This window comes from Xenopus laevis, chromosome 9_10L (assembly GCF_017654675.1).
Source record: "Xenopus laevis strain J_2021 chromosome 9_10L, Xenopus_laevis_v10.1, whole genome shotgun sequence".
Lineage (NCBI taxonomy): Eukaryota > Metazoa > Chordata > Amphibia > Anura > Pipidae > Xenopus > Xenopus laevis.
In genome coordinates this window covers 136,472,006-136,544,094 of record NC_054387.1, presented here as the reverse complement: position 1 = coordinate 136,544,094, position 72,089 = coordinate 136,472,006, and the positions used below count along the sequence as shown (strand labels likewise).

The 72,089-nt window shown below is 39.8% G+C and overlaps 3 protein-coding genes across 4 annotated transcripts in view; all 3 read right to left on the bottom strand.

Annotated features, from left to right (window-relative positions):
- The window catches only part of LOC121397885, a 22,939-nt gene extending 16,341 nt beyond the window's left edge, over window positions 1-6,598 (bottom strand). Inside the window, exons 1-3 of the mRNA XM_041575922.1 lie at window positions 6,408-6,598; window positions 2,923-3,243; window positions 1,189-1,488 (exon numbers count right to left, since the gene is read on the bottom strand). Coding sequence (XP_041431856.1) covers window positions 1,189-1,488; window positions 2,923-3,243; window positions 6,408-6,498 — 712 coding nt within the window. The 5' untranslated portion in view covers window positions 6,499-6,598. The remainder of the gene's footprint in view (window positions 1-1,188; window positions 1,489-2,922; window positions 3,244-6,407) is intronic.
- Window positions 6,599-17,669: 11,071 nt separating this feature from the next.
- LOC108704755 lies at window positions 17,670-52,679 on the bottom strand. Of its 2 annotated transcripts, XM_041575906.1 has the most exons (10): window positions 52,534-52,679; window positions 47,852-48,181; window positions 47,235-47,534; window positions 41,678-41,779; window positions 38,474-38,833; window positions 37,050-37,358; window positions 34,989-35,324; window positions 31,743-32,048; window positions 30,800-31,232; window positions 17,670-17,946 (listed from the first exon to the last, which is right to left on the bottom strand). In XM_041575906.1, exons 1-10 carry the CDS (start codon window positions 52,580-52,582, stop codon window positions 17,808-17,810), a joined length of 2,664 nt encoding a protein of 887 aa, XP_041431840.1. In that variant the 5' UTR covers window positions 52,583-52,679; the 3' UTR covers window positions 17,670-17,807. The 2 variants fall into 2 exon arrangements, with proteins under 2 accessions (XP_041431840.1, XP_041431839.1); XM_041575905.1 differs by lacking the exon at window positions 17,670-17,946 and having other exon boundaries at window positions 30,445-31,232; window positions 52,534-52,678.
- Window positions 52,680-55,017: 2,338 nt separating this feature from the next.
- On the bottom strand, window positions 55,018-70,442 carry LOC108704756. The gene is made up of 9 exons (XM_041575916.1): window positions 70,250-70,442; window positions 65,631-65,960; window positions 64,212-64,511; window positions 63,914-64,009; window positions 62,757-63,125; window positions 58,858-59,166; window positions 57,202-57,537; window positions 56,491-56,772; window positions 55,018-55,919 (listed from the first exon to the last, which is right to left on the bottom strand). The coding sequence occupies exons 1-9, from the start codon at window positions 70,296-70,298 to the stop codon at window positions 55,576-55,578; spliced, it is 2,415 nt and encodes an 804-aa protein (XP_041431850.1). The 5' UTR covers window positions 70,299-70,442; the 3' UTR covers window positions 55,018-55,575.
- Between the last annotated feature and the right edge of the window lie 1,647 nt (window positions 70,443-72,089).

Sequence of the window (72,089 nt, the reverse complement as noted above, 5' to 3'; positions counted from 1 at the left end):
CATTCTTTTTACCATTTAATTGTGTAGCCAGTACATGGGGATGGACATAAGGTCCCCCATTCTGGTGCACAAACAAGATTCTGAGATGATACAAGGCTTGTCTTAATAACAGTGTCCACAAAATGGCTCCTGCCTGCTTAATTTTGAAATCCCAGACTGAAGGAAGCAAGATTCAAATAATTGATATAGTGTAATTAAAGTTCATTTTGCTTGACTAATGTGATAAAATAGGATTATGAATAATTTTTTTTGGGTGACGGGTCCCCTTTAACCAGCATTTACAGAATATGTACTGTAGATAGGGCTTTTAGAAATGAACCAGGTTTCTTGAACAAAAATGTAGACTCGCCACTTCACAAGAGGGGTCCAGGTGCTTCAGTTCAAGTAGAAGAAACACCAAAACATTGTTGCATACATGAGCCGGTACAACAGCACCATAGCCAAAAATTGATGTCCATTCTTTTAAGGTCCAACACCCTTTAACATAGTGTAAATTAAGCCTGATGCTTTATACAATATTTGATAATGTTTCAGGCAAATTTATGGAAAAGATAAGACAATCCAGCTCTCAGCAGTAATGTTGGAGGGAATGTTTCTTTAGAAGATCTTGCCTTGTGACTGTATTAGGTAGACGGAGTAGGAGTGGATAAAGTTTATGAGAGATGGATACACCAGTTAGTGTTAGTAAAAATGAAAACTCTGTCATCATTGTGGTTATGAGGCCCATGATTCATGTTTCCTTGTATTATACAATATAGACCTTTGTAAATTGGTCTCACATGGGAAAATCTGCATGGCAAGGCCACTTTATAGAGAAAGGATGCTGCCCCCCCCCCATGACCCAACACTAAACTGTTACCTACAGCTTTCTTTGGTATTCATAAGTTTATTGGATGTTCTGATGATTTCTGAAGGCTCAGACAAATGATACATTTTAATGATTATTAAACACTATATCTTTGTAAATGACTCCTTATGACTCAATAATGACTCAATATGACTCTGTAATGAAAAAACACCCACCCACCAGGGACATTCTCCAATCTCCATTAAGTTTATGAGGGTAACAGAGGGGCAGTGCAAAATGAAGCAAGCAATGTTCATTGGTTAACTTTACTCTACTCTATCACTATTATGGAGTATTCATTCAGTAATGCTCAAATGAGCAAAGGATTCAATTACTGGTACCTTTATACTTTAGCTGAAAATCTTCCTGGAGAGGCTGCTGGAGAGAGGCATGTTGGACTCTACAGGAGAAGTTATGGTCCATCTTCCCATCCATTGGGGGTAAAGTCACGGTGCCCATCACTCTGTATGTGCCATCTGGGTTCCTCTCTTGTTTGCCCAACTCAGAGTTAGTGAGGGGCTTATTGTCTTTATACCAACTTATGTCAATATCTTCTGGGTAGAATCCATTGGCCATGCACATCACAGTGTTCTCCTTATTCTTACTAATAACTTTATTGGGGATGAAGATCACTGGGGGAACTAAGAGAAAGCAATTAAATATATTGTACAGAAATCTTATAGACTAAGAAGCTTGATAAAGACTGAGGCATCAGAGGTCTTATACTGTAACTTGTTATTATACTCTGCTTGTAGATATTCCTGAAAATGTTATTTGATGCCTTCTTACACAAAACTCTTCCAGAATAATACAGATACATCTATCAAACAATCAGTCTAGAAAAGAAGGTTTTGACAATCAAGTTATGATGATTCCAGTGCGTATATACTTCTTATCTGCAAAATCCAGTATTAAATGTAAAGGATTAGCACTATTTACAGAGGATACATAAACTGCCATTCAGGCTGTGTCCCCTTAGCTCATAACAAGGTTATAGATATATAGAAACATTGGGGTAACAGTCACCCTGCTATAGTTCCAGGGGTACCCAGGGTACAAATAAACACGCACCCCAAATCTCCCCCTAATTGACCTTCAGACTGGGCCCCCTAGCTCATAACAAGGTTACAGATATATAGAAACATTGGGGTGTCACCCTGCTATAGTTCCAGGGGTACCCAGGGTACAAATAAGTACTCACCCCAAATTTTCCCCTAACTGACCTTCAGACTGGGCCCCCTTAGTTCATAACAAGGTTACAGATATATAGAAAATTGGGGTATCACCCTGCTACAGTTCCAGGGGTACCCAGGGTACAAATAAGCACTCACCCCAAATCTCCCCCTAACTGACCTTCAGACTGGGCCCCCTTAGCTCATAACAAGGTTACAGATATATAGAAACATTGGGGTGTCACCCTGCTATAGTTCCAGGGGTACCCAGGGTACAAATAAACACTCACCCCAAATCTCCCCCTAACTGGCCTTCAGGCTGGGCCCCCTTAGCTCATAACAAGGTTACAGAAATATAGAAACATTGGGGTAACAGTCACTCTGCTATATTGTAGTTTTAGGTCTACCCAGGGTATCAAACATTCACCCCAAATCTTTGAAGAAAGGTAAAAATAATTTAAATGTTGGCCTTTGAGATAAGGAGCAGAGTTCCTGCACAAGCTGTTTAACCCACATCACTCCATCTCATCTCTTGCACCACCATATTTCCCTGTCTGCCTCCTCCATTCATCTGAGAGCCACCGCCTGGTTACACCATCCATTTCCACTGCTGTTTTCCACCTTTATCCCTTGCTGCTCTTTAGATTTGGAATGTTTATCCCTCACAAAGATTTCACCTTAGTTTTCACAATGCCTAATATGGTCTTTGCAGTTATGAGAAACTTCTTATCCTTCTATTTGTGTCTGTAAGTTTCCCTCCCACTTAGACCTGCTTCCTCAAAGTAGCCCCATATAAATAAAACAAATATATAGATGTTGTTGCTTCTATTTGCAGGAATGCTCTGTGTTACCCATCTAAGTAAATGGACTAGTTTATTTCATGAAGATAGATATAGACCTTACCAAGAACATCTAATATGACCCGTGTGTCTTTCTGTTGTTGCTGATATATCACCCGACACCTGTAGATCCCTTCATCTGAGATGGACACGTTGGCCAGAGACAAGGAGGCATCTCCCATATTTGCTGCCCATCCATTGAATGAAGCCCTTGGGCGGAGGGACAAGCCTTTGTTATCATATCTTGCAATTTCCTTATCCTGAAAGAACCAAATTACAGTTGGGGGTTCAGGGTTTGGGGAAGTTTTATCCACTTTGCACGGGAGAAGAACATCAGAGCCAGTGAGTGCACGATGGGAAGACGGGAAGATATTCAGAACTGCACCTACAGGGAGATATTCACATACAAAGATTAATATACAAATCTATAAGAAATAGTTCACAACAATAAGAACTTCATGTAAAGGAATATGTGACAAGGGAATCTGAAGGGTCGCTCATTGCACTATTCATTCAACTGGAATTTTGTTGCAACTGTTCCTTGAATATAAATGTACAGGAATGCAGTTTGAATAACACACAGGAATGCAGTTTGACTACAAATTTTATCTTGACTACAATCAAGAAAGCAAATATTTCTGGGGCTCATGTTGTGCACAATAAAATACAGAACTTTCTTATCTGGGGCAGAGGCTAAGAACAATCCGAAAAAGTATTTTAAGTATATTAATAGTAAAAAGATGCAGGTTGAGAGTTGCTCCATTAAATAATGTTACCAGTATGGTTGTAACAGATACAGAAAAGGCAAATGTGTTAAATCAGTTCTTTTCTTCAGTGTATACAATAGAGGAGTGTGAGTTCCCAGGCTCACTTTATAACTGCACTAATGGTTCAGCTCAATCTAGTCAGTGGCTGACTCAGGATATGATTCAAAAAGCTTTAATACAAATTAATGTAAATCCAGGGCCTGATGGCATACACCCCCGGGTTCTAAGAGAGCTTTTTTCTGGTATGGTACCTATGAATTGGAGGAAAGTTGATGTCATTCCTATATTTAAAAATGGATTACAATCTCAGCCTGGCAACAATACACCAGTAAGTCTGACATCTGGGGTGGGCAAATTATTTGAAGGCTTGTTAAGAGATAAGTGTTAGATGAGATTCAATGTTGATAAATGTAAAGTCCTGGGATGTAAAAATAGACAAGCCACTTATACCCTTAATGGGACTGCACTAGGCAAATCCTTAATGGAGACGGAGCTTGGAGTCCTTGTAGATAATAAACTTGTCTGTAGCAAGTAATGCCAGTCAGCAGCATCAAGGGCAAATAAGGTCTTGACTTGTATTAAATGGGGCAGAGAGTCACGGGAGGAGGGGGTCCCACTGTATAGAGCACTGGTAAGGCCCCATCTAGAATATGCCCTACAGTTTTGGTCTCCATCACTCAAACAGGACATTATTGTATTAGAGAGGGGACAGAGAAGGGCAACTAAGCTGGTAAAGGGAAAATCTTAGCTATGAGGAAAGACTGGCCAAATTGGGGATGTTCACAGTGGAGAAGAGGTGCTTAAGGGGGATCATATAATAATCTCTCTAATGCTTTATTTACCAGTAGCTCCTTCCAGCTGACACGAGGTCATCCATTCCGATTAGAAGAAAAGAGGTTCCTCTTGAATATCGGGAAGGGGTTTGTTACAGTGAGAGCTGTGAAGATGTGGAATTGTCTCCCTGAATCAGTGGTACAGGCTGATACATTAGATAGGTACAAGGAAGGGTCGGATGCTTTATTCACCAGTAGCTCCTCCCAGCAGACAGGAGGGAGCAAATGAGATTAGAGGAGGGAAAGGGGTGTTACAGGGAGAGCTGGGAAGTGAATCAGTGGTACAGGCTGATACATTAGAAAGGTACAAGGAAGGGTCGGATGCTTTATTCACCAGTAGCTCCTCCCAGCAGACAGGAGGGAGCCAATGAGATTAGAGGAGGGAAAGGGGTGTTACAGGGAGAGCTGGGAAGTGAATCAGGGGTACAGGCTGATACATTAGATAGGTACAAGGAAGTGTCGGATGCTTTATTCACCAGTAGCTCCTCCCAGCAGACAGGAGGGAGCCAATGAGATTAGAGGAGGGAAAGGGGTGTTACAGGGAGAGCTGGGAAGGGAATCAGTGGTACAGGCTGATACATTAGATAGGTACAAGGAAGGGTCGGATGCTTTATTCACCAGTAGCTCCTCCCAGCAGACAGGAGGGAGCCAATGAGATTAGAGGAGGGAAAGGGGTGTTACAGGGAGAGCTGGGAAATGAATCAGGGGTACAGGCTGATACATTAGACAGGCATAAGAAGGGGTTGGATGGTGTTTAGCAAGTGAGGAATACAGGGATATGGGAGATAGCTCATAGTACAAGTTGATCCAGGGACTGGTCCAATTGCCATTTTGGAATTTTTCCCCCTCTGAGGCAAATTGGAGAGACTTCAAATGTTTTTTTTTTTTTGCCTTCCTCTGGATCAGTTAGGCATGTTATATACAGACTTAAAAGGTTGAACTTGATGAACGTGTGTCTTTTTTCAACCTAAATAACTGTTACTATGTTATTATGATTTATTTACATTTTTAGGGTAGCTGCTGACCAAGAGTTGACTAACACTTATGTGATTATATGATTGAGACAAACCAGGGACAGAGCTAGAGAAGAGAACTTGGCTCCCCTAAAACTCACTGTTTCCCTAGGGCGGCATTTGGTGCAAGAACAAACAAAAGGCAAAGGGCGGAAACTTTTATATGAGAGTGAGGGAACCAGTTCTCCAACAAAATCTTTGATTTAGTTTCCTTGACAAGATCTGTTTTTTTATCAAGTATATGGAAACTGTGTTTCAGTCAGGGCCCCAATGTGCTGCTATCGTCTTGGTTCCCCCGCACCTACTGGATCACAATTCTTTTGCCCCAATAATAAACATTTAACCAGCATTTACAGAATATGAACTGTAGATAGGGCTTTTAGAAATGAACCAGGTTTCTTGAACAAAAATGTAGACTCGCCACTTCACAAGAGGGGTCCAGGTGCTTCAGTTCAAGGAGAAGAAACACCAAAACATTGTTGCATACATGAGCCGGCACAACAGCACCATAGCCAAAAATTGATGTCCATTCTTTTAAGGTCCAACACCCTTTAACATAGTGTAAATTAAGCCTGATGCTTTATACAATATTTGATAATGTTTCAGGCAAATTTATGAAAAAGATAAGACAATCCAGGGGAAGTTCTCAGCAGTAATGTTGGAGGGAATGTTGATAAAGTTTATGAGAGATGGATACACCAGTTAGTGTTAGTAAAAATGAAAACTCTGTCATCATTGTGGTTATGAGGCCCATGATTCATGTTTCCTTGTATTATACAATATAGACCTGTGTAAACTGGTCTCACATGGGAAAATCTGCATGGCAAGGCCACTTTATAGCGAAAGGATGCTGCCCCCCCCATGACCCAACACTAACCCACACAAACAATCTACCCGAAGCAGATTGGCTATTGCTATAGATAAAAGGGCACTTACCGGCAGTGGACAGTACCAGGAGCAGGGGGATACAGGAGGGCCATTTGAGGAGAGATCTGCTGGTTCCCATGTGCCTCCCAATTCTTATCATATTCCTTGTGCCATTTGGAAATGTCGGAGTGACTTGCCCTGGGCTGGAGGCAATAACTACTCTTGGTAGTAAAGCGAGAGCTTCTTTATATTTGCATTTATTCTCTCAACCCTCTATGACGGTCTCTCCTCACTCCCACGCACTTGCATGTGGCTTTAAAAAAAGAAAGTGAAACTTTTCCTTCAATGTTTAAACAAAACTTTAAAGGGACAAGGACTCTGTAAATGAATTTCTGTAACAGAATATTAAAACGATAAGTTTGGAAGAAGGCAGAAGATCATACAAACTGTTCCTTTGTTGCCTTATCTCTCAGCACATATCAGCATCCCTCACAAATACAAAAGTAAGGCGGCATAGGAGAGTTTGTATGTTACTGAATTCTATTAGCAATAGCTCACAATAATCCATGGTGCAATGTGATAAGGGGGACAGGTTAGAAGGAGAAGCTGAGGAGGTGAGAAGAAACCAAACACTACAAGAGTGGGTACCACAATATAGAGGTGTCTCTACTGCCTCTATTGGGTCTAACCCTAACAACACCCCTTCTGTAACTTGTATTAGTATTGGACTCCACATGATGGGGCGCTGACCTTTTTGCACAGGGGGGTTGGCGGTGGTGGTGTGGGGAGAGACTGGTTACCTGGAACTTGTTAGAGCAGTGCCTCCAGCAAGTGGGATCTGGGAATGCACCTTTGGGTGGCTCCACTAAAAACAATAATAACACACACACAGTCCCTGATAATCTTAGTGACACTTTATTTAAAATGAAATAGGAAACTGATACAGGAAACACTTCAAGCAAAATGGCAAAACTTTGTCAGCACAAGCCGTCTCACTAACTAAAAGGAAAAAGTCTTTTAACTCCAAAAATACTGTCTCTGTAAATCTTAAAGCACTCCACTGCTTTAACACACTATCACTTTAAGAGTTAAAGGGGAACTAAAGTCTAACAAAGAATATTTCAAGTAACACACTAACCAATCACAGCCCTGTCTGGTTGCTTTACTAAGAACAATATCCCCACTCTTGGTCTCTGACTTTGGCTCACTGCTGGAATCTCATGTGTGTAGGGAGGCACCAAATTCCAAGTTTATAGATATGGTCTAATATCAAATCATCCAGAAAAGATTTAGCTGAATTGTGAACAAATCCAAACCCTAATTTACATATTCATAATTGCAAAAAAAATAAATAAATAAAGTTAGTGCACCAAAATGTTAGGAACAATGCTAGAACAGAGAGTAAAATAATATCTAAATAATATCTAATATGATATAAAAGTATCATCATGAAGATTTAATATATTAGATATTAATATAGATTTTCTGTGGGATACACCACTTTGACAAGAAATTGTAGTACAGACAAAGTAGTTCCCACATGCAACAATGGAACTGACACTGATGCTACTACAAGTAATCGGCTACTAGTTGTTCATGTGGCCCCTCTCATGGGGCTTCATACTCTCTGCAGATCCTTGTACAACATTAAGGCATCATGGGAGAGGATTCACGGGCACTTGTATTCCAGCTCAAACATCACAGTGGAAAATAAAGATTCCGGTAACATTTTTGTCAATCTCTGCCACAATAAACTTGTACCAGGAAAAACAAATCTACTGGATAATAAAGTAACAGCACCAATAAACCAGTAGTCTTGTTTATCTTGATTTTGTTATTCAGATGGTAGAGTCACCTAAACTAACTGGCTTCCACCATACAAGCCCTTTCATTGTATTTAAACCAGTCCCAGTTACCAGAATCATGTATAATCTCAGTGTCACGGCTCAGAAGCAGCGGTTAACAATATTCTGTCACGGGCAATGCATAAAGTAAAACTGTACCTTTAAATACATTTGAAATTCGCGCCTTTGCGCGCTGACATCATACGTCAGCACGCCTGTGCTTTTAAGACGCAACCAGACGCGGTGCGCGCCCTAGGCGCAGAAGAACCCTGCGGGCGTCCCCGCTTGGAGTGCGGCGGGCGCCGCCCCCTACCGGGGTAAGTTATTACACTCAGTCCATAAATACACCTACATGTAATCAATGATAACATGGAAAATGTGAGTAGTTAAAACACATGGCTGAGAGCCCCACAGGACATCTGGGAAAAGAGGAGGACCCAGAGAGAACCTGGTATTGGAGACAAATCTATGGGGTGGGCCAGCAGAGGCTATAAATGAACACCTCCAGCAGCATTTAGCCAGAAAGAGAGGTTCTGTCCAGAATTCTGCTTTGGCTTGTTGAGCTCACCTTGGAGGAAAGGTCTAGATCTCCAGCTGTACAGAGAGAATTTATTCTGTTCCCTTCCAAGCTACCTGTGAACCCCAGTGTGTCAGCCTTGTGAGCCCCAATGAGTGATCTATTAAAGGAAGGATATTAGAAGTGTGTGGCCCCAGTGTGAGGAAAGGTCTTGTTCGTGTAGCTGCTACATGGGAGTGGCTACTATATCTCAGGAGAGGTATTTTGGGCACGTAGGGGTATAAATTCTCTTGGGGAAGAAAATGTAGCATTGCACTGAACTGTGGATCTATTAATCCCATCTGGAGGTGATTGTGGGAATGTGTTAGTTCAACATTCAGTGTGTGATATCTGATAGTGACTCAGATAGGTCCCCATGTGTCCCCAGCGCAGGAATGTTATCCCATTGCATCTAATTTTCTATTGTTATATAATGTTTATATTTGTTTGCTACAAACCCTGTGGGGCAAATTCACTAAGATTCGAAGTTGCGCCAGGCGCAACTTCGCCGCACTTCGCCAGGCGTATTTTCACCAGTGCTCCGCAAATTCACTAAAATCACTAAAATCCAAAGTTGCGCACAGGGGTAGCGTACGTTTGCGAAGTTGCACCAGCGTTAATTTGCATACGGCGCCAAATTCAAATTTCAATGGAGGAATACGTATCAGCACTACAAATGCCTAGAAAACCTTCAAAACATCAAATAAAATTTTTATTTTGCCCTATACATGTGCCCACTGTATAGTTAAGTTGCCATGAGTCAGGAAATGTAGGGGGGAAGGAGGGGAGCCCCAAAAAAATTTTCAATCTTTTTCAGCCTATCACCCATAATTGCGAATTGACGCTAGCGTTCGGTGCTTTGGCGCTTAGTGAATTTGCCCCTGTGTGTTTTATTTTCCTACTGGCCACTAGGTGGATTCACTGTGCTGTAAATCCCAGTTCCCAGTGTATCTTCCAAAATGAAGATTCCAGGTCTGATGGAATTCCTCTTCTACAGGAGTGTGTCAAGAAAGTGCTACACACACACTTTGCTGGAGTGAAATTAGGTAATTTCTTGTTTTTTATCTTCAAATATAATCAATGTAATCTAGGCCTTTATATAGTCAGTATACTGTATGTATTTATTAACAGATAGGAGATACTCATAATGTTCAATCAGGGTATCAAAACTGGGTACTCCTGTATTGGAAGCATGTGTGTGTATCTCAGCTGGATCAGGAATGAATTCAAAGTGCTGAGACTTCTCGATACTGAAAGGTGTGAAAACATGTTTATACTGATAAAACTTTGCTTTTATACAACAAGGTGCCAGGGCCAGATGGCATACACCCTCTGATGCAAGAGAGCTTAGTTCAGTTTTACACCGACCTCTATTTCTGATTTTCTCAGATTCACTTTCATCTGGTATGGTGCCTATGGATTGGAGGAAAGCTGATGTCATTCTTAAATTTAAAAAGGAATCACTATCTCAGCCTGGCAATTATAGGCCAGTACATCTGACATCTGTGGTGGGCAAATTGTTAAGGGATCACATTTATAATTTTGTCCTAGTGAATGGCATTATGAGCAGCAATCAGCATGGCTTTATGAAGGATAGGTCATGTCAGACGAATTTGATTGCATTTTATGATGTGGTAAGTAAGATTCTGGACAGTGGGGGGACAGTAGATCTATTTGGATTTTACCAAAGCATTTGATACTGTGCCCCACAAACGACTGCTTTCTAAACTAAGGTCTGTTGGGCTTAATGAAGTCGTTTGCACATGGATAGGAAACTGGCTACAGGATCGGGTACAGAGGGTGGTTGTTAATGGGACATTCTCTACTTGGAGTAAGGTTCTTAGTGGGGTCCCCCAGGGCTCAGTATTGGGTCCACTTTTATTTAACTTGTTCATTAATGACTTAGGGGAGGGAGTTGTAAGTAATGTATCAGTGTTTGCAGATGAGACAAAACTATCAGCCCAATTAATTCCATCCAGGATGTGGCACTTGCAACAGGATCTTGACTAACTGGCAATCTGGGCAGCTAAGTGGCAAATGAAATTCAATGTTGATAAATGTAAAGTCCTGCACCTGGGATGTAACAATATCCACTTATACCCTTAATGGGACTGCACTAGGCAAATCCATAATGGAGACGGAGCTTGGAGTCCTTGTAGATAATAAACTTGTCTGTCCAACTTTTCCATTTGCCGTGAACCCCAAGCCAGAGGGGATATGGACACTATTCTGTATCTCAAATATATTCCTATAACTAACCTCCCTTCGATGCTTGTCTGGAACATGTGGGAAGTAAAGGCTTAAAGGAGAAGGAAAGGTAAATTTCATTCACTACCTCTATAGGACTTCATTGATGTCCTTAATCACTAGATTTTCTTCCCTCCATTGCGCATAGAAAAGCAGAAAATGCAGGTTGATCTTCTGCTCTGCTTCTGTACAAAGTGGCGGCCATCTTTCTATAGGATGTGAGACTTCCTTCACCTATACATCAGTAATGTGCATGCGCCACAAAAAACTTCCCCCGACGGCATCATATGTGACAAGTCGCTCATTAGCAAAAGCAACACGAGCAGCAAGAGTGCACAATAACTGTCCACCATATTTCACCTTAGCCTGCTTTTAAAAAATGTCCCCCCGCTGCAAACCGCCAGCACTTGAAGCTGCCTGTTAGCTATTCCCAGTATGATTAATAAATATACAATCATGTGTCTCCTTAGCTTGCAATATGATTGGCTGGGAGGCGTGGTTACAGGGGTCATTGATGACGCGTGAATAGGTAAATTTACACGTGCGTCATATTACAAGGGAGAAAGGCTGCTCTGAGACATGCGCATTAAACTGTAATTGAGTCCAATGCGCCTCGGGCAGAAAATTAGTGACGTCACCCGAGTTCAATGCGACATTCACTGTTCCTTCTTCTAGACACCAGGGAGAAAGCATTAACTACGCTTTGTTTATGTTACGAGTGAACCAGACTTATGATAGAAATCTACTTCAGTTTACCCTTTCCTTCTCCTTTCAGCTATCCTGAAGTGGGAGACCTTGATTGGCTGGAAACGTTTTATCTCATGGTGGAAATGACAAGTCACTTAACCAGACTGAATAAAAATCTCCAGAGAAAGGGAAGCGCGGGCCCTGCAGTTGCTGGCGGATGTTCTGGCGTTTGAGTGAAAGATGACAGTTTTTGCCAGAGATACAGAGAGGTTCGCTCTCTCACTTCCCCTCCCTGAAAGAGTTCATAGAAAAGAACAGTCACTTCATAAATTGTGATTAATTACGCTGTGCAATTATGGGAATGCAAGCTGCATTCGGAGAAAGATTCAGCAAGTTCAGAAAGGAAAAAAACACTCTGTCCTTCTCTGTTACACCGCTGGACATTGACCCATCCCTACTGAACATATCCTCATTCACAGGGATAACTCAGCCCGATCTTGAAATTGAACATAGCGGATAAAGACTTATGAGTGTCCAAGTTCAAAAGCTTCTCGAATAAATCGCCCGTCAGAAGGCCACTCTCGCTAAAGAGCACAAATTGAATAATATTGAAAACCTCCCCAAACCTCCCCAAACCCGACAAACTTGTTTTTGAAACATCTTTGGCTCAACTTGTACTTATGCGAACAAGTTTTCTCTAACATGAATTTCATTAAATCCAAATATCTCTCCCGCCTCACACATGAGAACCTACAGTCCTGTGTGAAGATCAAAGTCACATTGTTGAAACCTTACACTTGTGAAGGCAAAGCGAGTGTGGGAGCTGCTTAGCGAGTGTTGCATGTGATCCAAGTGTTGCATGTGAATTAAGTGTTAAGCAGCGTTAAAAACCTTAAGGCGTTTAAAACTGAAAAGGTGTTGGTGAGGAATTACATTTGGGAGACTGTAAGTACCCAGTGTAAATATGAGTGGGTTTGCTGGTATTACTCAGTGTGTGTCTTGTCACATGTATGTGGTGTTGGAGCAGCAGTTCCAGGCAGTATTTACATGTGAGAGATGTCGGTGGGTTTTCATCTTGGAATCTGAGCTGCAGACTCTAAGGGGTGAACTTGCAGCACTGAGAGCATCGGCAAACGAGGGGGAGGAAAGGAGGCTCGCAGAGCAACCACTGGCAGGGGCTAGTGGAGTGGGGGGAGGAGAAGGGGCAGTGGAGGCTAATGAGGGAGGAAGGTTTGTGACAGTCAAGAGGGGGAGTAGGGGACAGAAGAGTAGGGGGGCTGGTCCACAGTTTGTCCAAAACTGTACAGAGAAGAGCAACTAAGCTGGTAAAAGGTATTGAAAATCTTAGCTATGAGGAAAGACTGGCCAAATTGGGGATGTTCACGCTGGAGAAGAGGCGCTTAAGGGGTGATATGATAACTATGTATAAATATATAAGGGGATCATATAACAATCTCTCTAATGCTTTATTTACCAGTAGGTCTTTCCAGCTGACACGAGGTCACCCATTCCGATTAGAAGAAAAGAGGTTCCGCCTAAATATTGGGAAGGGGTTTGTTACAGTGAGAGCTGTGAAGATGTGGAATTCTCTCCCTGAATCAGTTGTACAGGCTGATACATTAGATAGCTTTAAGAAGGGGTTGGATGGCTTTTTAGCAAGTAAGGGAATACAGGGTTATGGGAAATAGCTCATAGTACAAGTTGATCCAGGGACTAATCCGATTGCCATTTTGGAGTCAGGAAGGAATTTTTCCCCCTCTAAGGCAAATTGGAGAGGCTTCAGATGGGTTTTTTGCCTTCCTCTGGATCAACTGGCAGATAGGTAGTTAATAAACAAAAAACAAAAAAAAAAAAGGTTGAACTCGATGGACATGTGTCTTTTTTCAACCTTACTTACTATGTTACTATGTTACATCTTACAGCCCCGATATAGAGAAGATCGGCATGGAGCTTTAGAAACACAAGTCACATTAAAAGAAACACTTTTATAGCATTTTATAGCATGAAGCATTTGACTATTGAATTCAGTGTTTATTTCAAAGTAGCCCTAAACATACACACTGCAATTCTGTTTGTTGTATTCTGCTGTTGTAACAGTTAAAATGAAAAAAAGGTTAAAATTTTAAAAGTATTTATGAACTGCGTTATGTTTTGTGGCTCCAGACTATTTTTCTTTAGTGGAAGAGGGGGCAAAATGTCTCTTTTGATAGTAAAGGTTGCCGACCCCTGGTACAAGTCTTGCTGTAATCTCCTCCAATAGTTTTATCTCACAAATTTGAGTGATTAACTCACCTACAGTTGGAGCCCCTGGTGCTTTCCAATTAGAGGTAAGTGAGAGCCTGGCTGTTGTCTATATATACTGTATATATATAGTTTAGATGTTTCTGTTCAGGGGTCGGGATATCTATGTGAGGAGACCCAAAAGGGCATTGGAGGCCTGAATAGAGACTTCCCAGAAGAAAATCTTGGCAATTCATCACCTTAATTTCCCTCCAGAATTCAGATCCCTTGGGGCAATAACACAGTATATGGGAGAGGGAGCCCTCGTGTCAACACATTGCTAAGGTATTTGGGAATATTTTGCTGAGTTTCTCTGGGGTGTAATACCAACAAAATATGGTCTTGCAGATGCTTTCTTCATATCTTACACAGGTAATGCTCTTTTGCACATTGTCCCATATATCTTTCCCCGGTTCTAGAGTTTGTGTGATTGAAAGCTCCCTATCCCACTGTTTTGACACCGGCAGCCTTTCCGAAACCTTGGATGTCTGGAACAAAATTGGACGGGTGGCAACCCTATGTACAATGGAAGGGTATATACATTGAACATTATATACATTCAGAATTAACTAAAACACTGATTCAGTCTCTCATCATCTCCCGCCTTGATTACTGCTACTTACTCCTCACAGGTATTCCAACAAGTCACCTTTCACAACTCCAATCTGTTCTAAACGCGGCCGCTAGACTCATTCATCTATCTCACCGCTCAACATCAGCTGCTCCCATATGTATGTCCCTTCACTGGCTCCCAATCTCTTCTAGAATCAAATTCAAATTACTTACACTCACATTAAAGGCCCTTACTAATGAATCCGCTCCCTATATTTCATCTCTAATCTCCAAATACTCTCCTTCACAAAACCTACGCTCTGCTTCTGTTCTTCCCCTCACTTCTCCTCTGGTCACTTCTGCCCATTCTCATCTACAAGACTTCTCTCTCATCACTTCTGCCCATTCTCACCTGCAAGACTTCTCTCTATACTTCTACCCATTCTGATCTACAAAACTTCTCTCTGATCACTTCTGCCCATTCTGATCTACAAGACTTCTCTCTATACTTCTACCCATTCTGATCTACAAAACTTCTCCTCTGATCACTTCTGCCCATTCTCACCTACAAGACTTCTCTCTATACTTCTACCCATTCTGATCTACAAAACTTCTCTCTCATCACTTCTGCCCATTCTCACCTACAAGACTTCTCTCTATACTTCTACCCATTCTGATCTACAAAACTTCTCCTCTGATTACTTCTGCCCATTCTCATCTACAAGACTTCTCTCTTTACTTCTACCCATTCTGATCTACAAAACTTCTCTCTCATCACTTCTGCCCATTCTCACCTACAAGACTTCTCTCTATACTTCTACCCATTCTGATCTACAAAACTTCTCTCTGATCACTTCTGCCCATTCTCATCTACAAGACTTCTCTCTATACTTCTACCCATTCTGATCTACAAGACTTCTCCTCTGATCACTTCTGCCCATTCTCACCTACAAGACTTCTCTCTATACTTCTACCCATTCTGATCTACAAAACTTCTCTCTCATCACTTCTGCCCATTCTCACCTACAAGACTTCTCTCTATACTTCTACCCATTCTGATCTACAGAACTTCTCTCTCATCACTTCTGCCCATTCTCATCTACAAGACTTCTCTCTATACTTCTACCCATTCTGATCTACAAAACTTCTCTCTCATCACTTCTGCCCATTCTCATCTACAAGACTTCTCTCTATACTTCTACCCATTCTGATCTACAAAACTTCTCTCTCATCACTTCTGCCCATTCTCATCTACAAGACTTCTCTCTATACTTCTACCCATTCTGATCTACAAAACTTCTCCTCTGATCACTTCTGCCCATTCTCATCTACAAGACTTCTCTCAGGCTTCTGCTTTTCTCTGGAACTCTCTGCCACAAGCTGTCAGACTTTCTCCTTCTTTCCAAACTTTCAAGCGCTCCTTAAAGACCCACCTGTTTAAAGAGGCTTATTCAATGTACCTTAATTAATCATTAATGTCCAAGTGTTTATATAATCCTGATGTCTCAATTGTACCCTAACCTTTAGTTTGTAAACTCTAATCTCTAGGTCCTTCTAACCCTATTGTACTCTGTAATCCTTGTTTGTTATCCACCATTTATTCCCTGTTTGCTATAACTGCAGTAAAGCACTGCGTATCTTGTCAGCGCTATATAAATAAATGATGATGATGATGATGATTGAACATCCGAATACTGTATTGACTAATACAATGTTCCTCAGTTACTCTCCAGACTTGTTTTGGCATGAGATCAACTCCTAAAATCTTTTTGTATTTCTGTACAAGGACTCTCTCTGTAATCTGGAGCACCATTCTCAGCAATAAATGCATTTTCTAATTCTATCCATTGGTTAACCATTACTAGTACTTCATCTGAACAATATGTTTATATGTTTAAGTCACTTAGGGGCCCATTCACCAAGCTCGAGTGAAGGATTCGAAGTAAAAAAACGACGAATTTCGAAGTGTTTTTTGGGCTACTTCGACCATTGAATGGGCTACTTCGACCTTCAACTTCGACTTCGAATCGAAGGATTCGAACTAAAAATCGTTCGACTATTCGACTGTTCGATAGTCGAAGTACTGTCTCTTTAAGAAAAAACTTCGACCCCCTAGTTTGCCACCTAAAAGCTACCGAACCCAATGATAGGGGAAGGTCGCCATAGGCTTGGCTAAGTATTTTTGGTTGAAGGATAATCCTTTGATCAATGGATTAAAATCTTTCAAATCGTTCGATTCAAAGGATTTAATCGTTTGATCGATGCATTATTCCTTCGATCGAACCATTTGTGCTAAAATCCTTCAACTTTGATATTCAAAGTCGAAGGATTTTAATTCCCAGTCGAATATCGAGGGTTAATTAACCCTCGATATTCGACCCTTGATGAATTTGCCCCTTAGACTGTAAGCTCTTCTAGGCTTCTTCCTACAACATGGCACTTAATCTCTTTGTATTTATACTTATTTATTGTATTTATTATGATACATGTCCTCCAGACTGTACATTGTATCCTTGTACTGCTTTATAAATAAAGGTATAAATATTTACATACCAGTGCCAGTTTGTATGTTCCATTGTATCAGTATATGTTTTGGATTAGATGCTAGGTTATGCACATTCATTTGTTTTTGTAGATATTTTGGGAACTGATTGTCACAACAAAATTTACTCATCTGTGGTTGTTATGAAATGCTTTGATTGTGTGATCAACAATGTTCTTGACAACTCTCTCTGTGCATAAAAAACCTAAATATTTTGTCAAAATGCATAAATAGGGGCAGATTTACTAAGGGTCAAAGTGAATTTGAGGGAAGTAAATTGGAGGTTAAAAATTTGAAGTAATTTTTTGGATACTTCGACCATCGAATAGGATACTACGACTTCAAATTTACTTCGAATTCGATCTGAGGTAAAAATCGTCCGAATATTTGACCATTCGATAATCAAAGTACTGTCTTTTTTAAAAAACTTCGGCTTCAATACTTCGCCAACCTGCTGAAGTGCTATGTTAGCCTATGGGGACCTTCTACAACCATTTTCTAAGTCTTTAGAGGTTGAATAAAAATCTTTCGATCGATCGCTAAAATCGTAAGAATCGTTCGATTCGAACGATCAAATTTGTTGAAAAAACGTCTAATTCGTTATTCGAATTCGAAGTTTTTTAATTTGATGGTCGAAGATTTTTGTACTTCGAAATTCGACCCTTGATAAATCTGCCCCTTACTGTAACCTTTCTTCATTAATATATAGGAAATGCGACACATGGTGAGACATTTGGTGAGTTATGGGGCAGGAATATAAATTATTGAGGGATCACTAATGGCCCCGTCCTTCTCTCTATTAACTGCCCCAGGCTGGGGTGTCTCACTCTGCAGATGAATTCAGCTCCTTGGTCAGTCTTCTGGTCTGGGGAGAAGGTTAATTGTGTTTCACATGTAAATGTTTTGGGATTTGGCCTCAGATACTTTATATTGTCTGGTGCTCAGTGAGGTCTCTGATTGGTCCTCTTTCTCCTCCTTCTTATATACTTCTGTCATTTGTGACAAATCAGAATATTGAGACATTGTAAGTTCTGACTGTTCCTCTTTTTCCTTGGTACATATTTCAGTAATCACTGATCCGTCACATTGGGCAGTCAGGTCAGGCTTTAACTGGTCTCCTTTCTCTTTTCTAAACAAGTTGAATAATGAAGTAGCCACTTTGGAAGCCAGTGGAACCTCTGATTGGTCTGATTTCTCCCTCCTGAACCAGCTGACAGTCAGGGCATCAGGGAAATACCCAGAGATCTTACAGCTCAGTGTCACTTTCTTCTTACCCAGTGTAGGAACCACAATCTCTCCTACCTGTGGGCGCCAGGGCAAATCTGCCAATAAAATAGGGAAATATTTGCTTAAATTACATTCACCCTTACAGCACATTTGTATGTACATCCAGTTACATGTATTTTCTATTTTTATTGGTTTCTGATATATTAACAGTTATAGACCATTTTATATTACTAGTCAGACTTACAGCTCATCAAGATCAAGGGTGTCAGCGACCCTGTCTAGGCAGCATTTATTTAACCCTTGGGTTGCTAATTCTCATTTAAGACAAACCTCTGATATTATCTCAGAAACTGCAAAAAATATAAGTAACTGTAAATTACAAAAGCATTGTTAATGTACATTAAATAATGTTTTGTGTTTATATTCCATTTAAATGGTAAAAGACAGGAAAGGAAGGAGGGCCCTTCCCTGCAGATCTTGTAATTATTTTATTATATATACACTATCAATACTGTTACCCACAATTCCCCACTACCCACTTTATACTGGGATCTGTGTATAACCCCCACCTACATTATGTCCCTATAATAACCTGACCCCAGTTACTACTCACCTGTTACACACAGTTCCCTGGATTCAGGGGCTTCCATAGTCACATGGTTCCAGGTCACATGGACTTTATATTCAGGATTGCTGAACGGTTGTCCTAGAAAGCTACAGACACTGGTGAGATCATATGTGAGTTGATCTGTTTGAGTTACTGTGTTTGTGGAACACTGATTAAACTTTGCCTCTATCTCCCCATGATTCCAGTTGATGTGAATATCTCGGGGGTAGAAGTTCCGTAGGGTGATGGAGAACTGAATTCTGCCGTTAGTGAGAAGATCCATTTGTACAGGATCCAGGAACATGGGTTTAGCTGGAAGGGAAATATTGTGTTATTGATACTGATAAAGGAGATAGGAGTTAGTGATACTTAAAGGAGAACTAAACCCTAAAAATTAACATGGTGAGAAAATCTGTATTTTATATACTGATCTTATTGAACCAGGTTCAGCATCTCTATAGTAGTAATGAGTTAGGCCTTCAAAGTTGTCACAGGAGTTTCCCATGTTGGATTTTGTTAGGAGTGTCAGTGGGCTCTGAGCAGCTATTACGAAGCTAAGCTTAGGGGTTGTTGCAAATCATCAATCAGAAAATGAGGTTTGTCTATAATATAAGCTGAAGCTACAGAGCAAAGAGGCATCTCATGGGATTCACCCAGTTAGTGATTATAATCATTTTCAGTTTGAAGGTAGTTTTGTTGTTATTGTTATTTTGCAATACAGGTATTGGATGTATTACCCAGAATGCTTGGGACCTGGGGTTTTCTGGATAAGGGATCTTTCTGTAATGGTACTAAAAATCATGTAAGTATGAAATAAACCCAGTAGGATTGTTTTGCCGCTAATGTGGATTCATGCAGCTAAATGGGGATCGAGTACAAGTTTTTTTTTTCTATTTCAGGTATGGGACCTGTTATCCAGAATGCTTGGGACCTGGGGGTTCCCGATAACAGATCTTTCTGTAATTTGGATTTTCATAGCTTGTCTATTAAAAAATCATATAAACATTAAATAAACCCAATAGGCTGGTTTTGCCTCCAATAAGGATTAATTATATCTTAGTTGGGATCAAGTACAAGCGACTGATTTATTATTACACAGAAAAATCATTTCTAAAAATTTGAATTATTTGGATAAAATGGAGTCTATGGGGTAAATTTATCAAAGAGTGAAGTTCCGCCACTAGAGTGAAATTCCGCAGCTCTCAATTCATTTCTATGGGATTTTGAAAGGCGTATTTATGGATGGGTGAAAGTGAAAGTTCACCCTTTGATAAATAAGCCTATAAAAATCCCATAGAAATGAATGGAGAGTGGCGGAATTTCACTCTAGTGGCGGAACGTCACTATTAACTTCACTCTTTGATAAATATACCCCTATGGGAGATGGCCACTTTATAATTCGGAGCTTTCTGGATAACAGGTTTTCAGATAAAGGATCCCATACCTTTACAGAGAAAAAGGAAATGATTTCTAGAAATTTGCTTAAAATTGACATTTCTATATAATGGGTCCCATACCTGTATAAGAAATCTTTAATTTGTATTAATTCAATAAAAAAAATCCCATATCTGTATAAGGCAGGCCAAGATGAATAAAGTGTTAATGTAAACTGAATAACAACCAGCCATAGGCTCCCCCTTTCATCCAGAATGGACAAAGAAATGCTCAGAACTAAATTACCATTAAACACAGTGTTTGGCCAATTATCCCAAAATCTCTATGTGGTTATAATTCAACCTGAACCCAATCCCTGCCTCAGACTTCTTATACTATATTACCTGTGTATAAGTGCATGCTGCTGCCCAAATCTCCTGCTACTAATCCTAAACTCAGATACACCAGACTAATATAAATCTAATAAAATACTAGGGGGCTGATTCACTAAGCTCGAGTGAAGGATTCGAATGAAAAATACTTCAAATTTCGAAGTATTTTTTGGGTACTTCGACCATCGAATTGGTTAAATTCGTTCGAAGTCGAACGAAATCGAACGAATCGAACGAAAAATAGTTCGACTATTCGACCATTCGATAGTCGAAGTACTTCCCCTTTAAAAAAAAACTTCGACCCCCTACTTCGGCAGCTAAAAGCTACCGAAGTCAATGTTAGCCTATGGGGAAGGTCCCCATAGGCTTGCCTGTGATTTTTTGATCGAAGGATTTTCCTTCGATCGTTGGATTAAAATCCTTCGAATCGTTCGATTCGAAGGATTTAATCGTTCGATCGAAGGAATAATCCTTCGATCGTTCGATCGCAGCATTTGCGCTAAATCCTTCAACTTCGATATTCGAAGTCGAAGGATTTCAATCCGAGGGTCGAATTTCGAAGTATTTTTAACTTCGAAATTCGACCCTTAGTGAATCGGCCCCTAGGTATATACTTATTTTAGGAATATTTTTATTTCCATTGCCTTTCATTCATCTTTTATTGACCAATTCATTTATATAAGTAAAGGTTTTATTAAAGTATTAGTCAGCAGAGGTAGATATTTATGTTATTAGTCTGCTCAGTATAATAATAGATGTTAGAGGCATTATATTATAGTTGTTAGATGGTTTATTGTGTATCGGACCACTAAAACATCCTACAAACTTGGAATATGCTGCCATACAGATGTTTCCCTATGGTACAGTAAGTGTGAGAGATTCTATAATACAATTAATGTGTGGGTATGTTCAGAACAGCTTCATTCATTATTGGCAGGATCAAGTGGCCCTGGCACTGTATAAAGCAGGGGGTAAAGTCAATATCAATCTATTTTGGGGAGCTACAGAGAAACCTGGTCATAATGTCAGTGACTGAGGCAAATGTGGGGTAATGTAGCAGCTGGAGATGGTGAGCAATTATTGCTCCATAAAGGAAAGTTAGGGGTTAGGGGTTAGGAACCCACCAATACAAAACCCCACTGTTGTCGTGTTGAATCTGCCTGAAGAACAGTGTAGAGTGAAGAGTAGAGTTCATGACTTCCATTGAATAATGAGATAAGAGAGTGTCTGGGGTCACCAAAAACTGAAGTACTTTGTAAATTACATGTTGAGCTATTCATTAGTAAGATATTAAGTCCATTATAACATTACTTATATTGTTATACAGGTATGGGACCTGTTATCCAGAATGCTTTGAATCAAGTCAAAGTCGAATTTAGGCCTATTCGATGGTCGAAGTAACCAAAAATTAGTTCGAAATTCAAACTTTTTACATTCAAAAATTCACTTCGACCCTTAGTAAATCTGCTCCTCTATGTCAATAGGTTTTTGCAGCAATAAAACAGAGCAAGTTTATCTGTCCAAGGCAAATGATCCACAGGGTTATACTCACAGATCCGTAGAGATAAAGTATTAGCAGAAATACTCCAGGAAATACTCCAGGACAGTTTAGCAAAGACAATACCCTTGCTGTTGTGGGGATACTCTTTTGGCAATTTCCAGCACATACAGTATACTATTGGATTGTTGCAAAGTTTACTAATAGAATTTAGTTCAAATCACCCTTCCGTCTTATCTTTTTTTCCCCCCTCCACACACTGCTCCTCCCCCATTTATACCCCATAATAAAGAGATAAATATTACTGTTACCTGATTGGGGGAGGAATGAGAAGAGGAAAATCAGGAGAATCTCTCGTTGCTCCATCTCCTGCAGCTTCTACTCAAATCTCTGTAACTTTTCTTCTGTTTTTGTTACAGACTTAGTAAAACAAGGAAACACAATATTCTATACAGTGCACACCCTGTTCTGCAACAAAACACCATTATGACCCATTAACTGTGCACTTGTGTCTGTGGGATTGGAGTAGCCTGTACCTGAATCAGATGTAAGGTGAAAATCACAACACAGTGTCACACCTCCCAACATTTTGGAAATAGAAAGAGGGACAAAAAGATTTGCCGAGCCCATTTTTGTGGCCACACCCCCTAATTACCATGTCCAAAGGTTAATGATCAGCTATACAGTAGAGCAAGGATTATACTTGACTCTAACACTTAATGTCAACAGAATACGTTTATTTGTCCAAGGCAAATGATCCACAGGGTTATACTCACAGATCCGCAGAGATAAAGTATTAGCAAATGTTAAATACTCCAGGACAGTTTAGCAAAGACAATACAATGTGACACCATGTGGAAGTAGTTAGGGAAGTTTCAGGTGCACCTCTAGGAAGGAAGACCCAAGGTCCAGATCCCATACAGTGGAATGACCATGGAGGAATATTCTAAGCATGATTCCCTATCCAGCTGTGGTCCATTCACTTTAGGCAGACTCAGAGTCTAGGGGAGAGCTACTCCCTACTACAATCATTGTTGGAGCACAGGCTGCTATTTATAATTAACCTTTACTAACTTACTCTCCTAGATAGTGCTATGAAAAAGTTAATCTGTCACTGGCTGAGCTTCATTCATGGGGTTTCATGCTCCCCGGCTTATCACTTGAGGTACTGGTCCCTCCAGGGCAGAACAGCTTTACTGGGCCTTGTTGTATCCAGGCTCCCTGGAGCACATCCAGTTGGGTCACCAACCAGAAGCCAAAGAGAAAGGACCACCCCTAACCAGACACTATGTTACAGTGACAGGAATTGGTCATAGGCCAGAATAAGTAAATTAGTATTTAAATACATGGGCATGTGCCTGGCAACTAGGGAAATAAAGAAGGGTAGAAATTTAAAGCCATAGAGACAAAAACCAATGAGTCCCTACACATAGTTATGGAAATAGGAAACTGAACTCCAATATGATATGAAAATTATAGCAAGATATGTAGAAAACAGAAAAATAAGTCTAACGGAAAGAGTTATGAGTATGAGGATAGTTGAAAATGAAATGACACATTTTGCACTATTATTTTTGGTATTTAAGTGTGGGGGAGGGGAAGATGTTTGTAATAATTTTCTTCAGTTACCGCAGCAGTATTCTAGGGGGTACATTGGTGTTCATTGAAACATTACAAAAAACAGGTGGCTGCAGTGTAATGGATACCTGATGCATTTCGTGAACACCCCTTAATCATAGGCTTAACAAGGTGCCAACAAGACGTTCATTGATACAGTTGATAACAGCGTCATCTACTCACCAAATTATAAAAAAGGTTTATAGCATGTAATAACATAGATACAATTAAATCAATTGAAAAGAGGAGTGACAAAGGGAAAAAAACTGTTAAAACACAGATGTATAAGATATAAAGATACAAATACAAAACAGATAAATGTGGTAGTTTTAGATACTGCACAATATCTGACAATATCTGTATCATTAAGACTTAATGATATGAAAACATATATTGATCTTACACACAAGCCAGAAAGAGATTTTTATGAACAACCAGAGCAGCTTCTGGCCTTTGGTCTAAGCTTGGGGTGGTGGATGAAAAAAACAGAGATTATCTTTTGCCAGAGAACCCTGTAGTTCTCATATTCCACAGACTCCCTGAAATACATTAGTCTCTCACTCACCCAGAGGGAAGACCCATCACAGCTTCAGTGGAGTCACTCAGAGCCAGGCCAGGCCGGCCAGGCGCCCTAGGCAACCTGGCCGGTCCAGGCTATATGTGCGCATGTGTGAATTGCTGAATCTACGTGTGCATGTGTATAAGAGCAAATAGGCCAGGCAGCTAGAATAGAGTAGGGGAGAGAGGGGAACAGACATGGGGGAGGCGACAGAGAGGTATGTGCCCCCCCCAGCTTTGCGCCCTAGGCACGTGCCTACTCTGCCGACCCCTAGTTCCGTCTCTAAGGTCACTTAATGGCGGCTTATCAGATTGGGTTGATGCTGTACTTCAACCGTCAACAACGGCTTACCTTAAGGACATGGGACACTTACTTTATCGAATACCCTATCTTGGGGAAGAGGCTACTATTGTGTTAAATTTGATGTTAAGTCCCTTTATTCATCCATTCCCCATAATAAAGGGTATTTAGAGTATGTGATTTTCTTCTTACGTTTTCTTACTTTTTTTTACTTTAGCACTTGAATTTCTTTGCAATCAAGAACCCTTGCCTTGACAATATCATTTGGTACGATCGCTACATAGACAACCTTATCATGATTTAGAAAGAGTCCGTTGGATCACTCCAATACTTTTTAGACTTCATTAGCACCAACGATGTTAATTTGCACTTCACAACGTCCCATGACTCTAATTGATTTTTTAAATGTTATAATCTATAGCAATGTCATTTCTGATACTATCACTTCTAAGGTTCTCACTAAACCCACTGCAGGGAGTACGATTTTGATCCAAAACACTCCATCATTAGTATTCCATATTCATCAGATGTTATAGAAATTGCTCCAGTGTGGAGTTATGTAAAGAACAGGCCATCCAGCTGAAGGGGAAACTAAATCTCTGTGACTATTCTAAAGAAACAATACAAGGAGCATACCTTCAGGCTAAAAAATGCAATTGTGAAGAGTTATTGCCAGATCCCTCTCTGGTCAGAAAAGATAAACACCAAGAAGGTTCTAGTAAAAACATTTATTTCTCAAATGAATACTCTGCCATATTATTAAACAATTCCTTCCTCTTTGTTATGTTGATCCAAATTTGAATGATACATTGAGAACTTATCCAATCAAATTTGTTTCTGGTAAAGCACCAACTTTGGCCAATAAACTCACTCCAAGTAAGGTTATTTCCCCTTCTGGGCATTCCCAGTCGACAGTTGGAACATATTCACGTGGATCAAGAAAGTGCAAAACTTGTTATATTTATAGATGCAGACTTTAAATCCAATGTCATGTAAAAACAATACAAGATGAAACACTATGGCATCACCCACAAAGCAAAGCCATAAAACCAGCTGTTCTGTCAAACACATCAGCCCCATGCCACTGACTCAACACAACAACATATAGTGGAACATTCACTAAGATTCGTTGTTGCACCAGCGTCCGCTTCGCCGCACTTCGCCAGGCGTATTTTTGCCAGTGCTACGCAAATTCGCTAAAATCCGAAGTTGCGCTCAGGGGTAGCGTAAGGTGGTGAAGGTGCGCTAGCGTTAATTCGCCAAGCAAAGCAAAGTTACGCTAGCGATGGTTAATTTGCATACGGCGCCAAATTGAATTTACAATGGAGGAATATGTATCATCACTACACAAGTCTGGGAAACCTTCAAAACAGCAAATAAAATTTTATTTTGCCCTACACATGTGCCCACTGTATAGTTAAGTTGCCATGAGTCAGGAAATGTAGGGGGGAAGGAGGGGAGCCCCAAAAAAATGTTCGATCTTTTTCAGCCTATCCCCCACAAAAAAAATGAAAAAACTTCAGCATTTTTTGGGACTCAGAAAAATTTTCAACTTTTTTGTCAGCAATCCCTATCTACTCTATTGCACTTCACCTGGTCGGAGGTGGCGAAGGAAGTCTGGCGTAAAAGGTACCGTTTAGAATAATTCCAGCGTCAGTGAATTGGCGTAGTTACGTCCGTTGCGCAAATTCGCCAGGCGTAAGGGTGCGAAGTAACACTAGCGAATTTACGCCAGCGTCCGTTAGTGAATCGGCAAATTAACGAAAATGGACTACACTGGCGAATTGACGCTAGCGTTAGGAGCTTCGTCCTTTAGTGAATTTGCCCCATAATGAGCACATATGCTGACACCTGAATGTAGAGGTAAATCAAAGCAAATGATTGTGTAAAACAAACTTCAATTACGTTAAACAAATGTTGGAATTTCCAATAACCCATGTCATTATGCTTCTCAACAGGTTGCAGACCCGTGTAAGGATGCCAAAATTCCAAGTAAGATTAAAGTAGTACCTGGAGAACACGTGTTTTTAAATCATCCTTCTATGTTTATTGCAGGAAAATCGTGCACAACATGTTTCGGCCCACTAGCCTTCATCAGGTGCATATAATAAAATGGCACAGCAAGCAAACATTTAAACCCTTCATTTCACCAACTAGTCACACCTGCTCCATGGTGTGGCGAGGTATATCCTGTAAGTAACCATGAGAACAAAAGAGAACTGCCAGAGAACTGCTCTCTAATTACACCTTCATTTAACAATTAAGTACAAAACGCCCTACATGCTAAGTCATTGCTTCATTCATCCCTGATGGTTCAACTGTATCCATTTTATCTATCCACCATTTCTCTCTTTGTAAGAGAGACGTTTCCTATCCCCACCTCCTCGTGGGATACTACATACCTCCTCTAACACCAACCATTTTAATGTGGCTGAACTGTGTTTATTTAAATAAAAATATTTTCCAACTGGTGTGTGTTTTCTTATTATCAGGATCGTAAGTGGAGCGGGTGTGACTAGTTGGTGAAATGAAGGGTTTAAATGTTTGCTTGCTGTGCCATTTTATTATATGCACCTGATGAAGGCTAGTGGGCCGAAACATGTTGTGCACGATTTTCCTGCAATAAACATAGAATGATGATTTAAAAACACAGCGTGCGCGTTTGGTGCTACTTTGATCTTACTTTCAATGACTTTAACACAAATTTTGTGGAATATGAATAGGAGAGGACTGAATAGAAAGACGAGTAATAAAAAGTAGCAATAACAATAAATGTGTAGCCTTACAGAGCTTTTGTTTTTTAGATGGGGTCAGTGACCCCATTTGAAAGCTGGAAAGAGTTAGAAGGTTGAAAATAATTCAAAAACTATAAAAAAAAAAAAAAATAATGAAGACCAATTGAAAAGTTGCTTAGAATTAGCCATTCTATAACATACCCAAAATTAACTTAAATGTGAACCAACCCTTTAAAGCAAAAAGGAAAGAAATTGCAAGGTGACTAATCTCCTTTTTGTCAGGGCCATTATATCGGGACATTGTTCCCTCAGCAAAGTTACAGCATTATGTTCTGCTCTAGAGTGTGTGCTGCCAGGGGTTAAAAGCATAGCCAAAAATAGAGCGGGGGAGTAGGACCTCAGTAAGAAATGCAGCCATGCAAAAGGCTAACAGTATGGAAGACAATGTTACAATGCCCCCCCCTTCAAAGTACAATTATTTATGTCTAGTGATGGGCGAATTTGCAAATTCACAAAACGGCGCCGGCATCTCGTTTTTGACGCCGGCACCCGTTTTTCCGGCGCCCGTTTTTCGCATAAATTTTTTTGACGCGGGCGTTTCGCAAATTTATTCGCTGCCCCTTCACCTTTCAAGTTTCTCAATCCACAATGTCAATCTATCTCCAAGCACATTCTTTTCCAAAATCTCCTTTCTCCGTGCTCGCCCCCACCCCCTGCGTTCCACAATATTTATTATAATATGTAGGGGGGTAATGGAGCTTTCAACTTTTCTCACTAATACTCCGTTAAGAAGTGACAGGGATGCGAAGGGACGGATTGCAGCTCTGAGGATTCAAACGGGTGGGAGGTGAAATCTCGCGAGATTTATAGTTTTTCCCTTGAGACTTTGTGTGACGACTTTCTGAAAGTCGGACTGGTAGAGTCTCGTGCACACATTTAAAGCACTGCATTAGTCACATTTATTCAAAAAAAGATGGTGGTATGTGAGTATTTATAACTCTTATAACTCTTGATCTGTAGCTAACAAGCCTTGATCAGTTAATCAATAGCGATATACGTATTATCTAAATCCAATACAAGTAGAAGTGCACCTGTCTAAGTCTTAATTTAATCTAATTGTTTACATACATCATGTGTATCCTGGATATCAGTTGGAAGAGAGATAAGAAGCCTCATGTACAATGGAGCCACAAATGTGGTGACACTAAAATAGATGCAAATGTTGCACATCAGTCATTTAATGTACTTGAGTCCAAACACAAAAGTGCCATTATGTTGCTCCATCCTGGGCTGATACATTCAAGTACACTGAAGTTGTACTTGTAAATGACCCATGGGTGAGTAAAAGAAAATACTGAAGTAAAGTAGGTAAGACCTGAATGATAACTGCAAAGTATTGGAGATGACCTGCCCAGTGAGTAAATGATAAATAAGGCAGAACCTCACAGGTACATGGGACACAGGGAGAAAGTAAGGAATGAAAATAAAGAAACTAAAGAAAGAAAAAGGGAAGAAGAGATGTTATTTTATTCTCATTGTTGGGAAACAAAGCAGCAGAACCTCACAGGCACATGGGACACCACAATAAAAAATCTCTACTAAAAAGTTCAGCTTTATCTCTTAGGAATACTTGTTTGGTAGGATAAACTAAGAGCATTACATACAGTAGTTCAGTTCTGTAGTTTCCTAGTGTTACCTGTTTTGCCAGAGACATAAATCCGTGAGACTATTGATGAATAGTTTGTAAGTCATATATATATATCAGCATTACAGTCAAGAGTCTTCAGTTATGAACTTTGGTCACCGACTGGATAATTACACAGTAAAATGTTAATTAGTTATTTAGCATAATTCTGCCTTATAGTTCTGGATCCTGATATTATTATATATCATCATCATTTATTTATAAGATACTCTTTACCTTAGTTATAACAAACAGGGAATAAATGGTGAATAACAAACAAGGGTTACAGATACAATAGGATTAAAGGGACCTACACGTGAGAGTTTACAAAGTAAAGGATAGGGTACAATTGAGACATTAGGATATATGTACATTATTATTTTAAGCATCTAATAAGCATATGGGGATGTATTTTGTGGCCATGAAATTAAGAGAATTCAACTTACAAAATGTCCAGGAGATAAATAACAAATGATTGTGTTTGATTTGGTTCCTATAACAGAGATCAGAGGCTCGTGTGCTCCAGACTGGGTGTGTCAGTAGAGCAGCTGGGGATACAGTATCTGCCAATACCTTTTAGCAAACGATAAATATTAATAAAAATGTTACTATTTCACATCATTAAGGATGAGTTGTTTTTTTAGGAAGATGAGAACATAAAAGGAAAATCTGAAATGGCTTTAGCCAATCTTTAAAATAATTCCTTATTGTTTCCTCACTGCAAACATGACAAACATATTTTGTGTCACACAGAACGATGAACAATTAATGATGATAATAGTGTATAAAACACTTTTCTGGTCTCTTTAAGACTCACCAGATGGAGGAGGAGGTCCTACCGCCCTGAACCTTCAGCTTAGTGGAGCAGATAATCACAAACAAAATGAGCAGGGACTTCCAAAGATCACTCCTCCAGGCAGACTTGGCAAATAATGGGCAACTTTATTCCGATAAACAAGGATTCAGCTTATATACCAGAATAAAGTTACCCATTATTTGACAAGTCTGCCTGGAGGAGTGATCTTTGGAAGTCCCTGCTCATTTTGTTTGCGAAACATATTTTGTGACTATGAAGATTTTCATTCATCCAGGTCATGGTATATCTAGTAAAAGTAAATCTAAAACAACTGGACTTGCTGAGTAATCAATGAAGACGTTTCATCATTACTCATCCGAGCAGCTTCTTCAGTTCAACTGAAGTTCTCTGTATATAAACTCTTCCATTAATCCAATCACAATGATGCTGTGTAATAGTGATGTGCGGGCTGACCCGATACCCACGGGACCCGCGGGTCGGACGGTTTTGGGTCAACCTCGCACTGCTCCTCATGGGTGGCGGGTGGGTGTGGGTTGAGCTCTTCTCCTTCTCTCCCCGCCCGCCACCTTCAAATGCCGGCATCCGACTTCTGGGTTCAGGTTTTATAGTCTCGCGTCTGCTCTCCCCACCCCTTTTGTGATGTCATTGTGACATCATTGGCGGGGGGTGTGGGTGCGGGCTGCAGCAGGGTGGGTTAGGGTCGGGTGCGGGTCAGGAAAACCCTCACATCACTACTGTGTAACTATACAAAGAGGTAACAAGTGAAACTCACATATTTGGTGAGTTATGGAGCAGGAATAGGGATTATTGAGGGATCACTAATGGCCCCGTCCTTCTCTCTATTAACTGCCCCAGGCTGGGGTGTCTCACTCTGCAGATGAATTCAGCTCCTTGGTCAGTCTTCTGGTCTGGGGAGAAGGTTAATTGTGTTTCACATGTAAATGTCTGATCCTCCTGCTTCTGGGATTTGGCCTCAGATACTTTATAATGTCTGGTGCTCAGTGAGGTCTCTGATTGGTCCTCTTTTTCCTCCTCCTTATATACTTCTGTCATTTGTGACCAATCAGAATAGTGAGACATGGTAAGTTCTGACTGTTCCTCTTTTTCCTTGGTACATATATCAGTAATCACTGATCCGTCACATTGGGCAGTCAGGTCAGGCTTTAACTGGTCTCCTTTCTCTTTTCTAAACAAGTTGGAGAGAAATGTACCCACTTTTGACAGTGGATCCTCTGATTGGTCTGATTTCCCCTTCCTGAACCAGCTGACAGTCAGGGCATCAGGGAAATACCCAGAGATCTTACAGCTCAGTGTCACTTTCTTCTTACCCAGTGTAGGAACCAGGATCTCTCCTACCTGTGGGCGCCAGGGCAAATCTGACAATAAAGTAATAATATATTTACATTAATTACATTTAACCTTACAGTACATTTGTATGTACATCCAGTTACATTTATTTTCTATTTTATTGGTTTCTGATATATTAACAGTTATAGACCATTTTATATTACTAGTCAGACTTACAGCTCATCAAGATCAAGGGTGTCAGCGACCCTGTCTAGGCAGCATTTATTTAACCCTTGGGTTGCTAATTCTTATTAAAGAAAAAACTCATCTCAGAAACTGCAAAAAATATAAGTAACTGTAAATTATAAAAGCATTGTGAGTAAATGTACATTAATGTTTTGTGTTTATATTCCATGTAAATGGTAAAAGACAGGAAAGGAAGGAGGGCCCTTCCCTGCAGATCTTGTAATTATTTTATTATATATACACTATCAATACTGTTACCCACAATTCCCCACTACCCACTTTATACTGGGATCTGTGTATAACCCCCACCTACATTATGTCCCTATAATAACCCGACCCCAGTTACTACTCACCTGTTACCCACAGTTCCCTGGATTCAGGGGCTTCCATAGTCACATGGTTCCAGGTCACATGGACTTTATATTCAGGATTGCTGAACAGATGCCCAGGGAGGCTACAGACACTGGTGATATTATATGTGAGATCCTGTTGTTGAGTTACTGTGTCAGTGTGAGCCTGATTAAACTTTGCCTCTTTCTCCCCTTGGCTCCAGTTGATGTGAATATCTCGGGGGTAGAAGTTCCGTAGGGTGATGGAGAACTGAATTCTGCCGTTAGTGAGAAGATCCATTTGTACAGGATCCAGGAACATGGGTTTAGCTGGAGGGGGAAATATTGTGTTATTGATATTGATAAAGGAGATAGTAGTTAGTGATACTTAAAGGAGAACTAAACCCTAAAAATTAACATGGTGAGAAAATCTGTATTTTATATACTGATCTTATTGAACCAGGTTCAGCATCTCTATAGTAGTAATGAGTTAGGCCTTCAAAGTTGTCACAGGAGTTTCCCATGTTGGATTTTGTTAGGAGTGTCAGTGGCACTGCACATGCTCAGTGGGCTCTGAGCAGCTGTTGAGAAGCTAAGCTTAGGGGTTGTTGCAAATCATCAAGCAGAAAATGAGCTTCCCTGGCTGTAATATAAACCGAAGCTACAGAGCAAAGAGGCATCTCATGGGATTCACCCAGTTAGCAGGTGATTAGTGATTATAATCATTTTCAGTTTGAAGGTAGTTTTGCTGTATGTGTAACACTTGTTATTGTTATTATGCAATACAGGTATGGGATGTATTGCCCAGAATACTTGGGACCTGGGGTTTTCTGGATAAGGGATCTTTCTGTAATGGTACTTAAAATCAAGTATGAAATAAACCCAGAAGGATTGTTTTGCCCATAATGTGGATTCATGCAGCTCAATTGGGATCGAGTACAAGTTTTTTTTCTATTTCAGGTATGGACCTGTTATCCAGAATACTTGGGACCTGGGATTTCCCGATAACAGATCTTTCTGTAATTTGGATCTTCATACCTTAAGTCTACTAGAAAATCATATAAACATTAAATAAACCCAATAGGCTGGTTTTGCTTCCAATAAGGATTCATTATATCTTAGTTGGGATCAAGTACAGATACTGTTTTATTATTACACAGAAAAAGGAAATTATTTTTAATAATTTGACTAATTTGATTATAATGGAGCCTATGAGAGACAGCTTTTCCATGACTCTGAGTTTTCTGGATAATGGGTTTCTGGATAACAGATCCCATACCTATAATCAATAATAGACCAGTAGTTCACACTGCTATTCTGTTCCTTTTTCTAATTACACTCAGCTGGGAGGTATAAAGAGAAAATAATACCATGAGAGTTTTAATCCTACTGTTAGTGGGGAAAGTTGTATAATAAACACATGATATTTAATTTGTTCCAAAATCATAAGCTGAGAGATGTTTCATTCAACAGTTATTCTATTTCACTTAGTAAGGTTTTAGGAACCCCCTTACTGGTCCTGCTTCTGTTATCAGGCTAAGAGACTAGGGGGCATCAAATACATAACAACTGTCCTTATATTTTGGGGTAGGGTTAAATAACATGAAAAGAGAGAGGTGTTGGGGATGACCTGGGGTCCTGCTCAATTGTATATACACAACAGGTTTGGGGATTATAAAGTTATATCACTGACTGAAGTATTTCCCAGCATTAAGGGACACATTACACAAAATAGTTTCCATGCACAGAACAGAACCTGGGGCCATGGTCTATAGAGGCTGCACTTTGCTCCTTGTACCGGATTAAGCACATGTTTAATCCCGTGTTCTCCTACACCATGTAGCCCCCCCACTGCTTAGTGGGCATGTCAGCATGGACAGCACAACTCTTGTTTTCAAAGTGCAGTAAAAGCTTTGCCTCAGGGCAGTGTCCAATGGGAAGATCTGTTATCTGCAATTTAAATGAGCAGCTGCGGGCGTTAAATCTGCTGAAAATGCCTCTCCATTGAAAATAATTGAAATCTCTGGTGGGATGACCAACATATCACTAAGTCACCCAAAGTTTCCTCCAGACGCAACTTTGGAGAGGCATTTTTGGGAGATTTGTCCCACGCAGCTTTAAAATTACAGACGACAAATCTCCCCATTGGCCACTGCCCTTAGGGCACAAACTGCTTGTTCCATAACATGAGAGGCCCCTTCTTAATAATAATAATAACAATATAAAGTTACCAATATAAATATAAAAAAACAGAAATAACCACTCTCTAGATGGAAAGAAGAATTGCCTTTGAAGATGAGACAAGGAGTCATTGAAATGTATAAAAAAACAGTGAAATCAGGATGGATTGGAAGGGAAAAAAATATTGAGAGGCAGTTAGTTTGGATTTTAGTGTTGGAGGCCAACAGTGAGTGACATGAGCATAGGGAAGGCCAATCTGCACCCCAAGAAGCACCCCTGACATATATATATATATATATATATATAGTGATAGTTTTCATTCACGTAATATGGTGTATGGGGGTCTGGGAAGTGTAACAAAAAGTTGGGCAATAGAGATATGGTACATGTGTAAATAGAGACATATTAATTAATGTCACATACAGGAGAGTTACAATGTAATCTGTACATCTGAGCAATCGTTTTTATTTTGGCTGCAATTTACATACAAACTTTTTCTTGCTGTAACATTACATTTACCAAAGAATAATCAGGGGGGTTCCATGAAAATCTAATGTATATCTGGATCAAAGTGCAGCAAAAAGACTGATTAATTAATATTGCCTTTATAAGATTATGGATTATTAATAAGGTTTATTTAGTCAGTAAGGTATTAGTAAGGAATATCTGGTGAACATTGGTGTAACTGAGGCTTTGGTTGGCCCATCTACTTATTCATTCATTTATTTTTTCCCCTATTTATTTATTTATTTATTCATTCATGTATTTATGTTAATAAATTGTTTAGTATTCTGGGTATGGCTGGAGTGAGCCACAGATATTTTTAATATGAATTTAAGAGATTCATATTGCCATCTTGATAGTGTTTTTTATGTTTTTATATCTATATTGTTATTTATATGTTATATATATTATATATATATATATATATATATATATATATTTTATATATATATATATATATATATATATATATACTTTACAACCTTTGTTATTTTTCACTTTGTACATAACCCCAAGGTTTGTAAATAAGGCCTGTGGACTAGGATTATATTATATAAATATATACATATCAGTGGATAGACTCACCCATGACATTGATGGTGCCAGTACTTGTGTCTATGGGTCTGACCAGACTGGGATGTGTCACCCTGCAGATATATTCTGCCCCCTGGTCTCTCACTGAGGGGTAAATGATCAGACAGGGGGTGCAACTGTAGGTGTTATCTGTCTGTTTGTTGGACCTTATATATGGGTGAGTATTGGGCACTTCTGTTAGTTCCTCACTCTCTGCCCCTTTCCTCAGCCACGTCACTGTCAGGGCATCAGGGAAATACTCGGAGATGTTGCACTGCAGGGTGGTTGGGATGTTATGGAGAAACTTAGTTTCCTGTTTTAGTTCCACAATGGGGTCCCAAGGGAATTCTGTAAACAGAAAGGGAAATATTAGTATAATAAATGCTACAAGGCAACCGTTTTGAAATAAAAAATAACAAAGTGGTATAAAGGTGATATATTTATTGGCTAACTAAGATAAACATAAAAAGCTTTCAGAACATTCTAGTTCCTTTTTCAAGCTGATTACTTTGGTGGTAATTACTGTGGTGGTTTTCAGTTTATAAAATATATGGGTGAGTATTGGGCACTTCTGTTAGTTCCTCACTCTCTGCCCCTTTCCTCAGCCACGTCACTGTCAGGGCATCAGGGAAATACTCGGAGATGTTGCACTGCAGGGTGGTTGGGCTGTTATGGAGAAACTTAGTGCCCTGTATTGGTTCCACTAATGGTTCCCATGGGAATTCTGTAAAATAATGAGAATCATAATAATACATGTTGCATTAGATAGTAAAGCTACAAAGGGGTGTGTGCCATCTGTGTGCTGCCAATTCTCTACCAGGCAGAGAAAGATGAAACCATTCACCCATTGAGTGCAGGGGGTCTAGGATTTAGTGTCATGATGTTACACTGGTGCTCATGGCCCCAAGCCTTTCACTTCTCACAAATGTGAGTACCTTGATATCTACACTCAAGGGTCATTTAACTCACAGTATCAGGAGTCTAACCCAAGTGGACCAATCCTAATCCCATATCTTGTTGGTATTATGCCAGATACGGCTACCAGTGACTGGCACTTTCTTCAGTTCAGAACTGTAATCCAGGAGTAAAAGGAAAATAAATTTATTCTTCACCATCCATAATGGGCATAACATTTCAGTCTACTGCGTTTCATGCAACAAGTCCTAGAATGGAAATTCCTCTCCATTGAAGTCCATTGGAATCTCAGTATCTCTATGGATACACTTTATCACTTGAAAATGCACCAAAGATGAAATGCTGAAATCACTGAGTCTGTTGTAGAGGGACAATAAGAGCCTTTTGCCCAACTACCCCTTGACTCTCCAACAATCACTGTGACAACTGGATGGAGCCTGAATGTTGATATCACTAATGTTTAATTATCATCATGATCATTTATTTACATAGTGGAAGCAAGTTATGCAGCTCTTTAAAGTCACAATTAAAATAAACAGGGGCAGTTAAGAGAGTGGTTGTAACATTGAGATTTATGTTGTGCACAAAAGATCAATGGGAGAATGTAATATTGGTCACTAATGCAAAAATCATTAGCAATCCGTTCATAATGTTGACAAAGTGAACAATTTTGCCTTTGTGAACAGTTTGCCCATCATACAACAGTTGGATAGTGATTGTGAATTTTAGCTTGGGATAGTGCGCAGTGTAAGTAAGAAAACTTGTTACATTTGCTCCAAACGTTTACTCCACCTTCAAGCAGCTGTTAAAGATTTGCAACACACAGTTAAGATTCACAATAGAATAAAAGTCTAATAAAGAATATGACATTGCGACGTGTGAATTTTTTTCTCTTTGCAGATTTTATTACATTTCCCCTCAAGTCTTTTAAAGGATATCAGCCACTTAACTCTCACTATCATGTAAAGGTCTTAAATCCACCTAATCCCTCCTAAATTATTCCTGCCAATCTTCCCTGTTTTCAATGGATTATCCAGATTTGTAGCACAGATCAAAGACTGAATTTACTATTAAAAGGGTTGACTTTGGTCATGGGAGTGAGTGGACAGAAACGTAATGGCTGAACAGATCTGCATGTCTTGTGCCAACATATCTCACCTGGACCCAGTATGGAGAACTCTCTGTATCCCGGTGCATCCAAGGATCCATGTTCCCAGGTCACACCCACTCGGAATGCCGGATCTTTATACAGGTCCCCACTAATTCTGGCCTCACTGCACACACTGAATGTGAGATCTGGTTTCACCTCAATTTGTTCTTTAGATAATATTCTGCCTTGGGAATGTCCTGCCCCACAGGTCCATGTGATGGAGATATGTCTGGGGTAGAATCCCCGCAGGGTGAGAGAGTACAGGATCTCCCCAGACTCACACAGAAATGGGACCACTGATACCTGTGCTGGTTTGGCTGGAAAATAAATATATAAATATAAATAAACATAATGTGAACATCAAGTGACCTAATATCAGAGCACAGAGGAGAATTAAAAAAAAAGCTGAGGGTGCAGGGAATTTATAAGATTTTGAAAAACAAAAATCTATTTTAAATATATATATATATATATATATATATATATATATATATATATATATATATATATATATATATATTACATTAAAATAATAACCATTAATTGTGCACTACAGTCAATCAATGTATCATTAATTAATACCGTGCCCTAATTATAATTCATGATGATGCTAATACCAATTAATTCACCCTAGTAATTATTGTGCAACTAGTGCTTCATAGATATTGCCACTGTGAAAAATTATTTAATTTAAATCAATACTTGCAGTTCATTTGAATGAAATTAAAGATAAGAAAAGGGAATTGTATAGAAGGTGAATTTGTCCTGATTGCTATATCTAAATATGTCTAAGTCCTGGGACACCACACGAGGGAGAAGGCAGGACACTGTGGACTGTGGTCACTGTATTTAACTTTAATATCTAGAAGGAGGAAAACCTGACTTTCCTAGAAAACCCACAGCTCCCTAGAGTAAAAAAAGAACCAGAGAGCACTGAATATAGCAAGTAATACTAAAGTTGGACCCTTATTTGTCGCCGTGACAACATAGTACTTCTATTGGTTAAAAGTCAAGAAATAGGAAAGTTTAAAAACAAAAAAATGAAGGTTTTGCTGATGTGTGTTTTCACTTTCTCAAGACAATTGCCTTTTGAATTGGAAGTTGAATTACCTTGAGAAATCTTACGCAAAACACACGTCAGCAGAATCTTAATTTTGTACATTGATTGTAATGCACAGTTTATTTCATTGATTGACTGTAGTGGTCAATTAATTTAGTTAGTTATTTTTTTCATTTAATATATTGCCATTCAGCACTTTTTTATTATTATAATTGTTTTGCACATTAGCACTTTTGTATTGGAAGTTGAAATTTACTGGGATACTATGGGGATCATTTACTTCTATTGTCTCTTTTTTGTGTAGTTACAGTTACACCCAAGTAAACAGCTGTTTCCATTATACAGTTTTCCCTATGAAATCACAGCACTTACCATAAATGTTTGTACAATGGAATCTCTTCTCCTTAGTCTTCTCAGCACAGACAAACCTGCAGATAAGGGTCACGTCTCTGTGTTTCCCCACACGGGGTACAAATCTCAGGGAGGAGCAGTAGCTTTGCAGCCCCTCTTTCCTACAGGTGATCAAGTAGGAGTCACCCAACAGCTGTTCTGCTTCCCCTGGGTCCCGACACTGTGGTATCTCCCACTGGTCTCCTGACCTCTCCTCAATCCATGTGACCTGTGGGTCCTCCTGTGGGCAGTTACTGACCGTACAGTACAGAGTTGTCTCTTCTCCATCCAACAACTTCTCTGGTCCTTTAATCTCACTCACTGTGTAACCCTGTAGAGATGCTGTGTGAAAAAGAAGATCAGAGAGATTTGGGGGAAGATGGAGAGGAGGGCCAAAAGGCTGACAAGAGCCCCCATGTGCAGTAAATATAGCAAAGAGTTTTCTTATAATAGGAGTTATAAATATGCCTCATAGCATAACCCTAACTTAATCATTGTGGGCAGATATATAATATACAATATAAAACATTGGAACCAGACTTCTGAGGGGTGGGACTTGGAGAGCAGCAAAAGAACATCTGATTTTTTTGCCAGAAATAATACATTTCCATGCCAATTATCAATACTGATACTGAAAAGGCTTTCAAATATATTATTTGAGATCACTTTTAGGAAGGGCTATTTTTTTCCAACATTAGTTTTTCCTAAATTGATTAATCCTTTCATTAATTTACCTTTACCCATTAGACATTCTGACAGTAATAAAATTTAAAAAAAATAAGATTCTGCACTTTTTAAGTTTTTATGAAGCGGAAAAAAGTCTAGAATTTCACTTTGAAAGTTAAGAACGTCAGTTAAACTTGAAGGATTGAAAGTCCATAACTTTAGAGCTTTTAACTTGGCAGCACCAACAAGTTGTCTAATTGAATGGATTTCTCATGGTAATAAATTCATTAATTCTGAAATAGACATTCTTCATGAAACTCACACTGATATTCAGTGTAATGTTAGTAATGACTTTAAAATATTTTTTTGTATAGAGATTCCATTTTTGTCAGGAAAAACCTATTTGCTCATCATGGATTTGATTATTTTCCAATTCCTTTTATGCCAGTCAAAATATTATTGGACCATCTTAGATCCCTTTCTTTTTGTTTGTCTTTGGAATGAAAAGAGAAAGTAATACTTAAACATATATTGGATGTAGCTGATGGATCTTTACTCTCTTGGTCTAAGTTTAAATGTAAATGTAAATTACTTGAATAAGGCAAATATCATTTGGCAAGTAGCTGTAGTAGATGATTGGTAAGCTCAGGGGATTCAAGAAATAGATAGAGAACTCTAATACTAATAAAATAGATGTCCAGCATCTTCTGGGACTCTTATCAACAAGGTAGCCATCCATTAGATGCAAAATGGGCTAGCTATTTAAAACATATTGGGGCAAATTCACTAAGATCCGAAGTTGCTCCAGCGACAGCTTTGCCGCACTTTGCCAGGCGTAGTTTCACCAGCGCTACACAAATTCACTAAAATGCGAAGTTGCGCTCAGGGAGGCGAACGGTAGCGAAGTTGCGCAAGCATTAATTCGTCAAGCAAAGCGAAGTTACGCTAGCGATACCTAATTTGCATACGGCGCCAAGTTAAAGTACAATGGACGTATATGTAGCAGCAAATACATTACACTACACAAGCCTGGGAAACCTTCATAAAATAAAATACAGTTGTTATATTGCCCTATACATGTGCCCACTGTATAGTTTAGGTGCCATATGTTATGAAATGTAGGGGGGAAGGAGGGTACCCCCAAAAACAATTTATGATCTTTTTCAGCCTATCATCCTTAAAAAAGGAAAAGACACAGAAACAATTTCAACTTTTTTTGAAGCAAGTCCTATCTACTCTACTGCACTTCACCTGGTCTGAGGTGGCGAAGGCAAGTCTGGCGCAAGAGGTAACGTTCAGTAAAATGCGCAAGTTAGTGAATTAGCGTAGTTACATCCCTTCGCCATAGCCCAACTTCGCCTGGGTAAGGGTGCGAAGTAGCGCTAGCGTGGGTCCACTTCGCTAGCGAATTTACGCCAGCGTCCATTAATAAATCGGCAAAGTATTGAAATGACGTCACGCTGGCAAATTTGCGCTAGCATTAGGCGCTTCATGGTTTAGTGAATTTGCCCCATGGTGTCACCCCCTGGTTGGTATTGTCTATGTATGACTATAATAAACTGATTCAGGCTAAAAACTAGAAAGTATACCACATTAAATAATCTCACATAGGTTATGGTGAAGTGTTTGTTAGGAGTAAATGTCCCCACACACGGCCAATAAAAGCTGCCGACAGACCGAGTTGGAAGCTTATTGGCCCGTAAGATATCTGTCTGAAAGTAAAGCAGATCTCAATCGGGCAGGTTAAAAAATACAATTGGATCGCGGACACATCTGTCTCCCGGTTATACCTTGTTACATTTCAGTTGCAAAGAGGTTTTGTTTAGCAAAATAACAGATTCAAAAAGTAAAATATGTTTTGTTTCTTTTCATGGCAGACTCCAAAAAAAAAATCTTTATTTTCTTTTTGGTTAAAAATAGGGATGTACCAAATCCACTATTTGGGATTGGCCAAATCCCAAAATCCTTTTGTGAAATATTCAGCCGAATACCGAACCGCATCCAAATCCTAATTTGCATATGCAAATTAGAGGCAAGAAGGAAAAAGTGGAAAAAGAATACATTACTTCCTTGTTTTGAGTTAAAATTCACCTGATTTCCCTTCCCACACCTAATTTACATATGCAAATTCAGATTTGGTTCGGCCACACACAAGGATTCTGAATCCTGTTGAAAAAGGCTGAATCCTGGCTGAATCCTGAACCGAATCCTGGATTCAGTGCATCCCTAGTTAAAAAGTGAAGTTCCAAATTTAACTGACATCTTACATTGATGAACTGAGCATTTGGCACATTTTTAAGTTGATTTTTGTTAATTTTTTTTACATTATTTGTGTTTTTATTCCTACAATTAGCCGGCATTTTCAGGCTACAAGGGAAATGCTGATGTTTAAACCCTGATGTTTATAGACTTTCTACAAAATTTCACAATCCTTATGTGACCCAATCCTGCCCAACAATAAATTTTGCATCACAAGAGACATAATTTGAATTACTTTATGGGAACTGTTAATATAAATACCTTTTCTTCTCTGATTCCATATTATGGTGCCCATAACCAGTCCAACTAGTAACATCCCCACAGCAATGCCACAGGCCACAATTATAGAGCTGTTACTTTCATCTGTTGGAATAAAAGGAAATATTATTAGTATGTGACACTTTACTCCTCTTTAACAATATCTCTCTAACAATTGTAAACTCTGAGTAAAGTTATATTCCCAGGACATCATGGTGCCATATTTGAACTGTATCTTTTCCCTAGGTGCAAATGTATCCATGAAAAAAACATTTCATTGACATTGACATATTTAAGAAAACAACATGACAGAATATTCATATCAGTAAGAATCACATCGTTGCCTTCATTTTCATTGAGACTAAAAAACGTGTTGAATGTTTTAATGAACTTGGGAACTTGGGAAATAAAGTCGTTAGAGACCATGTCCATTGACTTCTATTGAACCTCACCAGGTTTTATATCCAGAGTTTTCTCTTTTAACTTTTTGTGGGTTTTTTCTTTAATAAATACTGACTATTAAAGGCTTCGAAGAATATTCTCAAGTATTTTCACGTTTGCCACACTTTTCTTGAAGCATGAAAAAACACAAGTTTGAATATTGATAAATATTGATAAACATCCCCTACGTCTCTTCAGCACTTATGGGCAGATTTACTAAGGTTGAAATTGTAAATTCAAATCTGAGATGAATCATCTCCCTACCCTGGAAGTAACTCAGATGGGATAGGTCATCACCTAAAACCTGCCGCGTTCATATAGAAGTCAATGGTAGACGTCCTTGGAACCATTTGAAGAGGTTAACTGCCTGCTTGATGATCACATTTTTTCAGAGGGTTTTTGCTGAAAACTAAAATCCTGTGGAAAGCTTGAACTCAGAATCGAGTTGTTGCCATTTGAGTTTTTTCTTAAAGTAACAGTAACACCATAAAAAGAAAACGTTTTAAAGTAATGAAAATATCATGTAGTGTTGCCCTGCACTGGTAAAGCTGATGTGTTCAGAAACACTACTATAGTTTATATAAACAAGCTGCTGTGTAGCCATGGGGGCAGCCATTCAAGCACAGGATACACAGTAGATAACAGATAAGTACTACTATAGTTTATATAAACAAGCTGCTGTGTAGCCATGGGGGCAGCCATTCAAGCACAGGATACACAGTAGATAACAGATAAGTACTACTATAGTTTATATAAACAAGCTGCTGTGTAGCCATGGGGGCAGCCATTCAAGCAGAGGATACACAGTAGATAACAGATAAGTACTACTATAGTTTATATAAACAAGCTGCTGTGTAGCCATGGGGGCAGCCATTCAAGCACAGGATACACAGTAGAGAACAGATAAGTACTACTATAGTTTATATAAACAAGCTGCTGTGTAGCCATGGGGGCAGCCATTCAAGCACAGGATACACAGTAGAGAACAGATAAGTACTACTATAGTTTATATAAACAAGCTGCTGTGTAGCCATGGGGGACAGCCATTCAAGCACAGGATACACAGTAGATAACAGATAAGTACTACTATAGTTTATATAAACAAGCTGCTGTGTAGCCATGGGGGCAGCCATTCAAGCACAGGATACACAGTAGATAACAGATAAGTACTTCTATAGTTTATATAAACAAGCTGCTGTGTAGCCATGGGGGCAGCCATTCAAGCACAGGATACACAGTAGATAACAGATAAGTACTACTATAGTTTATATAAACAAGCTGCTGTGTAGCCATGGGGGCAGCCATTCAAGCAGAGGATACACAGTAGATAACAGATAAGTACTACTATAGTTTATATAAACAAGCTGCTGTGTAGCCATGGGGGACAGCCATTCAAGCACAGGATACACAGTAGAGAACAGATAAGTACTACTATAGTTTATATAAACAAGCTGCTGTGTAGCCATGGGGGACAGCCATTCAAGCACAGGATACACAGTAGATAACAGATAAGTAGTACTATAGTTTATATAAACAAGCTGCTGTGTAGCCATGGGGGCAGCCATTCAAGCACAGGATACACAGTAGATAACAGATAAGTACTACTATAGTTTATATAAACAAGCTGCTGTGTAGCCATGGGGGCAGCCATTCAAGCACAGGATACACAGTAGAGAACAGATAAGTACTACTATAGTTTATATAAACAAGCTGCTGTGTAGCCATGGGGGCAGCCATTCAAGCACAGGATACACAGTAGATAACAGATAAGTACTACTATAGTTTATATAAACAAGCTGCTGTGTAGCCATGGGGGCAGCCATTCAAGCACAGGATACACAGTAGATAACAGATAAGTACTACTATAGTTTATATAAACAAGCTGCTGTGTAGCCATGGGGGCAGCCATTCAAGCAGAGGATACACAGTAGATAACAGATAAGTACTACTATAGTTTATATAAACAAGCTGCTGTGTAGCCATGGGGGCAGCCATTCAAGCACAGGATACACAGTAGAGAACAGATAAGTACTACTATAGTTTATATAAACAAGCTGCTGTGTAGCCATGGGGGCAGCCATTCAAGCACAGGATACACAGTAGAGAACAGATAAGTACTACTATAGTTTATATAAACAAGCTGCTGTGTAGCCATGGGGGACAGCCATTCAAGCACAGGATACACAGTAGATAACAGATAAGTACTACTATAGTTTATATAAACAAGCTGCTGTGTAGCCATGGGGCAGCCATTCAAGCACAGGATACACAGTAGATAACAGATAAGTACTTCTATAGTTTATATAAACAAGCTGCTGTGTAGCCATGGGGGCAGCCATTCAAGCACAGGATACACAGTAGATAACAGATAAGTACTACTATAGTTTATATAAACAAGCTGCTGTGTAGCCATGGGGGCAGCCATTCAAGCAGAGGATACACAGTAGATAACAGATAAGTACTACTATAGTTTATATAAACAAGCTGCTGTGTAGCCATGGGGGACAGCCATTCAAGCACAGGATACACAGTAGAGAACAGATAAGTACTACTATAGTTTATATAAACAAGCTGCTGTGTAGCCATGGGGGACAGCCATTCAAGCACAGGATACACAGTAGATAACAGATAAGTAGTACTATAGTTTATATAAACAAGCTGCTGTGTAGCCATGGGGGCAGCCATTCAAGCACAGGATACACAGTAGATAACAGATAAGTACTACTATAGTTTATATAAACAAGCTGCTGTGTAGCCATGGGGGCAGCCATTCAAGCACAGGATACACAGTAGATAACAGATAAGTACTACTATAGTTTATATAAACAAGCTGCTGTGTAGCCATGGGGGACAGCCATTCAAGCACAGGATACACAGTAGAGAACAGATAAGTACTACTATAGTTTATATAAACAAGCTGCTGTGTAGCCATGGGGGACAGCCATTCAAGCACAGGATACACAGTAGATAACAGATAAGTAGTACTATAGTTTATATAAACAAGCTGCTGTGTAGCCATGGGGGCAGCCATTCAAGCACAGGATACACAGTAGATAACATATAAGTACTACTATAGTTTATATAAACAAGCTGCTGTGTAGCCATGGGGGCAGCCATTCAAGCACAGGATAACAGTAGATAAAAGATAAGTACTACTATAGTTTATATAAACAAGCTGCTGTGTAGCCATGGGGGCAGCCATTCAAGCACAGGATACACAGTAGATAACAGATAAGTACTACTATAGTTTATATAAACAAGCTGCTGTGTAGCCATGGGGGCAGCCATTCAAGCACAGGATACACAGTAGATAACAGATAAGTTCTACTATAGTTTATATAAACAAGCTGCTGTGTAGCCATGGCAGAAATTGAAAAAAGACTATATGGCACAGGTTAAATAGTGAATAAAAGATAATACCATTATGTGCTACAGAGCTTATCTTATTATATACGATCATTTATCACCCAAGACGCTGCCAAAATTCTTATTCACTCTCTCATCATATCACGTCTAGACTACTGTAACTCTCTTTTAATTGGCCTCCCCCTCCAGAGACTGTCAGCTCTCCAGTCCATAATGAACACTGCTGCGAGGCTCATACACCTCAGCAACCGCTCCTCCTCTGCCTCGCCATTCTGTCAATCCCTGCACTGGCTTCCGTTACCTTTCAGAATCAAATTCAAATTAATGACCCTGACTTTCAAAGCACTTAATAACTCTGCCCCACCCTACATCTCTGAACTCATCTCTATATACTCACCCACTCGCTTACTACTCTCCTCTACTGACCTGCTACTCAACTCTTCTCTCATTACCTCCTCACATGCTCACATTCAAGACTTTGCAAGGGCTGCACCCCTCCTCTGGAACTCTCTCCCACGGTCTGTCCGACTTTCTCCCAACCTTTCTGCTCTCAAGAAATCTCTTAAAACTCACTTCTTTCGAGAAGCCTCCCCTCACTCTGCTTAACTACCAAACGCAACACCACATACAATACCACATTTCTCACCCACTTAATTCGATCTTGCCCACTCCCACACCTTGTGTATTACTCCCTTCCCTTTAGACTGTATGCCTATGTATAGGGCCTTCCTCACCTTTTTGTACCTGTATTGATTGTGATGTTTGTTACTCCATATATTCTATGTATGTAATTCAGTAGTAGTTGTATAATCACATTTACTCTACAGTGCTACGCAATATGTTGGCGCTATATAAATACATGTTAATAATAATAATAATAATATCTGTTACCTGCTGTGTATCCTGTGCCTTTCCTCATTTTTCAGCTTTGAATACTGGAAAGGGCTGCCAATCAAGTATCTCAGTTAAGCAGCCAACCATGGATCTGCCAACCAAAATTCTTTCTTCTTTCCCCCTTTAATTCATATTATTCCATAGTTTCATGTTCATGCTCCCATATTATTTCTATCTATAACCATAACAATGTGTTTCTTTTTTCAACATCAATGTATAATTAGTATTCTCCCAAACACTATTGCTCTTAATTACTTTCCCTATTCCTATCTCTCCTGCTTCCATTTTTCACTTGTTTTTGCTTTCTTCCTTCGCCTTTACCATCCACTATTAGTTTTCTTTGATGTCTGTTCTCCTCTGCTCTTCTTTCTCTTTGTCACTTTATCTTCTCTCGTTCTCCTTTATTCCTCATTTCCTCCCCCGTCTTCATACCTTCCTTGTTCATTTCTTTTCTTAATATTCTCATCATCTTGCTGTTCTACTTTTTTCTTTTTGTTTCTTTTCTATTTACCCCCTCTTTTCCTCTTCCATCTTTTTATATTTTTCCACTTGCTATTTTTTCATTTAGTTATTGTATTTTTCTTTACTCTTCTTCCTTGCCCTTTATAACTACACAATATCTTCAAACAGCAAAACTGAAAGACCCCTTTTCCCTGTACCTCCATTCAAGTGAAAATCAGGGCAGTGGGTATTAGCATAGCTAAAGGGCACAAAACAAGGGCAGCTGAACAGTTATTGTACAATAAAACTATAACAATATAATTAGTATTGTTGTTTATAGCAATATCAATACTCAGTTGTAATATATGACAAGGTAAATACAGTCTGGGAAGTAATATCTGTGACCCAGAAATGGTACCTTCATACTCCAACTGGAAGTCTTCCTGGAGAGGCTGCTGGAGAGAGGCATGTTGGACTTTGCAGGAGAAGTTATGGTCCATCTTCCCATCCATTGGGGGTAAAGTCACGGTGCCCATCACTCTGTATGTGCCATCTGGGTTCCTCTCTGGTTTGCCCAACTCAGAGTTAGTGAGGGGCTCATTGTCTTTATACCAAATTATATTGATATCCACAGGGTAGAAACAATTGGCCATGCAAGTCAAAGTATTCTCCTTATTCTTCTGAATCACTTTATTTGGGATCTGTATTACTGGTGAAACTGGAAGAAATTTATGCAATAAATATCAATCTTTGAACAGCTGAAACTTATAAAAAGAAGGGTATGGTCCTGTCTCTTTATGTTTTCTTTACAGGGCCCACTAGCAAATCTTTGGTAGACTGCTTGGCTATAAAACTCTAACCGACTCTTGCTCTTAAGACAACATTTGTCTCTAGTTGAAATCATGTAAATCTTCATTCATTCCCACCCTGACCTTTTGTCTTGTTAGATGAAATAGTAGTGATTGATTCGATCTACTGTACATAACTTTTGGGGAAATATTAACATTTTCCATTTTAATGAAAAGAACCCCTTACCAAAGATCTCCAACAACACCTCCCTCTCCATCTTTTCTGGGCTGTATATGACCAGGCACTTGTAGAGCCCTCCATCAGAGATGGTCACGTTGGCCAGAGACAAGGAGACATCCCCATTATTTGCTGCCTCTTTACTGAATGTAACTCTTGGGCTGATGGACAAACCTTTGTTATCATATCTAAGGATTTCCGTATCCTGAAAGTACCAGAAGACAGCGAGGAACAGTGGGTTTATAGGAGGTTTAGCCACTGAGAAGGTGCATCTGAGATGAACTTCATTTCCCAAAAGAGCATGTTGGGGAGAAGAAGCAGTAATATCTAAAACAAACCCTACAAAGAGGAAATAAAAATTAAAAGCAATATTAAATAAGCACACAAACATTACTGTTTTGATTTTTTTTGTTTATCTTTTATCATTTTTTAAGATTTTTTGTACTCCAGTAAAGGATATTACTTGTGGGGCAGGAAATTTATCTTAAAAATACAGTTTGCTCAATCTGTTAGAAAATCTGTTATCTGAAGATAAGTACTAACATCTATAGAGGTGAAGTTTCCTGGGAGAGGTGACCCATAGTGGGTTATTTATCAAGGTCTGAATTTATCTCAATATCGGCTGCTACAAACTCCGATCTAACCAGCTCGGGTTTTTAACACTTATTTTTAGCACATTTTCCTCAAAATGACCTTGGCAGAAAAAGCTCAGATTTTCTAAATTTTTTCATGAATTTTAACCCGAAAGCTCTGAAAACATTGTGAAATTGCCTGAAAACCCTGACACAACCAAAAATCAATGGGACTGTTCCCATTGACTTTTATGCAACCTCGACAGGTTTGAGATGCCATGTTTTAATATTGGGGCTTTTTAGCCCTCAGGGTTTAAAAAAATTCCAAAAAATTTGTGATTTTTTGAAAAGCATATTGTAAAAAAAATCACAAATTTTTTCGGATTTCGGGGAATTTCGGGTATTCGGAGCTTATTAAATAACCCCCTTGGAGAGCTGCCTGTGTGATATAACAATTGTATCCTTATCATCTAAAACCCAAATCCTCACAAATTTTATAAGAGGTATTTTTTGTGCTTGTAATTATTCACTAACATTGGATCTTGCCCTTCTCTACACTGGTGTCTCATATCACCTTTTACTTTTAAATTGTAAGCTCTGTTACACAAGGCCCATTGAATCCTTTCTATTAGGTATTAGTTGTAATGTTTGTTCAGTGTATACACCCATTTATTGTACATTACTGAACTGAATAAGTTGTATATCTGCTGTAAAAAACAATAATAATAAAATTGAATAATAACATTAAAACAAATGGTAGGATAAGTCTGGCGCTGGTTTCAGGGATAATTATTTTAAAATACATGTACAGTACATATACAATAAATATTACTACAAGAATACACCTCATAGTACAGTCATTTCATTGCCATTACCACATATATTATACCCCTAGAATACACATGAGGCAATATTTAGAGGATTATTCACTAAACTCTTTCTGGGGCAAAACATTTTGGAGATGTATTAAATCCCGTTGCTGCAAAAAGCTTGAAGCTGAAAACCCGCCATCTTAAACCTGCCGAGGTTGTGTATAAGTCAATGGTCCCAACCCTATTTTGAAGTTTCTGTGTTCTGTGCTTGAATTCCAACCATTCTAACCATTTCAGGGAAAAATCTCAGAAATTCTGGCTTTTCAGGGAAAAATCCTGAAAAAATTGTGCAATTTGGGGAAAAAAACCCAGAAAAGATTGTACGATTTGGGTTTTTGTTCGATTTTATGTAGTTTTTACCTGAACTGATTAAATTGAGCTTTTATAATAATAAATAGGGTAAAATTGGGTATAGGAGTTTGGTCGTGGTTTTTTAATTTAAAAAATGTAATAAATTCGAATTATAGTAAATAAACCTCTACATGTATTATACCCAAGTAATGCATGACAGGTGACAGGTAAATTGTCATATACTTTTAGGGGACAGGAAGAATCCTTCCCCTGTTTGTCTTCCAGTGACATCATCCAGCCCAGTTGCATGCTGGATAGTGACCCGATTGGCTGGGAACCCCAGTACATCCTGGGGAGAAAGGGTGTGCCTGACTTTGGAGCCAAAAGCACAGGGTCTCCCATGAAGAGAGCAGAGAGAGCCAGTAGCTGTAAGACTGTGAGGTGCAGAGAAGAAGCTGCTGAATCTGGGGAGATTGAGCCCAGCCTGTCCCCTGCCAAGTTGCTGCAAACTCAGAAGGAGAAAGGTGCCACTAGTGAGATTGATCCTGCTGCAGAGCTCCCTGTGATCTCCAGTGTGAATTCCTCTGAGAGCACCCCGGTGAGTGAGCCACCCAAGGGAGGATACTGGCATGGATACAAGCGTGGGGCCCCATACTGAAGACTGCTTTTAACCCTCTACCTGCTACGAGAGAGCTGCTGCCAACTTTCAAAAGGGAGAGGTACTTTTGGGGAATAAGGTAGCGCTCCCTGGGGAATAAGAGCTCTGGGGAAGGGACAATCAATTGAATTGTGTGATTATTAACCCATTCAGGAGGATTGGGACTGTGATATTTACCAAGGACTGTGATATCTACCAAGGACTGTGTAAAGCAACAGGTAAGTAAGCACCTAATAGTGGTTTAGGGAGTGTCCCACATGTCCCCAGTGTAGGAGTGCAGAGTGTATTAGTTGCCCAAGTGTTTACTTTTGTTTACATAAAGTTTATATTGGTTCAAATTGCAAACTGTGTGTTTAAGTATTCCTAGTGTAACCCCCTAAGGTGTCTTCCTCAGTGTTCACTAGGTGGAGGCACTGCGCTGTAATTCCCAGTTCCCAGTACTTTTCATATGCAAAAGGGACTCAGGGCCCCTGGATTGCCAAGGGTAAGTGGTGATTTAAAGAGACAGTAACCAAATTAGTGTTACATACTATACATTTGGGTAGAACTTGACGGGTGGCTCGGATATCGGATGTCCTGAAGATACAGGAAGTGAAGGAGAAATCGCAGATTAGAACTGCATTTATCCGACTGTCGGATGAAAACGCTGCACGATGACAGTCATCTGATTTGTGTCCTGTGATTTCTCCTTCACTTCCTGTATCAGGACATCCGACAAGTCACATGCTTTTCATCGCATGGCGACGTGTCGGCTCGAGCCGCACCGCCGAGTTCTACTCTAAGAACACATTTAAGATTAACTCAGTGTGAATTAGTGATTAGGGATGTAGCGAACCGCCGATTTGATGTTCGCGAACGCCGTTCGCGAACACCGGCAAAAAATTCGAACAGTTCGCGAACAGTTCGCGAACTTCGAACACCCGCAAAATCGTTCGATTCGAACGATCGAAGGATTTTAATCGTTCAATCGAACGATTTTCATTCGAATCGAACGATCGAAGGTATTCGATCGAATGATTTTCATTCGATCGAATGCTTACAATCGTTCGAACAAATGGAAATCGTTCGATTTTAGCGGTCGAAGGAATTCGAATGGTCGAATGGTCGAACGATTTCTATTCGAATCGAACGCGAACTCAAAATGCGAACGTTCACAAACGTTCGCGAACGTTCGGCGGACGCGAACAGTCGAAGTTCGCGCGAACTAGTTCGCCGGCGAACAGTTCGCTACATCCCTATTAGTGATGAGCACATTTTTCTGACAGTCATGGATTCATGGCAAAATTCTGCATTTCACCATCTGCAAATTGCCCGTTAACTCACATACATACTCACGTATCCCTTGAGTTAATGCCCTTTTTTATACAAGAACTTTATTTGCTTTAGTAGCCACAGAATGACACTGCCCAGAATTAGACAACTTGTTATCTACAAAGACCCCAAGATCCTTCTCATTTAAGGAAACTCCCAACACACTGCCATTTAGTGTAGAACTTGCATTTATATTATTTTTGCCAAAGTGATAATGTTATGATAGATATATAAAAAAAAAGTTTATTTTCTGATGTCAGTATCTCTTTAAGAAAAAAACTCGAATGGGAAAAACCCAGTCCTGAAACCAGAAAACTTGAGTTTTCAGTGGGAAAAAAACTCGAATACTTCCAATTATTCAAGTGTTCTGGCAAATTTGAGTTTTTTTTAACCCAAAAATGAAAACTTTAAAACTTGAATTTTTTGAGGAAAACACAACTTGAACCTTAATAAGTCAGTCAATGTTTGCACAATTAATGAGATATGACTAAAAAGAATGCAGATTAGAGACGTAACAGGAACCAGAGCAAAGGGTAAAGTCCTGGTTTGTGTTTCTGTCTATATGAACTGACTGCCACATTTCTCTGCTCAGCCTGCTGATTCCCTGTATTATCCTCACTCTCATTAAACTGCCACATGGAATGGTTCCTACTCCCCGAATTGTCGTTTAATAAAGTCTAGAAAATGTAATTAGAAGGGAATTTGAAAATATATAAACTAAAAATAAGCAAAATAAAATGTTACCAAAACAGGTTAGTACTTTTATGTTGCTGTGATGTCTCCCAGGGGCACAGATAGTATTTTGGCACAGAATATAGTCACTTATTGCACTTACTGTACTGACTGTACTTACTGTACTGACTGGAATGGCCAGAGACACAGGAGAAGCAGGAGACACAATGACTGAGGCAGGGGCAGAAATCACTTACCCCCAGTATGAAGCCCTAGAGCCCCCCCCCAGTAATCTCACAATAAAGGGGAACTTACCTGCTGCTGTCGGCAGTACAAGGATCAGGAGAAACTTCCAACAAGCCATAAGGGACGGGACTCGCTAGTTTGGCTCCGTGGCTCTGCCCTTTGCTCACTAACCCATAATCCCAATTTGCTTTCACTTCTGTCAGTGACTGTGAGAAAATATATTGTGAAATAATTTGACTGTAGTTCTCTCTAAATTCCCTCCTCTCACCCAGATACTGGACTAATGCCAGAACTATTTGTACAAGTTTTTCTAGATGAGAAACAGAAATCATAGTGAAATCAGTGTCTCTGCCCCTTATTACTGCACCATACCTCCCAACTGTTCTTATTTTAATTAAGTTTCAGAAACGTATCTTTTTCCGGTGTCAGTGCAGGAGATCAAAGAGAAAGTCAAACTTTTCAGTAAGAAACTTGGGACTGTGGGTTGAGCTGTCAAAATCAGGACTGTCCTGCAGTAAATGGGACTACTGGAAGGTAAGTATGTTTCTTTTAATGGAAGAAGGTTTCATGGCCAGTTGCCTCCCTCAACAGACTTTCCTAAGGTTGAGGTATTCTTTAAAAAACAAAAAATGTTGATGTATAAGCCATTCAACTGGTAATGGCTTGAGCCCTTACAGGAGGTATTAAGTCCAATTATCCAACTTACCTCTGTATAACCTCAGTAATTGCTTTGTGTTACCTACCTGTGCAGAGCCCATGACTAAGTGCCCTGAGTGGGTGCGAAACGCGTAGGGCGGAAGGAGATGCAAATATACATTTTTAACTTTGTACAAATAAAATGTATTTTCCTTGGTCCTGTGGATCCATTTGAGTGCCGGTCAGCCCTGCTTTTCCCATATATCTGTTACCTACCTGTGCAGCCCCAGCTGAGTTTAACAGGTGATTCCTGGCTGAGTAATCCCAGCAATAGGAAATACAGATAATCCTTTTACTCATCAGCCTAGAATGAGCTGTTTACATATGAGCTGTTTTATTCAATATATTTTTATAGAGATCTACATTGTTTGGGGGGTTTAGTTTTCCTTTAAATACACGTCGCTTCCGGATGGCGTTGGAATTTAGATAATTAGTGGTCTGTTCTGTATCTAAATAAAGAGATGTATTATGCGTGAATAGTGTGTCACAATATAAATCGCACTTGAATATTGGAGTTTGTACTTTTAACCAGTGGCGTAGCTACCGGGGGAGCAGGTGGTGCAATTGGGCCAGGGCCCGTACCCCCGCAGGGCCCCCCGGCAGTCATGCACCAACAGAAGCGGCTGCAGCGCCGCACGGAAGAGGGTGGGGGTGGTGCCCGGCTGAACGGCTTACACCAGGGCCCGCCCCCACCTAGTTCCGTCTCTGCTTTTAACTACCATCTAATATAAACAATCTGAGCTAATTGTATATCTGAACAGAGGTTTCCTAATTGCTCCATAAACTACTGCACATTAGACGGGTTTAGCCGCATTATCTGGATGGAAATTATCACTGGTGGACGGAGTTTAAAATGGAACACATAATTTCCACTACAACATTATACAGAAGTCAGATGCCAAGATTTAAATAATGTTAAATTAAAATCTTTGCTGTGTATATATATATATATTTACTACTTGCCTTTTGGGGTCTATTAATGGGACAAAATGTATCTGCAGAATCAGACCAATACATCTGACATCCCCTGATTAATAGTTGATTCTATGAGTCACTAATTTATATCTGAGTGTGATTATATATACAAGGGGCCCTTTGATCTGATCTGCATTGTGTTTATTTTTATAGGGTAGGGTGATTTTAATTATGCTGGCTAATGATATAATTGTTTAATAGATATGACTTTTTCTTCAATAACCAATATGAATGTTAAGTTAATAGTGATGTGCGAATTTATTCGCCAGCCGCAAATTCGAGACGAATTCCGGCGATTCACTGCCGGCGAATAAATTTGCGAAACCGCTGAGAAAATTCACCAGCGAAAATTCGCTGGCGTCAAAAAAAATGGATGTGTCCGTTTTTTTGGATGCCAGCGCAATTTCGCCAAAAACGGACGCCGGCGTAATGTGAATTCTTCGGCGAAGCGAAACACCCCAAATTCGCCCATCACTATAAGTTAAGTCTAAGTATCTGGAAGTTTAAGTCCTTAATGTGTTTTGGTGTTGTTTAATAAAATTGTATACAAGCTTCATCTTGCTAAAATAAAAAAACTTTTAAATTACTCTTCACTCAACCTGTCCCTCTTTATTCTGTCTTCATGCAGTAGGTGGAGTCAGTGTTTGATTGACAGATCTAATACATCCTTTGGGGGGCTCCAACCTTAACCCAAGTGCTCACTCTCAGGTTGGAGACGTGAGTGGCTAGTCCATCCATTATGGGCTATAGAGATTGACTTGTGCATGCCCTGAGCCAACCTGTTAAGAAACATGGGGCAAGTGGATATGTACAAATGTGTCAATTGTGTAAAACTGCAATGCGGTAACATATAGTGACATTTTATAGTGACAACAGATAGTGAATATCAGATAAGGGACTTTATTAATTGTCACCGTGAGTTTGTTATTTACATACTCAAATGTCACCAGATTGGCCCCATAACATCCCCATCTAAACAGACATGATTGAAAAGCCAGGAAATGGTTTGCCAATTTGATCAACCCAACAGCCAAGAATTATAAAGTACCCTTAGCTTATATGGGTTCCCATAACCTTCATTAGGCAGATATTATAATAATGTCTTAGTTCTGATCTGAGTGGCACAACCATGGGCTACTGACTAGAACAAGGGGCACTTTCTGACTTGAGTCAATATTTTTGGTTCCTGTAGTCCGGAGATGAGACCTGTCTGAGTAGTGTTCTTTGTCGTCTGTCTGTATCTCAGATCCCAGAAGTCCAATCTTGTTATGATTATACTCCTTTGTATCATGACAAATAAATTAATTCTATAGAGTTGGATGTGAGGAATGAAAACTCAAAAGGAATATATTATTTCTATTCAAGTAACAAGTAATACTGCAGAACTTCTGTATCTGTTTCTGTATCAGTTCTTTATATTCAGAGTTTTGGAGCAGGAAATTATTCGGGTATCACTAATGTTCCCGTCCTTCTCTCTATTAACTGCTCCAGGCTGGGGTGTCTCACTCTGCAGATGAATTCAGCTCCTTGGTCAGTCTTCATGTTTGGGGTGAAGATTAAACTTGTGTCACAGGTGAATGTCTGGTCTTCTTGTTTCAAGGATGTGGGCTTGAAATCTTTGGCGTCAGTTAATGAGGTCTCTGATTGGTCTGATTTCTCCATCCTGAACCAGCTGACAGTCAGGACATCAGGGAAATACCCAGAGATCTTACAGCTCAGTGTCACTTTCTTCTTACCCAGTGTAGGAACCAGGATCTCTCCTACCTGTGGGCGCCAGGGGAAATCTGACAAAATAGATATATATTTACAGGAAGCTTTGATGTCTACATTCGTGTCTTCTTCATTTCAATCTATAATGCACTGATGTGCTGTATTGCTTTATATTCTCAATAAATGCAACATCTACATAATGACCGAGAGTCATTCTTCAGCTGGTCCCATATACAGACAACCATCAGTGCAGGACTAATGGGGCGTATTTATGTACATACTGCTTATGCCTTTCCTCTCCTCTATGGTTTGTTACTCTCTCTCTCTCTCTCTCTCTCTCTCTCTCTCTCTCTCTCTCTCTCTCTCTCTCTCTCTCTCTCTCTCTCTCTCTCTCTCTCTCTCTCTCTCTCTCTCTCTCTCTCTCTCTCTCTCTCTCTCTCTCTCTCTCTCTCTCTTTCTCTCTTCCCATTTCAAGTCTATTATCTCCCCTGTCTACTTTAGTGAGAAAGGGTGGACCGTACCCTCAATTGTCTAACAACATCATTAACCCATAATGGGGGTCACATAGCAGCTGACAGGATCTGTGTATAACCCCCCTACCTACATTATGTTCCTATAATAACCCTACCCCAGTTACCTACCCACCTGTTACCCACAGGTCCCTGGATTCAGGGGCTTCCATAGTCACATGGTTCCAGGTCACATGGACTTTATACTTGGGATCTGTGAAGTTTCCACCTGGAACAATGCACACACTGGTAACATCATAAGTAAGATCCTCTTGTTCTGTTACTTTGTCTTGTCTCTCCCCTTGGCTCCAGTTGATGTGAATATCTCGGGGGTAGAAGTTCCGTAGGATGATGGAGAACTGAACTCTGTCGTTAGGGAGAAGATCCATTTGCACTGGGTCCAGGAACATGGGTTTGGCTGAAGAGGGAAGGCATTTTATTAACAATCGCTATCAGTCAATATAATAACTTATTAGATAGAAGTACACATTTGTTCTTTTTGTAAAACATTAAAAATGTAAATGCTGTAATTGACTATACAATGGTTCTAGGCACCCTCCACTTTAAGGCAATGCTCAGTGTATGCCAGAAGGCATATTAATACTTCTGGATGGTTACCCTCCAAGTCCTGCCCCTTAGAAGCCATGTTCCAATATTTAGCACTGATGAGTGCATAATTGGCCACATCTCAAATTTTAGGTCCTATCAAATGTAAAATGTCAATCCTTCCCCACAAAACTGACTTCCATCGATTTTTAGGTTAATTATTAGGTCCTATGTTTTGCAAAACATCCCAATGAGCCACAGATCCCCAGTGAAGCATCATGGATTTCAGGAACATACTTACCCATAACATTAATGGTGCCAGTACTTGTGTCTATGGGTCTGACCAGACTGGGATGTGTCACCCTGCAGATATATTCTGTCCCCTGGTCTCTCAGTGAGGGGTAAATGATCAGACAGGGGGTGCAACTGTAGGTGTTATCTGTCTGTTTGTTGGACCTTATATATGGGGGAGTATTGGGCACTTCTGTTAGTTCCTCACTCTCTGCCCCTTTCCTCAGCCACGTCACTGTCAGGGCATCAGGGAAATACTCGGAGATGTTGCACTGCAGGCTGGTTGGGCTGTTATGGAGAAACTTAGTCTCCTGTATTGGTTCCACAATGGGGTCCCAAGGGTAATCTGTAAACAGAAAGGGAAATATTAGTATAATAAATGCTACAAGGCAACCGTTTTGAAATAAAAAATAAGAATAAGTTATATAAAGGTGATACATTTATTAGCTAACTGAGATAAACATAAAAAGCTGTCAGAACATTCTAGTTCCTTGTTATGATTAGTTAATTAGCCAATAAAGGTATTACCTTTATATCACTTTTTACTTTTTATTTCAAAATGATTGCGCTATAAAATTTTTACTGGCTAACAGGGTACAACAACTTTACCTATAATAAATACTGTGACATAGATTTTATACTATATTGCCCCAGTCAAGAGTTATAGTGGAGCACTTTGCTATGGCAATCTGATGGAAAACATGTGTTAAGTGCAAAGCAGTTCTGCACTTTAAACAATTTCAAAGTGAAATCCAGGGGTATCTATATATATTCTCCTGCCATGCCCACTTTTTGGCCACAACCATACTATGCCCCGGGCCATGCCTACTTTTTCTAAGTCCCAGGTAGTTATTTCTAGCATTTATTAGTGCCATAGTACTTAGTTCACATTAGTTAAAAATATAGTTAATGGCCAAGATTTTGTATCAGACAAATAACGAATGAATAAACTAATCAATTAATTAAATATCAATGAGTAATAGCAAACACTATAAATGCAATAAAAGGTGAGCAAACATATATAGTGCAATGAAAAAATGCTGGAAAAGGTTAATGCAGGATCAGGACCTATGTAGGTGGGTTACTGGGAAATCCCTTTGCAGCAGCAATAGCACAAGACCAAGTGCACTGAGAAGTCCCTGTAGGACAGGGCATTAGAACAAATCAAAAGCCCCCCCAAATATATATGTAAAGATCAGGTTCTCACACATGCACCTAGTGATTCATTATTCAGCACACAAAGTGCCTTGTACAGTCTTCTTTCTGCACCTTTCCTTTTTTAACGTATGTTAAACCCAATAATAGCCACAGCCAAATCTTCTCTGGTAGGAAGAGCTCTGCCCTGGGTCAGGACTGTGAGCTTTGTAGCCTAGGCATAGAATACTTTAATGCTCAAATTGGCCAAACAAGGAGCCATCCTAGGGCTGAACAAACAGTAAATCAAATTAGCTGACAACCCTGAAGTGGCTCTTTGATTGGATGGGTGATATGTATAAGAGAACTACCTGCTAGAAGGCAAGGTAAGTGTTGTCTGTGAACTGCTCTAGCTGCCCAAGAAAATGTCATATAATGTATTCAGAGCCTTAATGTAATAACCAAAGCATTAGCTAGCCATAGGGCCATAACCTTGCTCTAGGTTACCTGTCCATTATTAGATATGTCTGACCTGGATTCTGTACAGAGAACTCTCTGTATCCCGGTGCATCCAAGGATCCATGTTCCCAGGTCACACCCACTCGGAATGCCGGATCTTTATACTTGTCCCCACTAATTCTGGCCTCACTGCACACACTGAATGTGAGATCCGGATTTTCCTCATATTCTTCTCTAGATAATATTCTGCCTTGTGAATCTCCTGCCTCACAGGTCCATGTGATGGAGATATGTCTGGGGTAGAATCCCCGCAGGGTGAGAGAGTACAGGATCTCCCCAGACTCACACAGAGATGGGACCACTGATACCTGTGCTGGTTTGGCTGGAAAATAATAAATCATTGATATATTATATATCTGATATTACAATAAATTTTGTAGCTTTATAGAAGACCTTTTGGTTGGATGTAAAATATATAAACAAGGAAGAATTTACAGTTCTGAGTCACTGTGGGCATTGCTCCTGTTGTTAGTTCTCATTTGGCCCAGTCTGCACAAAGGTATTGAGGTGTCTAGTCTGTGTGTCTACTCTACCTCTTTTCCTTGTCTAGGTCTGGGGATAGTAGGTATTCTTTGTGTATTGTGTATTTGTAATTACTGTTTGAATAGGAGATATTCTTAAAAGAATGTCTTGGATAAAAAGGCTGAAAGGGTGGGGAAAAGCACTAGTGAGAGAATGGGGATATTGCCCAGTTGGGTGTCTGTCACAGGACAGTGGATATCAGTAGCCCGGGAATGTGCTAAGTACTCCCCCGCCATTGAGGTGGCTAACCCAAAGTATGTAGTAGCAAATCTTAACTTCTCAAAGTATGATAAGAGGGAAAGTAGAGCTGCTGCAGAGGTGGGTTGGTTGTGTTTTCAAGTGTTAGAGCAACAAACTAAGCAGATACAGGATTTAGAGTTACAACTTCAAACTGTCAAAGACCAATTGCAACTGTTAAGGTTATGCAGTCAGAATGCAGAGCAAGAAAAGGAACAATTAGCTGCACAGTTTGAACAGTATATTATAAAGACTGTTTTTCAGTTGAGGGAAAAGGACACAAGTGCCCTGCAAACTGCTATGGAAGAAAAACAATTCCTTGTACTGTACACTGCCCTGCAACCTGATGAAGGAACTATTATGGATGTACCTGTCACAGTCGGGACTGATTTAGCAATATCTGGATGGGTAAATGGTAACGAAATGAACTTGTGTGCAGCTTTTTCACAGAAACTCACTTTCCTGAAGTGGAAGTGTACAAGTAAGGGGGGGAGTGTCAAGTAAATCTTCATCTCAAGTGTCACAGCAGATATCTGGATTAGTTGGATGTGATAACTTTGAGCAACCCGTACTGACACTTTCTCCATCTACCATAAAGGAAGCAGTGATATCGGAGGAGTTCATTTTATTGTTTACAGATAGATCTGCCACTATTATTGCTGCCAGACAAGGACACGTCTGGACAACAGCTGCTCTCCAACCTACAGCCCATCCAACTGGAGTGGTTGGATCTAGCCAATATGCTGAATTAATGGCAGTAGTTTCTGTACTGGAGGAAACACAAGGCTTGTTGAATATATATACAGATGAATGGACAGTGTTCAGAGCTTTGACTGTGATACATATTTTAGGCCAATGGACACATGAGCACTCGGGACATTGAGTGGTTCAAGGCGCTATGGACTATGCAAAGCATAAAGGAAAACCTTTAATCACTGTACTTGCTAAAGACATTGTGCAACAATTCCCTGTATGTCAGAAAGTGAAGAAAAGACATAAACTTTCTAGAGTATATGGAACACTACTGACAATGGGACTAATTCTACTGGAGTATATTGGGTGTTTCTTATTTCATATTATCCGCAAGCCACAGGATTAACTGAATACATTAATGGTTTGTTAAAACAGCAGGTAAAACTTTTGGCTCCAACTCATACACTCAGGGGGTGGAACAAGGTAATGTTATGGGTGGATAATGGGATCATGGAATATACTGCTGAGAGTAAATGTGTGTTTCAAACTATAAATGATAGTGTGAAATGGGAAACTTAACCTGTTTTTGAGAAAGGTCTATTATATGTGCAGGGGGTTATGTAACATCTTTTTGGATGTGTGTGAAAAAGATATTATCTTGTTTTATCTTCCAGCCTACTATGTATAGAGAGGTCAATATCCTAAAAACATGGCTGGCGAAATGGTTATACCTTTTCTGATGATTTGTGAGCTCTGATGTGATATAACGTTTGGTTTATGGCAAGAGAACTTGATTCTACAAATGCTTATACAGACTGCAAAGCAGCAACATGAATCTAATTATTGGGGGGCATCATTAACATAGACTGAACTAAAGGACTGTTCTTAATTTCTCTTCAGTGGTTAATGCTTCATGGATGGATTATTGGAAGTAAAATCATATGAAAACACTTGCTTATTGGACTATGAAAGAAACAATTTTGGTGGATAAACAAAGTTTTCCATAGAATAAGACACAAATTATTTACTACTGATGATATGGACTTGGTTTGCATCTTGATAGGGTGGGGCATGAAATTCTGAACAAGTGGGTCCATGTTCCTTCATCCCTAATAATGCGGATGTCATTCTAAGCCACATGGAGTAGGTTAAACTGTTGTAGGAAAAATCTAGAGCTATTGCTAAGGATGGTCAATTATTTATTTTATGCTTATGTTTAGCTTTTTCTATTATTTTGAAACTGATTTAATGTATCAAGGCTAGTACCATATCTGACAAGCGTCAGCTATTGCCCATATGTGCCAATGCTTTTGAATTGATTTCCTATCATACTTCTCTGTGAATCAAGGGGTGGAATGTAAGGAAAATGAGTGATTCACAGAGCAGAAGATAGAGAGAATAGAACAACACCTTAAAGATCAGGATCTCCCCAGACTCACACAGAGATGGGACCACTGATACCAGTGCTGGTTTGGCTGGAAAATAATAAATCATTGATATATTATATATCTGATATTACAATAAATTTTGTAGCTTTATAGAAGACCTTTTGGTTGGATGTAAAATATATAAACAAGGAAGAATTTACAGTTCTGAGTCACTGTGGGTATTGCTCCTGTTGTTAGTTCTCATTTGGCCCAGTCTGCACAAAGGTATTGATACAAGAACTGCCTAGAGGTGGGCAACAAAGAGAGTGACCTACAAAAAGAATATCGAGCAAGGATCCAAGTCAAATCTGGTGTCATCTATCACTGAGTCAAATGGTTACCACCTGTCACTGCAGGTACAGTAGAGGTGGTTTTCTGCCTGTAAGGAAAATGAGTGATTGACAGAGCAGAAGATAGAGAGAATAGAACAACACCTTAAAGATGGCGTCTAGAGCTTTTGGCAATTCAAGGAATGTGACACTGGTTAATGCTTGATTTTCACCATATATAGTATGCTAAGTGTAGTTTTTACCATATCTAGTATGCTAGCTGCTAAAATGTATAAATCTTCTTATATCCTGTGTGGGGGAAACATATATAAAGCTTCATTTGGGGGGAGGCTCTTTGACTTCTGCCTGGACTTCAGAGTGTCTGGTTATGTTGGAATTGCTGCTGAGCCATTTTATGGAGGGTCCCTCAGCTAAGTATCAATAAATCTCTTATGTTTGTTTCACTTGTGTGTGTCAGTTTAATTACTCTACAGACTGAACAAGAGCCCTTCTCAATACACTGCCAAAAAAGAAATGTAGCGTTTTCATGCTGATATGAAGTTCAAAAATTAATTCAAATGGATATAAAGCAGTTATAGAAGGCTTGAAATGAGAACTAAGCACTTGGTGGACCCATCTCTTCATTTCTACCATCAATTTCATGAAATGTTATGTTATCTATTCCAGCAGTGACAGTGAGTAACCAAACGTTCATTTTCTCCAGGTAAATCAGAATGTCACCAGTGTAAAATAAAATTATTTACCAGAGATCTTGGCCCAGTGGAATCTCTTCTCTGTAGTTTTCCCAGCGCACACAAACCTGCAGATAAAGGTCACGTCTCTGTGTTTCCCCACACGGGGTACAAATCTCAGGGAGGAGCAGTAGCTTTGCAGCCCCTCTTTCCTACAGGTGATCAAGTAGGAGTCACCAAACAGCTGTTCTGCTTCCCCTGGGTCCCCTGAGTCCTGACACTGTGGTATCTCCCACTGGTCTCCTGACCTCTCCTCAATCCATGTGACCTGTGGGGCCCCCTGTGGGCAGTTACTGACCGTACAGTACAGAGTTGTCTCTTCTCCATCCAACAACTTCTCTGGTCCTTTAATATCACTCACTGTGTAACCCTGTAAAGATGCTTGTAAAATAGATGATTTGTTAGTATTTTTGATAACAACCACTTTTTTCAACATTGAATCTACTTTCCAGTACTGAAAATGAACCCTCCATTCTTTGAGTCTCCTATGGAAACTCCAGGGCCTTTTTACATGAATTGCTCATATTTCCATTATGTACAGTGTAGCTGTTTTTAATGAAAACTATCTTGTGTAGATAACGTCTCCAGAAAACAGATTTTATCCAGGGGAATTTCCAGTTGCTACCAACGTCTAACAATCCCTAAGTAAGCAATGGTGTAATGTCACGAGTAAGTTCTGCCTGTTTCACTTTAGTTATGTTTCACAGTGGTTATCCAGCACTCTATATGCTAATTGATCCTTTATCTTACTTGGGTGCACGCAGCAAGTATGTTCACCTTCACATACCTCCAATTCAATATGTACACGAATTGCAGCACTCCAATTTGGTATTAAAACCGCTTTTACTCCACAAATAGCATAGCGACGTTTCAGATACAACAGATCCTTTTTCAAGCTTGAAAAAGGATCTGTTGTATCCAAAACGTCGCTATGCTATTTGTGGAATAAAAGCGGTTTTAATACCAAATTGGAGTGCTGCAATTCGTGTACATGTTTCACTTTAGTTACCCATGTAATTGTTAAATCACTAGTTTCTTCACCTTCATCTCCACCTTCATCTCCAATGACTAATAATATAATAATAATAATGCTCCATACACCTTCAGCTGTATTTGTTGCATAGAAACATTTCATTGACTAACATATTTTTCTTTTAGTGAGGACTCACCTCTTTTTTGGCATTTCCATATTATGGCGCCAATTCCCAATAACAACAAGCCAACAACAACACCCAACACTGCCACTGAAATACTGTGACTTTCCTCTGCCAGATAAAGGAAAAAGAAATGTGACCTTTTATACAAGACATAAACGTGGCACTCACTACCAATAGGCAATATGAAACATTTTTATTGTATTTACAATTTACTGAAGATACTGAACTGAATTAGTTTAGGAATAATAGGGCTCATTTACAAAGATCAAGAGCCAAGAAACAGAAAGGTCAGTGAACAACAGAATTGTACCTTCATACTCCAGCATGAAGTCTTCTTGGAGAGGCTCCTGGAGAGAGACATGTTGGACTCTACAGGAGAAGTTATGGTCCATCTTCCCATCCATTGGGGGTAAAGTCACGGTGCCCATCACTCTGTATGTGCCATCTGGGTTCCTCTCTTGTTTGCCCAACTCAGAGTTAGTGAGGGGCTCATTGTCTTTATACCAACTTATATCAATATCTTCTGGGTAGAATCCATTGGCTGTGCAGATGAGAGTGTTTTTCTTATTCTTCTGAATAACTTTATTGGGGATGAAGATCACTGGGGGAACTAGTAAGAAATAATACAATTAACGTTAATGGCCACAAGGTGTTTTTGGTAAACACGAACTGGAACAAGGAGCCTGTGAAACTGTTGATCTGCTAACCCGGCTCTCTTGTATGTACCTTCTTGGTAACCTTAACTTGGTATATTCATTTATCATTACACATTTTTTGGCATCTAGCCAAACAACTGAAGCATGTGGTCTAAGCAAAGTTTGGGATGAGTCAAATTGGTAAGAAACAAAAATCAGCTTTAATACTTCCCATTATAAGCACTTGAGGGGCTGTCAAACTTCTTGAGTACAAAATACATGCATTTTTATTTCTATATAGATTTAACAATTCCATCATGTAATTAATTATATTAACTGGGTCTGTGTATATATGTGTGTGTGTGTGTGTATATATATATATAATACACAAAAGCCATGAATATCTTGTAAATTATATCCTTATAAACGGTGAGTTCTGATGTCATCAGTTATAAACAGTGAGTTCTGATGTCATTTCTATCACATGACTCACTAAAATGTGTGTATTATAATAAATAAAGTACCCCCAGTTGCAAAATATGAGGATATTAGAAGTTACCTCGGAGTTCCATGACCTGTATAAAAACTTTACAAGAGGGGGTACTTTATTCATTATATATATATATATATATATATATATATATATATATATATATATATATATATATATATATATATATATATATATATATATAATTTTATTAGAATTAATTGTGAATTGTCATTAACAGGTTTGTGATTATTTTTTGAAAGCACCGACTACAGCATTTTTGAGTGTCAGCTTTTGTCACCCATTCACTGAGTTGGGAATTGTTCTGTCAACCAAACATTTGGGATGGCCTTTGCCCTATGAGAACAATACAGCCAATATTATCCTAAAGGTATATATTGGCTGTACTTATTAAAGCTCCAGCTGATGCATGACTAGCGATTCTGATTATGTTTGAGATTCTAGAGCAACTCAGTTACTCACTAGCATGGAAAGACTTCCCTATTTAACCTCATCATGGTCATCATTTCTCCACCTGCCTCATAAGTACAGAAGACATATTTAAAGAAAAACCTATAAAACGATATACTATAGAACCCCTTACCAAAAATCTCCAACAAAACATTCATCTCCATCTTTTCTGGGCTGTATATGACCAGGCACTTGTAGATCCCCCCATCAGAGATGGTCACGTTGGCCAAAGACAAAGACACATCCCCATTATTTGCTGCCTCTGTACTGAATGAAACTCCTGGTCTGATGGACAAACCTTTGTTATCATATCTAAGGATTTCCGTATCCTGAAAGTACCAGAGGACAGCGAGGAACAGTGGGTTTATAGGAGGTTTAGCCACTGAGAAGGTGCATCTGAGATGAACTTTAGATCCAGAGAGAGCATGTTTGGGAGAAGGAGCAGTGACCTCCAGAATGGAATCTACAAAGAGATATTCAAATACAAGATTGAGAGAAATCATTAGTGTTCAATTAGTTACAGTATGTTCCACATATATTTGCTACCAGTTTATATGCAGTATTGCAAGTATATATGAGAACTGCAGCACTTGTAGCCATTTAGAATAACAGCAGCAGGAAAAAATATTTGGGTTTCCCCATTCACGTGCCGGGTATATTTTTTCACAGTCACATTCCAATTACAGTTTCTATGGCACTTCCCATTCACTGACCATCTTGACATTCATTTGTTTGTATTTACTGTTGTTATGGCTCAAACTGATTCTAACTGACTCTAAGAAAATAATGATTTCTGCTTCCTTATATTGTATTGCAATTTGTGACTTCCCCCCTAGAATATCTTCATATATTTTATATGGTTTATCTGTTGGGCACTCTGGTGCCTTTCATTTACTAAATAACTGCAACATCCCAGAAGTCCTATTGCTCTGACACAGACTGAGACTGCAAATCTCCCTTTCCTGCAAATTACTCTGCTGAAAAGTTTGTTTTTATCAAGATAAAAGCTTGGTGTCATTTATCAACCTACTCGGTTTGGTCTTCAAGCTGGGACCAGATATATGAACCATATATGTAAAAACAAAACCCTGCTATAGTTCCAGGGGTACCCAGGGTACAAATAAACACTCACCCCAAATCTCCCCCTAACTGACCTTCAGACTGAGCCCCCTTAGCTCATAACAAGGTTACAGATATATAGAAACATTGGGGTAACAGTCACCCTGCTATAGTTCCAGGGGTACCCAGGGTACAAATAAGCACTCACCCCAAATCTCCCCCAAACTGGCCTTCAGACTGAGCCCCCTTAGCTCATAACAAGGTTACAGATATATAGAAACATTGGGGTGTCACCCTGCTATAGTTCCAGGGGTACCCAGGGCACAAATAAGCACTCACCCCAAATCTCCCCCTAACTGACCTTCAGACTGGGCCCCCTTAGCTCATAACAAGGTTAAAGATATATAGAAACATTGGGGTGTCACCCTGCTATAGTTCCAGGGGTACCCAGGGTACAAATAAGCACTCACCCCAAATCTCCCCCTAACTGACCTTCAGACTGGGCCCCCTTAGCTCATAACAAGGTTACAGATATATAGAAACATTGGGGTGTCACCCTGCTATAGTTCCAGGGGTACCCAGGGTACAAATAAACACTCACCCCAAATCTCCCCCTAACTGACCTTCAGACTGAGCCCCCTTAGCTCATAACAAGGTTACAGATATATAGAAACATTGGGGTAACAGTCACCCTGCTATAGTTCCAGGGGTACCCAGGGTACAAATAAGCACTCACCCCAAATCTCCCCCAAACTGGCCTTCAGACTGAGCCCCCTTAGCTCATAACAAGGTTACAGATATATAGAAACATTGGGGTGTCACCCTGCTATAGTTCCAGGGGTACCCAGGGCACAAATAAGCACTCACCCCAAATCTCCCCCTAACTGACCTTCAGACTGGGCCCCCTTAGCTCATAACAAGGTTAAAGATATATAGAAACATTGGGGTGTCACCCTGCTATAGTTCCAGGGGTACCCAGGGTACAAATAAGCACTCACCCCAAATCTCCCCCTAACTGACCTTCAGACTGGGCCCCCTTAGCTCATAACAAGGTTACAGATATATAGAAACATTGGGGTGTCACCCTGCTATAGTTCCAGGGGTACCCAGGGTACAAATAAGCACTCACCCCAAATCTCCCCCTAACTGGCCTTCAGACTGGGCCCCTTAGCTCATAACAAGGTTACAGATATATAGAAACATTGGGGTGTCTCCCTGCTATAGTTCCAGGGGTACCCAGGGTACAAATAAACACTCACCCCAAATCTCCCCCTAACTGGCCTTCAGACTGGGCCCCTTAGCTCATAACAAGGTTACAGATATATAGAAACATTGGGGTGTCACCCTGCTATGGTTCCAGGGGTACCCAGGGTACAAATAAACACTCACCCCAAATCTCCCCCTAACTGACCTTCAGACTGGGCCCCCTTAGCTCATAACAAGGTTACAGATATATAGAAACATTGGGGTAACAGTCACCCTGCTATAGTTCCAGGGGTACCCAGGGTACAAATAAGCACTCACCCCAAATCTCCCCCTAACTGGCCTTCAGACTGGGCCCCCTTAGCTCATAACAAGGTTACAGATATATAGAAACATTGGGGTAACAGTCACCCTGCTATAGTTCCAGGGGTACCCAGGGTACAAATAAGCACTCACCCCAAATCTCCCCCTAACTGGCCTTCAGACTGGGCCCCCTTAGCTCATAACAAGGTTATAGATATATAGAAACATTGGGGTGTCACCCTGCTATAGTTCCAGGGGTACCCAGGGTACAAATAAGCACTCACCCCAAATCTCCCCCTAACTGACCTTCAGACTGGGCCCCCTTAGCTCATAACAAGGTTACAGATATATAGAAACATTGGGGTGTCACCCTGCTATAGTTCCAGGGGTACCCAGGGTACAAATAAGCACTCACCCCAAATCTCCCCCTAACTGACCTTCAGACTGGGCCCCCTTAGCTCATAACAAGGTTACAGATATATAGAAACATTGGGGTGTCACCCTGCTATAGTTCCAGGGGTACCCAGGGTACAAACAACACAAGAATTACGGATGTGACTGTTCTCGTTGTATAGTAAGTGCAGAACAGGGGGAGCTCAGGGGAAACATTGTGTGTAAGACCATCTTCCTTGGAAGAGGAAATTATTTGTTTGGGCGCAATGAAAAAGTAATTGAATGAAAAAGAGAAACTCAGAAATATAACTTGTACTGTAACTGTCAGGAAGTTTCAGCTGCTTTTTGCTTTTCTATTTCCTGGTACAATTTGGCTTTTTACTGAACGTAATTGTCTCCATCATCAGCCAAGAGCAATAATTAGTGAGTGAGGATCCACATACAGACAGATAAAATCCTATCATCACAAGGTCATTAGAATGAATCAGTTCCCCTTATATTATCAAATAGAGTTGATATAAATGTATTTCTTCAGCCCTCATTTGAGAGTTAAAATCATACGGGGGTATCAGATATTTAGAAAAGGATCACAAACAGGTCTATTAATTGGCCGGGGAAACAGTCAATGAATATTGTAACTGGGGGGGGGGGTAACAAACTGGAGAATTCCCATTTGTTTCTTTAAGCTGAGTTATTGTTGTTGTTATTTCAGGATGAGAGTTTCCCTTTAATATTGAGGAAGTGAGAGAGAAGAAATATTCAGTGGATGAGAACAAGAGAGTGTAGACTGAATCTCTGTATAATCCTATGTACTTACTGTGTGTGCAGGAACCAGCCCGAATTACTGACAGATACAAATTACTCAGCAGGCTGATCAGACTCGGCTACTGACCTTCCATCGTTGCTCCCACCCAGAGCCCCCTCAGAAGCAAAGTGAGTATTAGTATAGATATGTGGCACTTGTGGCTATTAGTATAGATATGTGGCACTTGGGGGCTATTAGTATAGATATGTGGCACTTGCAGGTTATTATTATAGATATGGGGCACTTGGAGACTATTAATATAGATATGTGGCACTTGGAGGCTATTTGTATAGATATGGGGCACTTGGAGGCTATTAGTATAGATATGTGGCACTTACAGGTTATTAGTATAGATATGTGGCACTTACAGGTTATTAGTATAGATATGTGGCACTTGCAGGCTATTAGTATAGATATGGGGCACTTGGGAGCTATTAGTATAGATATGTGGCACTTACAGGTTATTAGTATAGATATGTGGCACTTGCAGGCTATTAGTATAGATATGGGGCACTTGGGAGCTATTAGTATAGATATGTGGCACTTACAGGTTATTAGTATAGATATGGGGCACTTGCAGGCTATTAGTATAGATATGGGGCACTTGGAGACTATTAATATAGATATGTGGCACTTGGAGGCTATTAGTATAGATATGGGGCACTTGGGGTGTATTAGTATAGATATGTGGCACTTGCAGGCTATTTGTATAGATATGGGGCACTTGGAGACTATTAATATAGATATGTGGCACTTGGAGGCTATTAGTATAGATATGGGGCACTTGGAGACTATTAATATAGATATGTGGCACTTGGGGTGTATTAGTATAGATATGTGGCACTTGCAGGCTATTTGTATAGATATGGGGCACTTGTGGCTATTAGTATAGATATGTGGCACTTGGTGGCTATTAGTATAAATAGAGAATAGATATGAGGCACTTGGTGGGTATCAGTGTAGATAGATAATAGATATGGGGCACTTACCAGCTTTGGGCAGTAGCAGGAGCAGCAGGAGGAGAGGCAGGAGGGCCATTTGGACACAGATCTGCTGGTTTCCTTGTGATTCACATGATTCTCATTATATTCCCTGGAGTACTGGGAAACCCCACAGTCCCTCCCCTGGGCTGGAGCAGTAGCCACTATTGGGGGAGCAGTAGCCACTATTGGGGGAGCAGTAGCCCCTATTGGGGACCAGACCCCTCTGTACCATGACCAGGAATCATTATTTCTATTTTTATTCTTTTCTTTCTTTTCCTGTGAGTCTGTCGTCTCTCTCAGGTGAGACTCGTGCAGGTGAATTTGCAGTGGGAAAGTGACTAATCGATAAAGAAACTGAAGATGTTTTTGTGTTGTATAAACCTAAAGTCTTTTTAGTCCTTCTGTATATTCTTACATTTACATTTGAGTTCTGATCAGCTGAATGCCCCCTCCATACAGAATATATCACTGTGTCTTACATAGGGATATAGGTTTATAATATAGGGTTATAATATAGGGTTATAATATAGGGTTATAATATAGGGTTATAATAATCAGTGATAAAGAACGTGGGGATGTGATTGGCTGATACACGTGACTGATACTTTATCACTAATCTGTACAGGAATAAAGAAATCACTTCCATAAAGGGGCAACATGTTAAATGTCCCAGGGCCCAGCAGGACACGAGGGGCACCTGAATCTTTAGGCTGGGGGCAGATGGGAATCATGGGGGTGACATTAATCCTCCCCTGTCCTGTATTAGAAAATAGAAAACGTACTTATTATAAGTGAGGGTTGAGGATTGAACAGAATTCCTTCCCCTGAGCCAATCAGCCTACAGGGAGTTACATCCAGGAATAGACTTTATTGTAGGCCCTCCAGTTGTTCCATAACTCCCATAACCCCTATCAGATAAAGGATTATTGAAGTTCTAGTTTTCTAACTGGGGGGCTACAGATTGTGAAGATCACACTGAAAGGGGCGAGGTTTTTGCCATACAAATAGACAAATAGAGCAGCAGTGCAAGGGTTACATTCAGTACAAAGGGGAACTAAATGATATATTGTATGTTTAGAGGATTAATCTTGAGTCTGTACAGAGGTAACAGCAGTGATAATACAGAGCAGGGGTTGGATTTATAGGTGAGAGGGACCCCAGAACACAAGTGATACAGGGTGGGTATCCTGGGGGGCTTGTCCCATTGCTGCAAGAATCCGAGCCCATAACTGGCAGTGAGTGTCGGCAGAATTGACCCGAATGAACATTTGAGCTTTGTCACTGGTTATAGACATGAGTGTCAGTAAATAGAATGTCTCTTGTTCCTCTCTATAAATCCTCTCAGACCAGTAGATTTGGGGCTGGAGACCCTGTTTGTGGTACAAAATTCTCATTATTTTCCTCATTGACACAAACTGAGCAAAAGGTCGGTGACAGTATAAAAAAAATGTACAAAATGTGACTTTTCCAGCTGATTGAGTTTCTGTTTGTAGACAAAATAATAGCCGCATTGTTTGAGATCCAAACTGATTTAAAATGATCACAGACCCTTCTGCATCCAGTAATGATTCCTGTGCTGATGGGGGTGGGACATGGATGTATTTGGTGACAGTGGGGTGCTGGTTCTCTATGATGGTTCCACCTCCTTAGTTATACTGTTATACAGTATTAGATATCATATACTGTATCAGTGCTACACTAATACATCACGTTGGGTCTGTGAGTACACAAGGGTCACAGGGGTTTGTGCAACTACAGCTCAGTACAAGTAAGCAAGCAGGAAGGCAAATACTTGATTGAAGTGTAATCTTATGACATTCAAGGATTACTGCAAAATGACAAAAGA

Excerpts from the sequence above, each read along its gene's own strand:
- LOC108704755 (XM_041575906.1), bottom strand. The coding sequence starts at position 52,582 with ATGGCTTGTTGGAAGTTTCTCCTGATCCTTGTACTGCCGACAGCAGCA. Across the intron at positions 31,233-31,742 it reads CAGGGAACTGTGGGTAACAG|ATTTGCCCTGGCGCCCACAG; the intron begins GTGAGTAGTAAC and ends CTTTATTGTCAG. Across the intron at positions 17,947-30,799 it reads CAGAAGCAGGAGGATCAGAC|ATTTACATGTGAAACACAAT; the intron begins ATTTACATGTGA and ends AAATCCCAAAAC.
- LOC108704756 (XM_041575916.1), bottom strand. The coding sequence starts at position 70,298 with ATGGCCCTCCTGCCTCTCCTCCTGCTGCTCCTGCTACTGCCCAAAGCT. Across the intron at positions 65,961-70,249 it reads CCTGCTACTGCCCAAAGCTG|ATTCCATTCTGGAGGTCACT; the intron begins GTAAGTGCCCCA and ends ATCTCTTTGTAG. Across the intron at positions 55,920-56,490 it reads CAGGGACCTGTGGGTAACAG|ATTTCCCCTGGCGCCCACAG; the intron begins GTGGGTAGGTAA and ends CTATTTTGTCAG.